Raw genomic sequence first — 72,089 nt, 5'->3', positions numbered from 1 at the left:
AAAAGTAGGACATTTTTGCAGTTTTCTTTGGACTTTATTCATTGGAAGTAGTTTGAACCATTTAAAAATATAAAAGACTAAGAATAAGAATAATTGCATTAGAACTAAAAACGGTCTATCACTGACTTCATACATTTTTTTTCAAAAGAAGATGGTAAATAAACCCTACAGGTATTACAACTGGTTCTACCTTCCACTTGTAGAATAGTTGACCGTAGATCCGTTATATTGAAAACCTGTGAGTTACTATTATGTTATTTAAAATAGGTGCACATGAATATCATATAAACAAGAAAAATACATTTGGCCCAAAGGAACTTATACTCGTAGCGTCATGATAACATTCAGCACTATTACTTACTAAAACTCATATATATACTACCTTAAAATTATAATTGACGTCCACTGTGTACTCAATTTGATGTCTGTTTAAGAACTTCCTGCTGGTGACTTTTCCTCGAGTAACTTTAATTTAGAATTCGGATGTAAGTGTAAGTAAGGATTTCGGCAAGAATATATCGTGTACAAATACATATAAGTGATCACAGAATTAATAAAATACTGGGATATATATATATAATAACCTTATTTTTCTTTTCTAAATTAACATAACGATATATTCAGATAATCTAAGGTAGATAGGGTGTCTTCCTTCATCTTGGATTTGGAAATACGAGAAAACAAGGTCTAGATCTTCAATAGAATGTACAAATTTTTAAAGTAGTAGGTAATTTATGTGTAAGAACTTCCAATTCGATATAGATATCATATTTGTGGATGTATTTTACAAAAAACAAACAATTTTTGTTTGATCATTTTTTTTCCAACTTTGCCACATAAGGGGATGCAACTCAAATGCAAGGGCAGATAATTCAGATTAAGGTACTTTTACAATAAAATGTGTTAGAAATTTACCAAACTTATAATGTAGCAAGAAAACGGGTCCGGTGACCCCATTGTTTCTTTTTTCTTAACTGAAAGCATACTATTAAAGCCATCTTCTACATTTTGGCAAATTATTAAAAAAATCTATGGATTATAATTTAGACACCCACTCTACCTTAACGGAATGGTACAATTAATGTTTGATAATGTTTTATTGCAGGTTTCAAATCTTGCTTGTTAAAAATTTCACCAAGAGTCCAAGCTTTTTTTATTCAGTTTTTTATATTGTAAAGAGATTATCTCAATTAAAATCAATTGATTTCTGTGACCAAGTTGCAATTTGTTGTCATGTCTTTATGCGTAAATCATTTGTAAGAATGTTATATTTTATGTGATAATGAATAATTGTGTATATTTCTGATTGTTAAGTAGACGTTACTAAGTTGTAAAAGTAAAACTTGTATCTGATCCATTGCCGTTTTGAACAATATAATATGTTTAAACACTGTCAGGCTCTCGTTTTGAGACACTTGTTGTGTAGAATTTACTGTAATTTACATTACAAAATCCTATATGGAAATTTCGGAAACTTTATACTTATATCATCAGACGTCTCCAAACAGGGATATATTCTTCTTACATAATAACGTTTTCTTTCAAATCGAAAGAGTTTCATCATCTAGATTTGCATTAAAAAGCTCACCGTAAGTAGGCTCACAAAACTTCTGTTTATTTGTTTTCAGGAAACATTTGCATCCGTACGCTTCATGAATGAAATTCATCAGCAGAAGAAAACAGATAGCATATAGTGTATACTTCATTTTTAATCTGAAAGAAGATTACACGATATGTATTCCAATAATGAGGCAGCCATTGCTCAGTTTAATCTTCTTGTAAACTACACTGTCAATCAGATTAAATCAGCAGTCATAGTAAGGAAAAAGGCATACACATGTAGAGCAGGATCTGCTTACCCTTCCAGAGTACCTGAAATCACCTGCAGTTTTTGGTGGGGTTCGTGTTGCTACGGCCGTGTTCACATTGATTTAAACTCGGTGTTGTGTTAGTGTAACTCACACATAAACTAAACATAATTACGTTCCCATTGATAAAACTCAATGTTTACATGTCATAGTAATGTAGTTTACAGTTGTGAACAAATCTTATGTACAGGTAGCTAAACAAGGTGTATAGATGTGAACAAATTTAATGTGAAACTAGTGTACATCACATTGAACCAAATGTAAACATGTTCACTCTACACGACGTTTGGTGTGAACACGGCCTTAGTCTTTAGTTTTCTATGTTGTGTCATGTGTACTACTGTTTGTCTGTTTGTCTTTTCATGTGTCCAATATTCTGTGTTTTCATTTAGATTTTGAACGGTTGATTTTCCTTTTGTCTTTACCCTGTGTAATTGCATATCGGCATTTTCTGTCTCTCCTTTTGATATGATCAGCTTGTATTCGTAAAGCGTGTCGTTAATACAACAAAATTCTAATCAGACTTTCTGTTTTGAATTTTCTCGGATTCGGTATTTTTTGTTATTTACATTTTGTCTAGCATAATAAAACAGTTTTATCTTACCTTTAGGAAATAGTTTCAATGAATTCGTTCTAGTTATTACAAATAACCAGGATATTGTAATATTTCCTCTACATTCATTATAACCTATAATACCGTTAAAAATCCTTCACCATGAATTACTTATTGTCAGAAATACATCGTTTATTACATGAATTTTTTATTTACATCTTCTAGAAATATGAAGTTGTCTAGTAACATTAAAGGTAATTTCCCGATTTAATGGTGTCCAAATGATCTTAAAGGTCATCTATCTTGTTTATCATACATCGTTTATATGTTAAAGTATATTCCGGACGTAAAAACATATCACAGGTAAAACAATAATAATGTACAACAATAATAGAGAGTGGAATTACACACATACTATTTTTGTTAAACCTTGTTATTTATTTTTTTTGTTAACGTTCAATATTTTTTCGATCATAATGTTCAAAGGCTCATCTCAAACAATACTTCAGAAATGTCTTAGTCTAAAATAAACCTCATAAGAAATGTGACATTATAAGTTAATGAAATCAATGTTTAATGTGTTAAAAGCAGGATCAGTACAGGAACAAGTAAAGTAACAAAAAGTAAAATCACAAAAATACTGAACTTAGAAGAAGATCAATTGGGAAAGTCCATAATCACATGGCAAAATCAAATAACAAAACGCATCAAATACTGAACTCCGATGAAAACGGAAATCCTTCAAATGACAAACTCAAAAGCTCATCAAACAAATTGGCCACCACTGTCATAGAGAAATACGTATTGATTAATACTACATCGTAATCACGTGTTCAGATGGATCCCAACAGATCAACTGTCCATCATTATATATACATATAGGAAAGATACAGCGCATTGTAATATTTGTTTTTAGAAAACTTTCAGAAAAAGACATACAAAAGATAAATAAACCATATTTTTAGATTGTCAATTTACGATCGCACAAGGTAAAAGGTAAAAAAGCTAGATGAAATACTTGCATTTTTTCATGCTATATTTTAAAAGAAAACTGATGCTAAATTATGTTGCATAAAAAATTCGAAAAACCGTTCTATGTGGGGATGTTAAAAGTTGAACTTGCTTTTAAATTTCTGCATCTTTAAATGACTCAGCGTTCCAAAAATAGTTCAAAAGATTTTTTGTGTATTTTTATCATTATATTTGTATCTCCGTACACCTCAAGAATATTTTGTTTTCTGATGATTGTTGCTTTTTATTGTACTATTTTGGATTTACAAATATTTTGATATGAATGTCACTGATGAGTCTTATGTAGACGAAACGCGTGTCTGGCGTTGTCAGTTTATTTTCAACTTATGAGTTTGACTGTCCCTCTGGTATCTTTCGTCCCTCTTTTAAAGCTACCAATTCAGTTTGCACCACATACAACTAACATGTGGTACATTTAGCCGTATTTGGCACATTTTTTTGGAATTTAGGATCCTCAATGCTCTTCAACTTTGTACTTGTTTGGCTTTATAACTATTTTGATATGGGTGTCACTGGTGGGTCTTGTGTGGACGAAACGCGCGTCTGGCGTACTAGATTATACTCCTGGTACTTTTGATAACTATTTACACCACTGGCTCGATGCCACTGCTGGTGGACGTTTCGTCCCCGAGGGTATCACCTGCCCAGTAGTCAGCACTACGGTGTTGACATGAATATCAATTATGTGGTCATTTTCATAAATTTCCTGTTTACAAAACTTTGAATTTTTCGAAAAACTAAGGATTTTTTGGTCCCAGGAATAGGTTACCTTAGCCGTATTTGGCACAACTGTTTGGAATTTTGGATTCTCAATGCTCTTCAACTTTGTACTTGTTTGGCTTTATAACTATTTTGAAATGGGCGTCACTGGTGCGTCTTGTGTGGACGAAACGCGCGTCTGACGTACTAAATTATAATCCTGGCACTTTTGATAATTATTATTGTGTTTATCATCAATTTTCCGCCTGAACATGTATATCTCTTATAACACTGAAAAAAGTGTGGATTGGAGACTTTTGATTGTTTGTTCTGGAATGTAACATTAATACGCGGACGTATTTGATAGGCCAATAACTACTAACAAAGTCACAAACATATATCCTTACCTATGTGGCAACTGAAATAAATCATTTGTTCAATAAAAACCATTAAATTTTTTACTTAAATTTTTTTCGCATTCTGATAACTAAATCACAGTTCTGTATGCAGATTTTTTCAGTTAAACAACAATTAAACTCACATTTTTTTGCATTCTTGCAAAATCTATATAATAAATGCACGTAATGATTTCTATTATATTAGTAATCAGCACAAGATTTATAATAGTAATTAATGTTGATTTCATGGTAGTTCTGAATCGGGACTTTTTATTGCAGTCAAACTGAGTAGCAAAGACGAAGGAATGATAAAAGTCATTTTTCGACTCCTGAATCAATCTGTGTAAAATTGAGAATGGAAATGGGGCATGTCTCAAGGAGACAGCAACATGATTAAAGAGCAGAAAACAGCCGAAGGCCACCGATTAGTCTTCAATGCAGCAACAAAATCCCGCAACCGAATACGTGCTCCAGCTGGCCCCTATACAAAAACGTATACTAGTTCACTGATAATTCACGTCATAATTAACTCCGAAATATATAAAAGAAACTAAAATTAAAAATCATACAAGACGTACAAAAATAAGATGTGCTTATAATGCGACAAAAAAAGAAACTGAAACAAGACCTATACAAATGAGATGAAGCAAATTGTAGCAGATGGATATTTCATGTACTTCCATGGGTCTTAAAATAGGTATATCAAGAATTAAACCACGAGGTTGTTTACAAAGCGAAAAAAGAACGTCTAATTAACATTTACGCAAGAAGTTGCGTTATCCCTATGAAAGAACCGATCATTGCATTGTGACCAAATGTCTTTCACAGCGGTCAATCGAGTCATTATAATTTCAATAAAACGTTGGATGACTTCAACCTTGTCATTAGAAATTATTATTAGATACTATTTTGGCAATCGACAATACTTATACTATAATCTAAAATCAGAGCTACCACGAAGATAATTGTTTAATGCTTATTTGTGAAAAACATATCATACCGCATCTCATTTACGTAAAGGATATAAGCTCAGACCTGTCCATTCTGTTAAAGATTGGACAGGTCTGAGGCCGGATGCCGAAGTCCTGTTCAATTTTTTACAGAATGGACTGTTAGAGGCTTATATCTTACTTAAAACATTTTTTAACACGTCAAAAAAGGTAAATTAGAAAAAGCAAGCAAAGATTTGTGTTCATTAAGTGTGAAAATTGTTTTGTTAATAAGTTTTCTTAACTTTAAAATATATCCTACATGTTGGCCCCTTTAAACAGTAGCTCAAGTGAAACAATTGACAAAAAAAAGTACAGCTGTAGGTAAACAACATGTATCGCTACATGAAGAATAAGACATCGGGTATGCGTGCCATGATTTTTGCGTGCGAGCGGACTACTGTAAATGTTTCGCTCGAATACCTTTACATGCGTTTTGCGTTTCAAAAGGGATAAAGAAATGAAAATATATTCTTTATTAAAAAAAACGAAGAAAGTGATGTTGTTATTTTTTTATTGAATTTGTTGTTTCAAACTTTGTATTAAAATCAAATGTGTATTAAGAATCTATTCAGATATATATTTTATTTCAGTGTGAATTACAGAGAAGATACAGTTATAGCAGCTAATAATGGCAAGTTTTATAAATATCATATTTCAAAATGTACCGCTCCTATCAGTTTCTTGCGGTCTTAGACCTGTTCAATTTTTTACAGAATGGACTGTTAGAGGCTTATATCTTACTTAAAACGTTTTTTAACACGTCGAAAAAGGTAAATTAGAAAAAGCAAGCAACGATTTATGTTCATCAAGTGTGTAAATTATTTTGTTAATAAGCTTTCTTAACATTAAAATATATCCTACATGTTGGTCCCTTTAAACAGTAGCTCAAGTGAAACAATAGACAAAAAGAAAGTACAGCTGAAGGTAAACAACATGTATTGCTACATGAAGAATAAGACATCGGGTATGTGTGCCATGATTTTTGCGTGCGCACGGACTACTGTAAATGTTTTACGCGAATACCTTTACATGCATTTTGCGTTTCAAAATGGATAAAGTAATGAAAGCATATTCTTAATTAAAAAAAACGAAGAAAGTGATGTAATATTTGTTTATTGAATTTGTTGTTTCAAATTTTGGATGAATATCAAATGTGTATTAAGAATCTATTCAGATATATTTTATTTCAGTGTGAATTACAGAGAAGATACAGTTATAGCAGATAATAATGGCAAGTTTTATAAATATCATATTTCAAAATGAACCACTCCTATCAGTTTCTTGTCTCTTCTCGAATTATATTACTAGGTGAATGAGAAAAGAAAAAAATATCATACGAAGACGGGTTCATTTTGAACCATATCGAGTGCATCGCTGTCGATTTTATTTCAAATTCATATGAGCAAATAAAGAGATAACAACGTGCAATCAGTTATATTCTTTTGTTGTTGATCTGATTTTTCAAAGAGACTGTTATTGTGTAATCACACGGTACCACCTGAGTACCGCCACCTTGTTTTCTGTTTTTTTTTTGCAAGGTCGTGTCGCACTTAATTCATTTATTTGTGGATTGAAGTTCCTTCTGTTTTTTTTAATGTTATCGAAACATAAACTTGTCTATCGATTTCCTTTTGCAAAACAAAATCTTTCTTATTTTCTTTAAAAAACGTTCACTACAAACATAGTGCGAATTGGACACACGAATGATTTGTTTTACATATAATATGCAGTTATGTATACCTTTCTTCTGCTTCCCATATTCATCGTCGTTTATAAGCGAAGTGTTGCATTATAAATATATTTAAGCAATACTTTCAGACTTAAAAAAATAAACTTGTAAATTAATGCCGAAACCTAAATTTATTGATAGATTGATTGTTGGTTGCTAAAAGGCCAGTGGCAAATACTTCATGCATGTTCAGGACGAAAAACCTAAAGTTATAAAAACTATTGTAGTCCCTTAGTTAATGAAACAATTTCTAGATTCGCACTTTGTACACAGGATTATAAAGATTTATGTTGTTTATGGTCCTTGTATTGCGGCATGATCTATAAAACGTTAGGCACATTACTTTATTGCTTTCTTTTGATTTAAATTGCAGCTGAAAATGTCGTTAGGAAGAATAAGAGCATCACCAGAGGTCAACTTTGAAAACCTTAGACGGACGAGGAGAAATCTTTTAAAAAATGAAATTAAAAAAGCAACAAAATCAAGACTTACAACGAACATTATCAGCCAATTGAATTAGTGCTAAAATAGATACCCCCACCCCCCCGAAAAAAAATGAGAGAAAAATTGGTGTCATATTGGTGTTAAAATCAATCTGTAAAGAATTTTTTCTTCTCAAAAATCATTATTCAGACTTTTAATACGTTCAGGTATTTCACATCCAATTTTTTATGGTAATATTCTTTATAAAGCACAAAGGTGTCAGTATTCACCTCAGAAACTTACAAAACCTTTGAATAGACTTATTAAGAAGGGATATAATTACGATACTGTTGTCAAGTCATTAAAGATTGCATATTTTGGCGTTAATATTGAGTCATTGATAAGGTCTTTGCATCGGAACTAAACACATTTATTCTAAAAACAGTTGTTGGCATGACACGGGTTATGTTCTTCTCATATATGTTATGATGGTATGATACTAAACCCCTAACGGGAAGGATTGTGCCTGATGTTCATATGATGAAATCATAATCTTTCAGTCAGTTTAGTTGAAGTCTGGAGCTGGCATGTCAGTTAACTGCTAGTAGTCTGTTGTTATTTATGTATTATTGTCATTTTGTTTATTTTCTTTGGTTACATCTTCTGACATCAGACTCGGATTTCTCTTGAACTGAATTTTAATGTGCGTATTGTTATGCGTTTACTTTACTACATTGGTTAGAGGTATAGGGGGAGGGTTGAGATCTCACAAACATGTTTAACCCCGCCGCATTTTTGCGCCTGTCCCAAGTCAGGAGCCTCTGGCCTTTGTTAGTCTTGTATTATTTTAATTTTAGTTTCTTGTGTACAATTTGGAAATTAGTATGGCGTTCATTATCACTGGACTAGTATATATTTGTTTAGGGCCCAGCTGAAGGACGCCTCCGGGTGCGGGAATTTCTCGCTACATTGAAGACCTGTTGGTGACCCTCTGCTGTTGTTTTTTATTTGGGCGGGTTGTTGTCTCTTTGACACATTCCCCATTTCCATTCTCAATTTTATTGTATTGGAAGGTGACTTTTAATAAAAATCTTTTTTTAATTATCATTTGTTCTTTGCTTGTTTTTTTTCCCCACATGATGAAAATATTTGGGGAATTAAATACTTATTTTTTTATTTCAGTGATTGATATATCATTTACCTGTAAGAATCAATTATGCGACTTTTACTTGTCCAATATTTTTATGAAAGAGGACGGCTAATTAAAAATATTGGACAGTAAAAGGTAACAAAATGGTTTCTTACAGGTAAATGACAGTCCAATCGCTGAAATAAAGAACAAGTAAAACAACAGAATGACGTCACAACAATGTTTGAGTTAATGTTTACATGTTTATGACACAATCAAAATAAGACAGGTCAAAGTATATGTTTTGGATAGCAGACACAAGTCGAAATACTTTTAATAACCATTTATATTTTTGTTCATCAAAATAAAAAATAATAAAAACATTGTTTCACATGAAGCTGAGATGCCCCTCTTATGAACATTTGTTAACCATTCTATATTCCTATCTTTGAATATACGTCTTCTGATCTGAATGTCTAGTAATAAAATTCAAGTCTAAAATGGTAATTTTGCTGATAAGCTCATATGACAAGTTTGAACAGAAGATAAATAAGTCATTATCTGTCTTTGAATCAATATACAGACTTATCAACTGCTTTAAATTTTAAGTTATTTCTTTTCAGACAAATCGCTTGAAATCAATTTCAAACTGTTAAGTAGATGTTTATACAAAGGCTATGCAATAAAAGTGTGCAGCTAAAAATCAGTTGCATGTCTGCCTGCAGGCAAATTGTCAAAATCTTGTACAGAATTGGATGCAGTTGATCAATGTCTGAGCACACTTTGTGTGAAATAAAAATTGTGGAATGAGCATTCTGCTGTGGTACTAACTTCAGAAAAATAGTCTCGCTTTTGTCACTAAAATACGTAAATAACTGATATAATATTATCCGGATTACAGGTGTAAGGTTTTTCCAATAATCTGTGCCCCAAAAAAATTGATTTTATTGAGCTTATGTTTTTTTCTTGTTACAAACTGGAATACGTTTGTTTTCAAACAATTCCGTTGACATAGGAAAGATGTATTTCAATTAAAGGTTGATTGATAATTGAAACTGAAAAAAGTCAACAATCGAGACTTGGGGAAAACCTGATGAAGTAATTTTTTCAATATTTTTAATTGGCATCTATAAACCGATAAATTAAGACCAGAAGTGGCCGTGTAAAAACCATAAATAGCTAATTATATCCCTTATTTCAGCAAATAACATAAAACTCATCTGTTTTGAAATCATTGAAAATAGTTATCATATGAGACAGGAAGTCTACATTGAATGTTTATTATCAAATTATAAATATGCCAGTTATTGGTGTCATGTGAAAGTAGCTGCATGGATTAATAACAATAAAAAGACAATTTGAATCACTCGAAAATATACCCAACGAATTATAGGAGTAACCTGTTATATCCAAGCAAATGACTTAAATACTGTAAACCAAATTATTTTCGTGGATACTTTATTTCGCGTTTATTTTTTTCTAGCACTGTTTGAGACGATCTGATTCCGCGATTTGTTTCATGTAGTTAATTAATGACGTATCCATATTTTATATATTTGCGACGCTTTATATTCGCGTTATTTTTCTACACGCGAAACTCGCGAAAATAAATCGTTTGTGAAAATTAGTTGGTTTACAGTAATCCAACCGGTAAAACTCATTTGACAAATAATGCTTACAATGAAATCATTGATCTTATCACAACTAAACACTTTTGAATAATTCCTTTATTTGGCTTGACCTTGTGTAATATGTTATATCAGCTTTTGACATAAACCACTTAATATTAAGAAGAAATTAGTTCATCAAATAGATCGATTTTCACTTTTGACACGAATAGGTCGGGTTGACATTTCTGTCATCGGGGATAGTGTCGAGATAAATGGGATAAAACTGACAGTCAAAAAGGTCTAGAGAAGCACATCAGTAGAACCTTAACATTAATAAGTAATACTTACCAAAATTTCTCTAATTAATAAACTATATAACTGAAATTTCACACAGATAACGGCAAAAAGTTTTGATGATGGTGATGATGCTGGTTAAATTGGCGCGAAATAATATTCTTACTCCTATTGCTTTACGTAAAAAAAAATGTATAGAATTGAATTTGACTAAAGTTGAACAAAAAGAACGTGAATATGCAAAAGCCTGGTAATATATTAATGATAAAGTGTGTATAAATTTCGGTAAACGAATTTACCCGTATACTTCACTAAGCATTACATTTGAGCGCAAGGAGATCTTTAAATTATTTGTGAATCGCTTATTAATCCCGGTTGAACTCAGGGTCGTATTAACGTAATTTTTTGCGTTGCCTTTAAATCATTGAGGCCATCTATTTTTATTACGGGTTTCCACATCTTTAAATCGGAATTAAATAGAAAAAATGGAATGTTGTTAGCAGAATCAAAACAGAAATGATGAACACTGCAACATTTTCAGCAAAACATAAATAGGATGGAGGATCTGTGTAATCACATTATTTGTAAAACTCTCCTTATTCCTGTGAAGCGTGTGCTTTACATCGAGGCTTTCTATGCTTATCATCGACGCCACAGTACTTCAACCAATCAGACAACGTTTATTTGGGGCATTCGACCTATTTTAACTCAAATTTTGAATTTTTTTATTGGAAATTATAGAAAAATGGAATGTTGTTAGTACATATAAAATAGAAAAAGATGAATACTATTAGCTAAAGCAAGTTTGGATGGGGTTCTGTGTATTTACATTGTTTGTACAACTCTCCTTACTGATGCCATAGTTTGGAATTTCCGTGACATAAATGGTTCGCGAAAATTAATAGTTTTATATATAGTATAGTAACTATATATAAATACGGCCGTTAGTTTTGATGTTTGAATTGTTTTACATTGTCATATCTGGGCCTTTTATAGATGACTATGCGGTTTGGGCTTTGCTTATTGTTGAAGGCCGTACAGTGACCTATAGTTATTAATTTCTGTGTCATTTTGGTCTATTGTGGGGTGTTGTCTCATTGGCAATCATATCACATTTTCTTTTTTATACAAGCGCTAATACGGTGATTTCATCCTTCAAACATACGGATATAAAGCAGTTAAAAGGTAGAACGTATAAAAATCAAATAAGGAACAAATGAGTATCGAACATAAGTAAAAGGATCTGTTGAGCACAAACACATATACATAGGTCATAAAAAGTTTTTACCTCAACAAATTTAGAACTATTAACAGATATAAGAGTATAAACAATTAAAAAGGGGTAAGGATATTAAAAATCGAATAAGTAACGAATAAGGCATAGGGAATAAGTAACGAATAGGTAACGGAATAAGGAATAGGGAATAAGTAACGAATAGGTAACGAATAGGGAATAGGGAATAAGTAACGAATAGGTAACGAATAGGGAATAAGTAACGAATAGGGAATACGTAACGAATAGGGAATAGGGAATAAGTAACGAATAGGTTACGAATAGGGAATAGGGAATAAGTAACGAATAGGTAACGAATAGGGAATAGGGAATAAGTAACCAACTTGACGTCCATGCTTATTGTCGATTGTAAAAGAAAATATTTCTGGACCATTAAAATGTGTTTCAAGAAAAAACAGGAATCTTAGTCCATGAAGTTCATATAAACCAATGACACATAATTTGTCACTACATAAACTATGATTTGAATGCTCGGCTTTCTCTTCTGTTTTTTGAATTTACAGCTTATGTCGTTTAAAGGCCACAATCATTACCGAATATTCATTTTTTTTACCACTTTCGTAGTTAGATAACACTGCCAAGACGAATTAGTACATATATGTAGGACTCTAAGGTGCGATGGGGACGTCAAAGAACGATGGTCACGCTAAAGTGTGATGGGGTTGCTAAAGTACGATGGTCACGCTAAAGTGCGATGTTCTACGCTAAAGTGCGATGCTTCTATACGCTTAGGCCCGATGGTCCGCGAAAGTATAATAGAAACGTAGTTCGATAATGACGTTACCAGTCGTTTATACAAACTAAATATGAACATGCCGGAAGATAGATTAGGAATATTTACACCAAATGTCCACGACTTACTAGTAATTGATTTAAGTTTTTTCGAGCACTAGAAAAGCCTACAGTCGACCATTTTACTATATAAATACAAAACAGTATACGCATACTTATCATGCTTCTATTTGAAGCGAACGGATACATTCGAATCATGATTGTTTATGTGGCATATAAAAAAGATGTGGCATGAAACAACTGTCCACAAGAGACCAAAATGACACAGACATTAACAACTATAGGTCACCGTGCGGCCTTCAACAATTAACAAAAGCCCATACCGCATAGTCAGCTATAAAAGGTCCCGATATGACAATGAAAAACAATTCAAACCAGAAAACTAACGGCCTTATTTGTATCCAAAAAATGAACGAAAAACAAATATGTAACACATAAACAAACGACAACTACTGAATTTCAGGCTCCTGACCTGGGACAGGCACATACATTAGTTATGTGGCGGGGTTAAACATGTGAGCGGGATCCCAACACTCCCCCTAACCTGAGACAGTGGTATTACAGTACAACATAAGAACGAACTATAAAAATCAGTTGAAAAAGGCTTAACTCATCAGATGGACAAACATGCAAGTACACGTGGCTGGGTACTTGTACATCCCGACAACAAAAAGATACTAGAAACAGATCTGAGAGTACTCGCAGTTATCTGAAAGCCAGTTCAAAACCACTAACAACTAATAAAAAAATCATCCATCTAAGACTAATGTATCAATCCGTACACATCCAACATCCAATGGATTTAGTGTAAAGACGTCATAAACAGTCAGAGAAAAACACGACCTTGTGCAATGTAAAGTTACAGGTATCAACAGATTGTAGATCCATAAATGTGTATACATGTATGTATATAACATACTAGTTATATTTAGTTTGCTTTTAATTAACTGATAACAAAATCAATATTTATACCAATAAAAACAATATTCAAAGATCTTATCACAGTGTTGAGTTGGTAACCTTTTAAAATAAGTTTATTTAAAGGAGCGATAAGTTTATAAGGATCATTTCTAAATTTCCGGACACGGTTAACAACATCTCCGTAAAAATGAGGATGTTCTATCCCGTTTGAAACAAGTTTTCTACAGGTACAACCAAACTTCAAAACCAAATCTTTATATCTATGGAAAAATTTAGTAAAGGTTTCAAGTAATTTATGGTAACGATATCCCTGGGTAATACATAGATTCCGTTCGTTAAAATCAAAAACGTCACAACAGACACGTTGCATAGCGAACGAACTTTGAAATGTAAACACCATACGATGGTGCCAAAGGAACATCACCATCAAAAAATGGAAAATTAACAATAGGAAACGAATAATCGCCGTCCCTTTTGTCATAAATTTTAGTGTGGAGTTTCCGTTTAAAACCGAACTATATAAATCCAGAAAAGGACAGTTATTACCGTATAAATTTCAGTTTACTTTGTGATTCCCGTTAAAATGCCGTCGATTTTAATGAAAATTAACTTCGGTAAAATAGACATACATGTTTTCATGCGTGAACTATAAATTGTCTGCTAAAACATTAGTTCGTACTGTACATTGTAGGAACATAAAGCATGTATTTGTACTCGCTATGAAAAAGTATAAAGCTCGGCGAACATTACTTTTCTCTTGCATTTAGATTAATGCTTATACAAATAAATGTTGCATATTCCGACAATGAACGAATTTTTTATTTTTAATTTTCAATGACAAATGTAAGGGAGGTTGTAACATTAGTGTGAACGGCAATCTACACGAATTATCCAAATATTCAATACGCTCCGAATGGTTAAAATTTCATTTTACATGAAATATAGTATTTTGCTACTCATAAATTACCTTTAAAGCAATTATTACTTAGTCGGACCTGTTAATTTAGAAACAATCAGTTAATAAAATAAAATTGAGAAAGGAAATGGGGAATGTGTCAAAGCAACAACAACCCGACCATAGAGTAGACAACAGCCGAAGGCCACCAATGGGTCTTTAATGTAGCGAGAAATTTCCGCACTCGTAGGCGTCCTTCCACTGGCCCCTTAAAAATATGTATACTAGTAGAGTGATAATGGACGTCATTCTAAACTTCGAATTATACACAAGAAACTAAAATTAAAAATCATACAAGACTAACAAAGGCCAGAGGCTCCTGACTTGGGACAGGCGCAAAATTGCAGCGGGGTTAAACATGTTTATGAGATCTCAACCCTCCCCCTATACCTCTAGCCAATGTAGAAAAGAGTCCGATGCAGTAGATGTAACAAAAAGCCTAACACATATGTTATATACCTTAGCATACTAGCTTTTGCAAAAAGACTTTTTTTAACCTTGACGTTAACTTCCTAACATAAGATGTTTTAATCCCTGAATCTAACCCTTTGGACCATCGCACTTTAGCGTAATACACCATCGTACTTAAGCGAACACACAACCATCGCACTTTTGCGTGAAATACCATCGTACTTAAGCGTAGACCATCGCAATTTAGAGTACCATCGCACTTTAGAGTCCTACATATATATGTCTCACTCTTTTATATAAAGTAACATATTCTATCTCATTTAAAGTAGTTTCTAACAACACCACAAGCCATTCGGTACGTTAATGTTGATTTATTACCGCTTGTAGTACTGCATCTCGTTGATACTTATAAGTCATTGATTGACAGTTTGGGATTTTCATCAAACTGTCGATGAAATCTTTACTAAATCCGTTAGAAGTATACTAATTGATATTTTAGTGTTGTCTTTTGTTTTATCCATAATCAGTATAAAGCGCTGAGCTACTTTCAGTATCTACGGGTACTTTGTGTCTTGTTTTTTTGTGATTGAACCCGATCTGTGACTATTTGCAGTAATTATAGCTTTTATTTGAGTACTTTGGTTTGTTTTTTGTGTGATTAGAATCGATATGATGACTAGGTGCAGTATTTACGGGAGATTTTTTTTTTAGTTTTTAGCTCACCTGGCTCGAAGGACCAAGTGAGCTTTTCTCATCACTTGGCGTCCGTCGTCCGTCGCCCGTCGTCGTTAACTTTTACAAAAATCTTCTTCTCTGAAACTACTGAGCCAAATTTAACCAAACATGGCCATAATCATTATTAGGGTATTTAGTTTAAAAATTGTGTCCGGTGACCCGGCCAACCAACCAAGATGGCCACCATGGCTAAAAATAGAACATTTCATATGGTAAAATACAGTAGTCCACTACACTGGAACCGAGTGTTGATACAAAGGTAAAGTTGTTAGCGTAACAAGAGCTACTACTATCATTCAAAGTCTTGGCGAGCCCGGTAGATATGACCTTCGTAAAATAGTACCTGACCATTAACTATTGACATGGAATGTGTGCCTATATTTTCCAATTGAAGACCAAGTCAGTAAAAATAAAGACAAAAATCAACCTGTTACTAAAATAATTAAATATGATACTAAAAGTTTACCGGAAAATTGGCTTATCGGTGATTCTATTGTAACAGAAATTAATCGTGTTATATTGCAGTTGGAACAATCTGAGGCTCCACAACAAAATATCGATAAAATGTATGAAAATTTTGTATCGGTACTGAAAACAGAAATGTCCGAAAAGTAATCAAGTAAAGAAATTCGAATTAGTAATGCGTTTAACAACAAAGCTAGAAAATGTAAAAAACCGTGGTGGAATTCCGAGCTTACTGTGTTGTGGAATGATGTTTGTAAAGCGGAGAAAAACTGGAATAAATGTCGTCTTAGTAACAAAAAAAGGGAACTGCGTCATATCTTTGTCCAAAAACGAAAACTATTTGATCGAGGTGTCCAAAGATCAAAACGTCAATATTGGCATTCAATGCAAGAGGAATTAATTAATTCGCAAGGAAACCCAAAAGAATTTTGGCGGAAAATTGGCAGGATCGGAGTAGGGAGCGAGCGTCAAAATACTATTCCAATGGAGATCAAATTAAATGATGGATCAACATGGGGTGATAAGGATATAGTTATAAATAAATGGAAATATGATTTTGAAGAAATGTTAAATAAAAATAGCGATACTAGTATTAGTAATGAAATAGAAAATTGTAATAGTGATATAATTTGTGATGAAATTTTAGATGGTGAAATTACCAGTAGCGAAGTGTATAATGTAGTGAAAATATCAAAATGTGGTAAATCTCCTGGCGTTGATGATATTCCAGTTGAATTATATAAAAATCATACAGCATTGAATGCGCTTATCCGTGTTTTTAATATATGTTATAATTCCGGTAAAGTGCCAGCTATGTGGAATAAATGTATCATTACACCGATCCCCAAGTCATCCACGGCAGATCCCAGAGATCCGATGTCCTATAGAGGAATAAGTCTAGCACCAGTGGCGTATAAACTATACTGTGGCGTCCTAAATGCTCGTCTGACCGGAAAACTTACCGAACTTGAAGTGATCAATGACGAACAGAATGGTTTCAGAAAGAGTCGCAGTACCATAGACCATCTATCAACTTTTACAACTATCATTGAAACAAGAAAACTTTGTAAATTTTCAACATTTTGTGCATTTGTAGATTTAAAAAAACCATATGACTGGGTTAATCGTAATTTGTTGTTTAGTAAATTAGAATCCTTAGGTTTAAGTACCAAAATGTTAAACATGTTAAATGCTTTACATTCTTTATATTATAATGTTCAATCTTGTGTCAAGATAAATGGCAATTTGACTGATTGGTTTGGAGTAATTTCTGGCCTAAAACAAGGCTGCATATTATCGCCGTTATTATTCAATATTTAAGATTTGTATATTGTTATATGCAGACGATGTAGTTTTATTAGCCGAAAATCAAAATGACCTTCAAAGAATATTAGATGTTTTAAGTATATGGTGTAATGTAAATGACTTAATTGTAAATATGGAAAAGTCAAAAATTGTTCATTTTAGAACACAATCTGTGACACAAACAAATTTTGAATTTATGTTGAACGGAAACCAATTAGATATTGTATCAAAATATATGTATCTTGGTTTATTATTAAATGAGTTTTTTGATTATAACGAGATGGTGAAAATTGTAGTAAAATCAGCCAGCAGATCGTTAGGTTTACTAATTGCTAAATGTAAAGCAAATGGTGGTTTTGAATATTCTACTTTTACTAAGCTTTTTGACACTCTTGTTATGTCTGTAATTGAATATGGTGTTGCGATATGGGGAAGTAAAGAATACTCTTGTATAAATGCTGTAAAAAATAGGGCAATGCGTTTTTTCATGGGTGTTGGAAAGTACACACCTAACTTAGCCCTATATGGTGATATGGGCTGGATGCCATGTATTGTAAAACAATGGACATGTATTTTTAGAACTTATAGTAGATTTACAAAAATGTGTGATAATAGAATAAACAAGAAAGTTTTTATATGGACAAATAATATATGCAATAATAGACTGAAAAATTGGAATTTCAGAGTACACACAAAGTTTAAAGAACTTGATATGGAACATTTTTGTAATACTTATTTGATTATTGATAAACATGTTATAAAAAATATTGAGAATATCTGTTTCAATAGATTTAAAGAGCAATGGTATATTGATTTAATGTCAAACGAGCGTAGTAAACTACGTACTTACAGACTGTTCAAAAATGAATTTGGTGAAGAAAATTACTTATTAAAAATTATACCTGGTAAATATAGGAGTGCCTATGCCAAATTTAGAAGTGGTACGGCTCCTTTGAAAATTGAGACCGGAAGGTATGAAGGTCTTTTAGTTGAAAATAGAATTTGTTATAACAGTATTTGTAATGAAAATCTTTTAATTGAAGATGAAAAACATGTTTTAATGAATTGTCCTGTGTATGAATATTTGCGTTGTTATTTGTTTTATCAAGCATCTTTATTCAATGTTAATTTTATGCAATTGTCTGATGACGATAAATTTATATTTTTATTCACAAATGAAAATATGTACTTTTATACTGCCAAAATCTGCAATGACATTTTATTGAAAAGAAAATGTATTTTATATAGCTAATTTTAGTGTAAATATTGTATATACATTTTAGATAGTCTCTCATAACTCTTTTTAGAGTGGCTCTTGTATGTTTTATGATGTTGTTTTATCAACTGTTTGTATGTTTTATATAATGAAGAGGTGAGACTTAAATAAAATATTGTCTTGTCTTGTCTTGTCTTGTCTTGTCTTGTCTTGTCCAAAATTCCTAAAATTGTCGACTAAATTTTATATATACGCCAGACTCGCGTTTCGTCTACAAAAGACTCATCAGTGACGCTCGAATCCAAAAAAGTTAAAAAAAAAAAAAAAAAAAGAGAGAAAAAAAAAAGCCAAGTTTTTTAAGTTCACAACCAGATATGATATATTGATGATGGCTTATCACACGACAATCTGTGTATTTATTTGCGTGTTTACATCTCATATATTCTAGTGAAGCTAAGACAGGAAATCATGTAAGCTAATATTGTCTATATTTTTAGATGTACTTCGGAGTACATTGCATGAATATTGGTGAGGAAGTACAGGTATTAATGATCTTGATATATGTCTATAGAACAGAATTTCAATGAAACATTTAAACTAGTAAGTTGCAATGTTGAGGTCATCCAGGTTGGTGGCATTCATGTTAATCAGTCTTTATATCAGGGTTGGCAAAGTATTACCCTCCCGGGTTTTACTGGGCCGGGTTTTCATTGTGTCTTTGGTATCTTCAGTCCTTTTTATAGCAATGATGGACATATTTTGGAAACATATTGTCTTCACACAGACTCCCATATTGATTACATTTAAAAACAATTAATACAATTGATACACAGTTAACAGTAGGTTAATTAATCTAAATCACATAAATACGTTTTTGTTACTTCATCTTAAACAAAGATTTATTTGATTTTACAGTTGACAATTTTGAAAGTTCATCTCTCTCATTTATTTAACACAATGATCATATTCATATCAATTATTTCTTACTATTGTTTATATTGAAAGTAATTATAAATCAATATGACAAAGTTTTGTTAGCATAGCTATACTGATGACACAAATTAATGATATAACCCATATAGATTCAATTCAATTCAATGTTTTATTAAAGTCTAATCTCTCAACAAGTACAATCAGTCTTTATACATTGTAAAATAACACTAAGTAAAATGAGAACCATTCTATACAGAATTATAAAGAGAATATTAAAATGCATAGATATAATACACAATATGAAATAAAATACTATTTACAATATATAAAAATTCTACGTCTTTTTAAAATCAAATGACAGGTTTTGGCACACACACGTATCATATTTACATCTGAGAATAAAAACACTAACTTTTGATTATCATCTTAAGTATTAAAATTATCATTAAAAGTTTCAGCAACATAATATAAATGGTTTCTAAAATCGTCATAAAGAGGACATTTTAATAAAACATGCGCTTCATCTTCAATAAAAACGTCACATATATGGCACACTCTATTTTCTAAAACAATATTTTCATATCTCCCTGTTTCAATTCTTAGGGGAGCAACACCACATCTAAATTTGGCGAAAGCACTTCTGTGACTGAAGGGTAAAGCTATTTTGCAGTATTTCTCCGGTTCAAAATTTTCCTTAAACAGTCTGTAAGTTCGTAGCTTATTGCCACCTCTGCTCGATATAGAATTATCAGAATAAAAACAGCATGCCAATTATCGACATGTTTTCCGTGTAATTTTGACATAAATTTTTTTATAACATAGTTAGTGTCCATATTTTCAGGACACGATAAATGACTTAAATTTAATTCACAGAAGGTTTTCTTCACTAAAAAATTCCAGTTTTTAACACACTTATGCTTAATACTCATACTATCAGCCCACTTGTGAACTTTTGCATTTAACCGATTTGAGCTAATGTTACTTACTCTACACCACAAACGAATAATACTTTTCCACTGCTTATCAAAAATAGGTGTTATACCTAAGACTCCAGTAACTGCAGCATTTGGTGCATATTTTCCTACTCCGAGAAAAAATCTACAAGCTCTATTATGAATGGAGTTAATACAAGAATATGTTTTTACACCCCATATACCTGCTCCATATTCTATTATAGAACAAACCAAACTTTCATATAATTTTACAAATACATCGAAACAAACACCACCTAAAAGTTTACACTTGGCTATTACCAACTCTAAAGCTCTATTTTCTGAAGATGCAACGGCTTTTGCAGTAACATTATAGTCTAAATGCTCGTTTAAAACGAGACCAAGATAAGTATAATTGCTAGAAAACTTAATAATATGACCATTACAATTAAAAATTACATCTGATCTAGGTGTAGATGGCGGTCTAAAATGTACAACGTTACTCTTGTTTGCATCAATTGTCATACAATTATCTTCACACCATGTAGATAAAGCATTTAAAAGAAGTTGTAGCTCTTTTTCATCGTTTGCTATAATAACAACGTCATCAGCATATAATAAAATACACAGTTTTTCATCACCTTTTTCTATTCCGCAGTCAAAGGACTTAAGAAATGTAACTAAATCATTAAAATACAAGTTGAACAAAATGGGCGACAAGGGACATCCTTGTTTCAAGCCACAGTTAACATCAAACTAGTCTGGGAAATGACCGTTTATTCTTACAGAACATAAAACATTTGTATAAATTGAATTAATAGCAGAACAAAAAGTCTGTGCAACACCCATTTTATTTAATTTATACCACTAAATATCCCTTTGTATAGTGGCGTAAGCCTGTTTAAAATCAATAAAGGCGCAAAAGGTTGATTTACGAAGTTTTTTTCTTACATCAATCAAATTAGTAAGACTAGATAATTGGTCAATTGTACTACGTTGTTGCCGGAAACCATTCTGCTCGTCAGCCAGTACATTGTTATCATCTACCCAATTGAGCTAATCTATCGCTCAGTATATTACAGTACAATTTGTAAGACACTGCTGGAAGGGCGATCCCTCTATAACAAAGGGGGTCTCTCGCGTCTGACATGTTAGATTTAGGAAAAGGATTTATAATAATTCTATTCCATAAATCGGGAACATTACCATATCTAAAACAAATATCAAATAAATGGTATAGAAATAGAGCTGAACTCTGGTTAAGGAAAACCTCCCCCGGTAGGTTATCGATGCCAGCAGATTTACCCCTTTTTGTCTTTTCAGTGGCATGTACCCTGAAACGAAATGGGTTCCGTCAACAAAAAATCATTAAAAGTACTCACAACATTTAAATTGGTACAAGAATCAAAAACCCTAATCAAATTGTTTTGCTGATTAAGCAATTCTGAATATTCAGATTTCCAATTGTCAAGAAAGAACATCTGTTAATTCAGAACTTACGTTATCATCATCATCGATTATTTCCATAGGAATTACATGTTTACGACTTTCTGAAATACTTATTTTACCAATCTTTTTCCAAAACATATGCTGATTTTTGCTAGATTCAGAGAGTAATTGGTCTTGCATATCATACCAATACTTCCTCTTACTTTTTTGAACCTCACTATCAAAATGATTCCTCTTTTGTACATAAATAGCTTTTAGCTGTTTTTGATGCATGTTATTCATTTATTCCATGCTTTTTCAGCATTACACATCTCATACCACAATTTACTCAAAGATTCATTCCACCAGGGTTTCTTATTCCGATATTTTTTATTTGATTGCTTACAACCAACAAAAATAGTCTTACTTGGTATTTTATCAGACATCTCTGATTCAACAGTTTTACAAAAATCATCATAAATTCCATTTACACAATTTTGTTGGTGTTCAAAAGTCTTAAGGCTTTCTATTAATGAACATATATTATGATAAATGTTATTGGTATTCATAAAATTTGCAGGAATTTTATTAAAATCAAATTTCTCAAACTTCGCAGAAAATGTCTTATCTTTTTCGTTTGTTGGTTGTACACTAGACATATAAAAGCATTTAAATCTATACTCCATTTAATTAGTGAATAATCAGGTATTAGTTTTAAATCTACCCCGTTCACGTCGAAGCCTGTGGACGTGACCAGATCATTTGCTCGTATAACACAAAAATCTTTAAACAAGTTTAAATTATCATAAGGTACAATGCAATAATCAACCACTGAACAGCCTTTTGTAGATACACATGTATAATCATTGTTTACAAAGTTTCTACCATTGAGTATACAACAATTAGCACTAATAAGGAAATCAATAAAATTGAGAATGGAAATGGGGAATGTGTCAAAGAGACAACAACCCGACCAAATAAAAAACAACAGCAGAGGGTCACCAACAGGTCTTCAATGTAGCGAGAAATTCCCGCACCCGGAGGCGTCCCTCAGCTGGCCCCTAAACAAATATATACTAGTCCAGTGATAATAATGTACACAAGAAACTAAAATTAAAATAATAAATGCATTACAGTATGAATTACACTTAAAATCAATGACATCTCTTTGACATAAATTGTCAACACCTTCAATATAATCACTTTCATTACCACATCTACTGTTAAAATCTCCGCAAATGAAAACGGCCCTTTATTTTGATGTTCATAAACTTGTGTAATTAAAGTGTCAAAGAAAGCATCTTTATCGATTTGACGTGTTGCATTTTCTGGAGGTAAATAACAAATGCAAATATTATATTCAAATTCAGATGATTTTTCAATAAAGTTTATCCACAAAATACCTTCATATGAAGCGTCTAATATAGTAATATGAAATACGTCATATAAATACATTTTTATAAAAATACCTACACCACCAGATCCATTTTTTGCATTTCTATGTAATGCTTTTCTATTTTGACCTAGCCATTTATAACCATTAATAAATAATACATCATCTCCTTTCAAATGAGTTTCCCCAATACATATAATATCTAAATCGAGTTTATTTATACAAGTAGAGAGAAGAAAACAATTATCAGAGTTAGTGTTTTTGTTTCAGTTATTTACATTCCAAAAACCTGCAGATAACTACTTTCTACCTTTTCTCGACTGTTGGTGGTGGTTTCTACTGCTGTGTCCGTTGTTCTGTTCCCGATGACTTGTTCTTGCGTTGTAATTACTATGTAGGTTGGAAGTGTTACTTCTTGTTGAATTGTTCGTTCCACGTCGTGATGTATTTTGTTGTTTATGAGAAGTCCCCCTACTCTCATGTTCGCTGCGGTTCTCGGCAGATCTTTTGCTATTAACATAACGACTGGCAATAACTTCCGCGCCCTTCATATTGATATGTGGATCAACAGACGTTAACACATCTACGATTGTCTGAAAGCTTTTACGTTCAATACGTTGTTGAATAGTCTGATCTCTGTGTATGAAAACATTACTGTACTGACGACTAGATTTCAGTTTGTATTTAGCTGACATTACATCATTTACAAATGCTCTGGACTTGCACGAGACTATTACAACACCACTCGTATGCGTAAATCGGCTCTGTTTACGTTCACAGTTTATTGGAGTAATTTGCACTTTTAGCCCTTCTCTGAACAAGGCGGAAACTTTTGATTCGATATTTTCATTGGTACTCTCCGGAAGGTTCCTGATAACTAGATTGCAATCAATATTGCTAGTAGATTGATTGGTTATTTGTTTTGAAAAATCCTCTAGTTTTTTCTCTACCATTTGCAAGTCTTTGTCAATATCTAGGCGCAAAGAATCTACAAATGCGTTGACTTCAGATCGGACTTTTTTGATTTCCAAACTGACACGCTTATCAATGATTTGATTAACCTTAACAGGTATTTTACGCTCTAGATTTCTTTCCAGGTCATTAATGCGTGTATTCATATCACCAAACATATTGCGCATATCATGCGAGAGAGTACTGATCATTTGACTGAGAACGCGCGAATTAGGAGATATACTTGAGTCCATATGTACTTCAGCTTCCGTAATTACATTACTAACGGATTTGGATTTGTTACTCTCAGCAATACCGCTTACTGTTGCTTGGAGGTTTATAGTGCATTTTTGTTGTTTTGTAGTTTTTAAAGAATCTGACTCACTTTCATTGTCACTGACTGTTGAAAGTTTTCTTTTTAACTTATTTGATTGGGATCGCGTATTGTCGAATAGATGTCCGAACATAGTTTCGTCATCATTGTAAATTACGTTATGGGCTTCTGTGATGGCACCAATTACACTCCCCGAATCATCTAAGGTATTACCATCAATGACATCATTGCTTTTACTTTGTCCTGAGTAGATTTATTCCTGGTATTTCGATTACCGTTATTCTTTTTACCCATTTCAGTGCAAAAGTTCAAAGTTAAAAGTTCAGCTGAATAGCAAAAAGCCTTTGGGTGTTTCAGTTTTGACTTTACTGGACGGTTGGTTAGTGAGTTGTTTTCAGTTATGTCAATGCAAAATTTTAATAAACTGGTTATAATATAAGTCTTATAATATTGTGATAAACAACAAAAATCAACACTCACTGCAAAGTAGACCTATATGGGAAGCAAACCATCTATTCCAAAATTGCACAAATTGTATATTAATCCTTGTTAAAACTAAGTTTTGTATGAGCTTCAAAAACATCGACCATCTAAGTCAAGGGAGATAATACAGGATACAGCATGAAAGGTTTTGACTATTCCACGTGGTAAGTGTTTTTGGAAAACAGGAAAAAAGACTGAAACTTTAATTTGTATTTACTAATAAATACAAATTTGAAGCGACTGTTTTTATCATCATTATAGGCATGTTAAAAATAAATTCAAATGTTTGTTAGTCTTCGTTTGAATCAAGTATGAAAACAAATGTTTTTTTCTTCAAATTATGGGCATTGCAGTTATGTTAAAAGTATAAATTTTTCAATATCAATACAGAGATATTATTAGTTACAGTGTGCCAGTGACCTAATACGGTAAACATGGGGTCAGTAAATTCCATATGGGGTGAGAGCGAAGCTCGAATCCCTTTATGGAATTTACTGACCCCATATATACCGTATTACGTCACTAGCACACTATGTAACGAATGTATCTTGACGACTATCTTAACGTGTGAAATTTAGACTAGTGATCTATCAAAATGAGCAAGTCTCCAATACTGTTAGCAATAAGAAACTACTTCCATTGATCCTACCAAAACAGACGCAAACAATAACAACTTGTGAGGTTAAAATGTGTTTTTATTTCCATCTTAATCATCAATTTCTTCGTCTGATGAAACCTTTAAGATTTTTTCTCAGTACCGTTTTGTTTTTATAAAGGAACGTAACACCACTGTCCCGCCTCTCTTCTGACCTAATATGGAATATACAGGGACGTTACACCACTACTAACCGTGTATGGAATAAGCCTCGCACGCTACTAACCAAATATCAAATATACACGGTTTGCACGTGGACGCTTTTAACCAATCATATACCTAGAAATGTATAGGAGGTAAGATAAAATTGTATCTCATGAAATAATCTCATCCAAACTTTTTTTTTATTTGATTACCTTTTTTTTTAATCAAAAGTTGACTTTTTAAAGAGATCCTTCATGAAAAAATACAACCAGGTGCTCCGCAAGGCGCATCTTTATACAACCGCAGTGGTCGAAACCTGAACGGCTGAGGCAAATTTGGTCACAATATTCAAGATTGATACTGCCTGAATTTGGATTGTGATCAAATTTTTGAAATATTTAGGTTTTTGTCACAAAATAAATGTGGTCAAAGATCTAACAAATATATTGCACAATACTGTGCATTTGAAGATTTCTTCTTGAAACTTTTCAAAATTCGAAATTTGATTTTTTTTGTAAAAAGGGAATCCCCCTAGAATCCCTTGAAAAATTGTAACCCCCCTCCCCCCCAACGTATTGAAATCCCCCTTCAAGCAACTACCCTTAAGCTCAATCCCGTCCTTTCCCTTGAAGTATGGAACCTTGTAGTACAAACATGCTTTTTTTTTTACCCTTTTTGGCCTCTAATTCTTATATATTTTGGGCAAGTAGTCCAAAACCTAATCCCGACCTCACCTTTGTTATATGGAACATTGTGGTTTAATTTTAGAGAGGTGCATACAATTACACAAGTTATTGTCTTGAAACTAGAAAAAAGCTTGCTTTTGGCCCCTTTTTGGCCCTTAGTTCCTAAAATTTGAACCCATAACCCCATAAATGAATCCAAACCTTCTACTTGTGGTTTAAAACATTGCGGTACATTGTCAGAGCAATGGAAATACTTATACACAAGTTATTATCCTTAACCAGAAAAATGCTCGTTTTGGGCCCCTAATTCCGATAATTTTTTCACTTCGATAAAACCCCCTCATTATATTTCGTGCTTTTTATTCCTAACTAAGAACGATTATAATCAGAGCCGTGTTGAAAGGCACCCCTTCATTCGCCTCTTTTCTATTTTTGATATCTTAATAAAAAAAATAAAAAAACAAACTTTCAAAAAGTAAAATAATCAAAATTGCACGTAAGGTTTAGTATTTTTAAAGTTTGATCAAATTTCTAAACTATCGAATTTTAAAATGATATTTAGAATTTTAATATTTTCATCATTTGGTTCAAATTTCTAAATTATCAAATTTCAAAACGATATTTAGGATTTTAATATTTTAATCATTTGGTTCAAATTTCTAAATTTCAAAACTTTTACACAGTTTGGAATTTTGATATTTTAAAACTTTGATAAAAATTCTAAAAATCTAAAATTCGAAAACTTTTGAAAACTTTGAATTGATGAGTGTTACACGAACCCCTTCCTTTTGTGATATTGAACCTTCTGAAAAAAAATCATAAAGATTTATTCACGACGACGACAACGACATCATACCATTATACGATCCCAAATCTTTTTACGGTCGGATAAATATTACTTCATATCAAAAAATATATTTTTAAATTAAAAACATGAATAAATTTCACTAGAAAAAAAATCACCAAAAAAACTCTGATACACTGATTGGACAGAAAAATATATAATTTTTTTTTATTTGATTGGAATAATCATTACAATTCTATTTCTAAACAAAACTTCCTTTCTAAAATCTTTAATTACCAAATCACAATTTATATTTTGGTAATTATTTTCTTTTCTTTGATATATTACCTCCTCTTTTCAATATTCGTTAATGACAGCAAGTATGTCATTGTATCCTGTATCACTGGCAATTCGTGTGGGTGAGATACCATAATTTGTACACTTCGGTATGTCTGCTTTGTTATCTAGTGATAGCTAAACTATATCTTTATGATTATTCTGACAAGCAATGTTCCAAGGAGATGCTCAATTATCATTTCACTTATTAATGTCTGCCATGTTGTCCAGGATTACTTTTATTATCTCTGTATGATTATTGTGACAAGCAACATACAAAGAAGATGATCCATCATTTGTACACTTATTAATGTCTGCCTTGTTGTCCAGTAATAACTTGACTATCTCTATTTGATTATTTTTACAAGCAATATACAAAGGAGATAATCCGTTATCATCACACTTATTCATGTCTGCCTTGTTGTCTAGTAATAATTTAACTATTTCTATATGATTAATCTGACAAGCAATATACAAAGGAGATGCGCCATCATCCATACACTTATTAATGTCTGCATTGTTGTCCAGTAATAACTTCACTGTCTCTTTATGATTATTCTGACAAGCAACATACAAAGGAGATGCTCCAACATCCGCACACTTATTAATGTCTGCATTGTTGTCCAGTAATACCTTGACTATCTCTATTTGATTATTTTGACAAGCAACAAACAAAGGAGAAAACCCAGCTTTTATACACTTATTAATGTCTGCATTGTTGTCCATTAATAACTTCACTGTCTCTTTATGATTATTCTGACAAGCAACATACAAAGGAGATGCTCCAACATCCGCACACTTATTAATGTCTGCCTTGTTGTCCAGTAATAACTTGACTATCTCTATATGATTATTTACACAAGCAATATACAAAGGAGATGCTCCATCATCCATACACTTATTAGTGTATGCATTGTTGTCCAGTAATAACTTGACTGTCTCTATTTGATTATTTTTACAAGCAATATACAAAGGAGATAATCCGTTATCATTACACTTATTCATGTCTGCCTTGTTGTCTAGTAATAATTTAACTATCTCTATATGATTAATCTGACAAGCAATATACAAAGGAGATGCTCCATCATCCATACACTTATTAATGTCTGCATTGTTGTCCAGTAATAACTTCACTGTCTCTTTATGATTATTCTGACAAGCAAAATACAAAGGAGATGCTCCAACATCCGCACACTTATTAATGTCTGCATTGTTGTCCAGTAATATCTTGACTATCTCTATATGATTATTCTGACAAGCAATATGCAAAGGAGATGCTCCATCATCCATACACTTATTAGTGTATGCATTGTTGTCCAGTAATACCTTGACTATCTCTAAATGATTATTCGCACAAGCAACACAGAGAGGAGATGCTCCATCATCCATACACATATTGATGTCTGCCTTGTTGTCCAGTAATAACTTGACTGTCTCTTTATGATTATTCTGACAAGCAATATGCAAAGGAGATGCTCCATCATCCATACACTTATTAGTGTATGCATTGTTGTCCAGTAATACCTTGACTATCTCTAAATGATTATTCGCACAAGCAACACAGAGAGGAGAAAACCCAGCTTTCATACACATATTGATGTCTGCCTTGTTGTCCAGTAATAACTTGACTGTCTCTTTATGATTATTCTGACAAGCAATATGCAAAGGAGATGCTCCATCATCCATACACTTATTAATGTCTGCATTGTTGTCCAGTAATAACTTGACTGTCTCGTTATGATTATTCTGACAAGCAATATGCAAAGGAGATGCTCCACCATCCGCACACTTATTAATGTCTGCCTTGTTGTCCATTAATATCTTGACTATCTCTATATGATTATTTAAACAAGCAATATACAAAGGAGATGCTCCATCATCCATACACTTATTAGTGTATGCATTGTTGTCCAGTAATAACTTGACTGTCTCGTTATGATTATTCTGACAAGCAACATGCAAAGGAGATGCTCCATCATCCATACACTTATCTATGTCTGCATTGTTGTCCATTAATACCTTGACTATCTCTATTTGATTATTCAAACAAGCAATATGCAAAGGAGATACTTCACCATCCGCACACTTATTAATGTCTGCCTTGTTGTCCATTAATACCTTGACTATCTCTATTTGATTATTCTGACAAGCAATATACAAAGGAGAAACCCCAGTTTTCGTACACTTATCAATGTCTGCCTTGTTGTCCAGTAATAACTTGACTATCTCTTTATGATTATTTTGACAAGCAATATACAAAGGAGTTGCTGCATTATCAATACACTTATTAATGTCTGCATTGTTGTCCAGTAATATCTTGACTATGTCTATTTGATTTTTCTGACAAGCAATATGCAAAGGAGATGCTCCGTTATCCGCACACTTATTAATGTCTGCATTGTTGTCCATTAATACCTTGACTATCTCTATATGATTATGGTGACAAGCAACAAACAAAGGAGAAAACCCAGCATTCATACACATATTAATATCTGCCTTGTTGTCCAGTAATAACTTTACCGTCTCTATATGATTATTCTGACAAGCAATATGCAAAGGAAAAAACCCAGTTTTCGTACACTTATTAATGTCTGCCTTGTTGTCCAGTAATAACTTTACTGTCTCTATATGATTATTGTAACAAGCAATATACAATGGAGATTCTCCATAATGTATACACATATTAATGTCTGCCTTGTTGTCCATTAATAACTTGACTATTTCTTTATGATTATTCTGACAAGCTACAAACAAAGGAGATGATCCACTATCCCTACACTTATTAATTTCTGCATTGTTGTCCAGTAATAACTTGACTGTCTCTATATGATTATTTAAACAAGCAATATACAAAGGAGATGCTCCATTATCAATACACTTATTTATGTTTGCATTGTTGTCCAGTAAAAACTTGACTGTCTCTTTATGCTTATTTTGACAAGCAACATACAAAGGAGATGCTCCATCATCCATACACTTATCTATGTCTGCATTGTTGTCCAGTAATACCTTGACTATCTCTATTTGATTATTCTGACAAGCAATATGCAAAGGAGATACTCCACCATCCGCACACTTATTAATGTCTGCCTTGTTGTCCATTAATACATTGACTATCTCTTTTTGATTATTATGACAAGCAATACACAAAGGAGAAACCCCAGTTTTCGTACACTTATCAATATCTGCCTTGTTGTCCAGTAATAACTTGACTATCTCTATATGATTATTCAGACAAGCACTATACAAAGGAGATGCTTCATCATCAATACATTTATTTATGTCTGCATTGTTGTCCAGTAATAACATGACTGTCTCTTTATGATTATTTTGACAAGCAAAATACAAAGGAGTTGCTCCAATATCCATACACTTATTAATGTCTGCATTGTTGTCCAGTAATATCTTGACTATGTCTATTTGATTATTCTGACAAGCAATATGCAAAGGAGATATTCCACTATCCGCACACTTATTAATGTCTGCCTTGTTGTCCAGTAATAACTTGACTATCTCTATATGATTATTCTGACAAGCACTATACAAAGGAGATGCTTCATTTTCCATACATTTATTTATGTCTGCATTGTTATCCAGTAATAACATGACTGTCTCTTTATGATTATTTTGACAAGCAATATACAAAGGAGTTGCTCCATTATCAACACACTTATTAATGTCTGCATTGGTGTCCAGTAATATCTTGACTATGTCTATTTGATTATTCTGACAAGCAATATGCAAAGGAGATATTCCACTATCCGTACACTTATTAATGTCTGCCTTGTTGTCCATTAATACCTTGACTATCTCTATTTGATTATACTGACAAGCAACAAACAAAGGAGAATACCCAGCATCCATACACATATTAATATCTGCCTTGTTGTCCAGAAATAACTTTACCGTCTCTATATGATTATTCTGACAAGCAATATGCAAAGGAGATACTCCACCATCCGCGCACTTATCAATGTCTGCCTTGTTGTCCAATAATACCTTGACTATCTCTATATGATTATTATCACAAGCAATATGCAAAGGCGAAAACCCAGCTTTTATACACTTATCAATGTCTGCCTTGTTGTCCAGTAATAACTATACTGTCTCTATATGATTATTGTAACAAGCAATATACAAAGGAGATTCTCCATTATATATACACATATTAATGTCTGCCTTGTTGTCCATTAATAACTTGACTATCTCTTTATGATTATTCTGACAAGCTACAAACAAAGAAGATCTTCCATTATCATCACAGTTATTAATGTCTGCCTTGTTGTCCAGTAATATCTTTACACTTTCTGTATTACCATTGCATGATGCTTCTAACAAAGAGCTCCAACCTTTACAGTTACACAGGTTAACACAAACACCATGATTAATACACCAATGAATAAAAGGAATATCATCATAGTAACAACAAAACATCAGTGCAGTATTTTTATTATTTATATCTGTTTTCACCGCTAATCGCCTCTGAAGTGATATTTCAAATTTCTTGAGATAACATAGGAATTTGTCTCTGAACTCTTGTATCTTCCAGTTTATATTCCTGAACACATAATCTACTCTACCAATTGACCAGTCATCAATCATTCTCTTTAGATACATCTTATGGTATTTAGGTGGTACAATAGTAATAAACTGGTCCATGTCATCTCTTCTTTCTAGTAAAAATCTCTCCTTAATAAGTTCACTGTTTGCATTCTTGATCAAACACTGGATCATTTTTTGTCCAAAATAGTATGCAAGAAAGTCAAATAATTTATCATGTTTTGTTTTGAATATATCTTGGTCTTTCCTAATAAAAGTATGTTCAAGTAAATTTAGTTCATCAAGTAGGACAATTCGTGATGTTCCTCGGTCCAGTCTGCATGCCTCACACGTGTTCTCAATAATGATTCTTTTTTCTACATTTATCTCTTCTGAAAGCAATTTCTTTTCCAGGTTGTTGTTAAACATAACACACAATGCCATTACACAGTATTTTGTATTATGTCCTTTTTTATAGAGGTTATTAATTTCATTTTCGTATACCGAAAATGGATTCTTGAAGAAATCTGTACTAATGAGCTTTGGATTTTCACTAAACAGTTTACAGAGAAGAGGAAAACAATCATATAAGTCACAGTACTGAATTATCTCTGATGCTTTTGTTTCCAGATATAATTCCGCTATTGACGTTTTCTCTGTCTTTGATAAACACAAATCTTCTGTCAGCAGATTATGTACAGATGTCTTGAAAATTGATAAAGATTCAAACTTTTCATCCCTGAACACTTGTAATCGACATGCAACTATAATTTTAGTAAGTTTGTTTTCAATCAATATCTTTATTTGTTCCATAACTGGTTCCCAATTATCAAGGTCAGACTGGTTTATGGAAAAAGTCCCACAAAAGTCATCAATTACAAACAGTGTTTTCTGATTTGGATTATAAAACTGAATAACATCATTTGGATTAGTAATTGGTAGTATATCATACCCTTCTTCTTCTTTCATTTTTAATGCCACATTTTGCAGACTGGATGTCTTTCCAACACCAGAACTAGCTGTAACAGTAACACAACTGTTTTCCTTGATACATTTTAACACACATTTTGCAGCTCTGGTTTCAACAAAGTTTTCAGCATTTTTTTGCCATTTATCCAACATCTTACTTATAAGCACTGAAACATAATGGAATAAATTATTGCCACATATAATTTAAAAAAACAGTAAAGTAGTAAGCTCATCATGTATGCATACAACTTTGTATTTACTGACTCTGAATTACTCAGATGACGGTAAATGCATAATGCGTTTACTCATAGAAACAACATTTTATCTATTCTGCTGAATTTGATCAAGATTGAATTGTAAATTGAAAGTCTGAAAGAAAACAGATTTACAACCGGTAACGCATAAACTTATCACATCATCAAATATTCATAAAAATGACGTCATGGTCATATGACCAATGACAGACAACCATGTAAACCTTACTATCATTTATAAACATTATAAAATTGGCCTTGTTCATGTTATTCTAAAAGTATCTACCTAACCGACACCAAAACACAAAATATTGTTGACATATTAGACTAAATACAAATATATGTGTGGTTCTGGTTATATAAAAATAAAATAAACTGCTCAGCAGGGCGCACCTTGTTACGACCGCTGAGATCTAACGCTGCACAGTTGAGGCAAGCATGGACTGAAATTTCAAGCTTGATACAGCTCTGAATTTGGACTGATTAAATGTATGACACAATATAGCTTTTTGACCCAAATAAATACGGTCTACATATATGTAATAAGAACTCCAAAATTTTGAAATTGAACATTTACCTTTTACGGTCTAATATTCAAAATCTAATTAAATACATGATTAGATTCAGCATATCGAAGAACTTCCAGAATTTTATTTTTTTATGAAATCAAACACAGTTGAATTCTAGACACCCGATCTGGACTATCTAGAAAACGGGAACAAACATAAAAAAATCTTAATAAATGTTTTGATTCAGCATATCAAAGAACCACTATAATTTAATTGTGGACTCTTTGGATCTCAATGTGGACCAATTTAAAAACGGGGCCATATCCAAAATCAATATACAGTGTTAGAATCAGTCTATTAAAGAACCCCCCGAAATCAAGATTTTTAACTGAACCCAATTGAAATTGGTCAATCAATAAGCAATGTAAACAGAAAGTACATAAGTTCATATATATATAAGAAGTTTTTAGTAATAGTGTTTGGTCCCTTTTTGGTCCCTTATTCTTTATATATTATATAGTAAGGGCCATTACCCCTCAAATCAATCGCAACTTTTCTGTTTTGATATGGAACCTTATGATACAATTTGATAAAGATCAATAGAGTAATTCAGAAGTTAACTGCCGGAAACCAGAAAATTCTTGATTTTGGTCCCTTTATGACCCCCAATTACTAAACACTTCAGGGACAAATAAAAATCAATCCAGACCTTTTTATTTGTGTTATGGAATGTGATACAATTTCAAAGCGTTCAGTATAATAAAATTGAGAATGTAAACAGTGAATGTGTCATAGAGACAACAACACAACCAAAGAGCAGAAAACACCAACGGCCACCAATGGGTCTTCAACACAGCAATTCTAGTCAAACACAATAATATATACTATTTCAGGGAAATGAACGCCACAGTTAGCTCCGAATTCATCAATACAACAAAATTAAATTATATGCTCTTCTAGGTGCAAGCTTGATACGACCACGGAGGTCGAACCCTGAACAGTTGAGGCAAGTATGAACACAACATTAAGCTCTAAACAGCTTGGAATTTAGATTTTGATTGAACATTTGACACAACATAGGTTTTTGACACAAAATGGATGTTTTAATTCTAAATTCCATTTTTACAAAGGGACGAAAGATACCAAAGGGACAGTCAAACTCATAAATCTAAAACAAACTGACAACGCCATGGCTAAAAATGAAAAAGACAAACAGAAAAACAATAGTACACATGACACAACATAGAAAACTAAAGAATAAACAACACGAACCCGGAGTAAATCAGGTAAAAACATTGATAACATCACGGTCACATGACAAAATTATGTTTATAAGCTGATAGACAAAACACTGTCAGCCAATCAGAAAACGTGTTACAAAACTGTTGTCAGGTCATTAAAGATTGCATATTTCGGCTTTAATATTGATTCACTTAAATAGGGTCTTTGCATCGGAACTAAACACATTTATTTGAAAAACAGTTGTTAGCATGACACGGGTTACGTTCTTCTCATATATTTTATGATAGTATGATACTTAACCCCTTATGGGAGAGATTGTGCCTGATATTTACATGATGAAGACATAATCTTTCAATCAGTTTAATTGAGGTCTGGAGCTGGCATGTCAGTTAACTAATAGTAGTCTGTTGTTATTTATGTATTATTGTCATTTTATTCATTGTCTTTTGTTACATCTTCGTACATCGGACTCAGACTTCTCTTGAACTGAATTTACATGAGCGTATTGTGATGCGTTTTCTTTTCTACATTGGCTAGAGAATTAGGGGGGGGGGGAGTTGAGATCTCACAAACATGTTTAAACCCGCAGTAATTTTGCGCCTGTCTCAAGTCAGGAGCCTCTGGCATTTGTAAGTCTTGTATGATTTTTAATTTTAGTTTAGTTTGACGTCCATTATCACTGAACTAGTATACATATTTTTTCTCGCTAGATTGAAGACCCATTGGTGGCCTTTGGCTGTTGTCTGCTTTATGGTCGGGTTATTGTCGCTTTGACACATACCCCATTTCCTGTCTCAATTTTATTACATCCAAAATTAAATTATAAGTAAATACATTGTATTAATCCATGTATGTACAAATGTGTATATTTAGTAAATTGTTAAAATCTATTATACAAATTATATGTAGTTTTATATCATGTATATCATTGTATCTTAAACCTTTACTTACCTACAATTATACTTCAACAGATGGACAATGATCTCTTTTAATTTCCAAAAGAAAATTTTTAAGCATAAGAAAATATTCAAACATATTAACAATCTTTAAATAGAACATAATGCAATCACAACATGCACAATTATCACCACAATAAATATATCTGAAAAAGCAAATCTGTTTTAAACTTTGACTCAACTATAGTTGTTCAATAAATCATACATGTAGACTTGAATTAACTATTTAATATCCTAACTCTCTATTGTGGTATGGAACCTTGTACTTAAATTTCTTTCACACCGATACACTTATACTTAAGTTATTATCTGTGAACCAATTTATATTCCATGAACCAGTGATGTAAACCACAAAAAATGGTTCTCTCAAATTAGATATGATGTTCTTATTCATATTTTGCATTTCGGTCTAAAGTAATGAATTAGCTTAACATTCTCTATCAGGGATGAAGCTTGCATATCTCTGTTAAAAGAATCAAACTATGACCTACAAGACCATAGATGGCCAGTTAACTTGACCCAAGTATTTACGCATCTGTTTCGTAAACACTTGTCATTATTTCTGTAGAGGGTGTGAAGTGTACACAATTCTTTTTAAGTTATTTCATTGTTTATCTAAGATTTAGGAAGTTGGAAAGTTACTTGGATTACACTTATCTTGTCTATGATGCAATATAAGTGCTAATGTTATAATTAGAAATAAAAAATTCTCGTCTACGATGTATGACAAGTGTTGATTGTAATGCATTAAAAAAATCTTGTCTAAGATGTATGACAAGTGTTGGTGGAAATAAATAGAAGAAAAATTATGATGTATGACAAGTTTATTCATTAATTAAAAGTTTTTGCCTACGCTGTACCGCACATTTGTTACTTTATTCATTTACTCCTGTTTGTTGAACAGTAAGATATTTAAAAGTAATTCTTTTTTACCTGAAAGTCGTGTGTTCTCTCCAGAATTTGCACCTGTTTTACCTATACAGCTACACATTATTTTATTACAATGGCTGAATTTAATAATGCAGATTTATTGCTTTTGCAAGATGTTGAAAATGATGTTGACACTAATGAGGGTGATGGCTATGATTTTCATCGCCTTTTGGTTATTAATTAAAGATGATGAATTTTTAATAGGAAAACTAGAGGTAGTTTAAATAAATCCTCTTCTGAAACAGTTTTAAAACTTAGAAGTTTTATAAAAAGCACTGTCATTGCAAGTGACAAAGCAACAAAACCTGTCAAAAGGAAGTCTTAAAGTCCAGTGCTATTGGTATAGCTTCAAAATCTCCTAGATTTGTGAATATTTCTCCAGAGGAGATAGCACTGTTGAGATTTGAAATGGGCATGTCTATTGATACATTGACTCATCTTCTTTGGAAGGTTTTACAATTAAATGTAGAAACGAGCCTGTAAGAACCACGAGGTGTGCGACAGTTTCTATGCCTTCCACTCAAGCAGAGGTTGTAGAGAACCATGCTGCTGTATTCTTTAACAGTCCAATTTTGCCTGTAGAGGCTTCTTTAATGAAGATTTAGTTCTAGATTTTGATCTGGACTACTTTGATAGTACAGTTCATGTACCTCCTTCTGCAGTTTGTGCCAGAGCTGATGATAGTCAAGCCCCAGCTGAATTTGATACTTCTTTAATCCTGCATTAGGGTTTTCATATGCCTTTAGAGCTCCTTTTAGTGAGATGAATGATCTAGTATCTCAGTCTGTTGTTGGAACAGTTTAATCAAAATTTTGCTTGAGAAATCCCAAAATTAAATACAAAAGGAGAAAACTGGGTCTAAATTTTCTTTGGACTTAAGTTAATAGAGGAGAAATACTATCGAGAATCTTAGTGTGCCTTGGATAAATACATAGATATATACGGCACTGCCTAGACAGGCTCACATTATAGTTTCAAAGATTCAGGAAACCCACAGATACTTTGTTAAGGGGCTGACCGTCACCCCTATTGTTGAGTTGACTATTTTTTGTTGTAAGGATTAGCCATTAGATCTTGATAATACAAATAATTTATTGTCAGATTCTATTTGTTTGTTAGGCCATGGGTTTCTGATTGATCACAAAGGAGATGCTCAGCTCAAAAATATCTAAATGATAAGTTCAAACCAATTTGTAATTCTGATGTTTCGGTGGATTTATCACTTTTTTGTTCTGATTGCATTAAACAAATGAAGGAACTTGGTGATTATACCAAGATTCCTATAGCAAATCCTAGATTCCCTGGACGAGATTCAAGGTCTAACAATTATATTACTCCCATCAGCTATGGAAGAGACTAGTATCAATCTGTTAACTCCAAAGGCTCTGTCGGTCGATAGAGCGGATGACAATTCCCCTCATTGAGAGGGAGAGGGTTCCCAACAGGGAACTGAGAATCCCAAAGAGGTCACAATCTCAACTAGTGCCTATATATAGTAGAGAACTTAAATATTTTTCTTAGTTCCTAAGAAAGATGGGTCTTCAAGCCTGTTATCAAATTGAAAAATTTAAACAAACTTGTGCATTATCATCATTTGAAGCAGGACCATTTAAAATATGTTTAGATGTAGTTCAAAGGGATGATTATCTAACATCCATAGTTCTCACAGATGCATATTTTAGTACCATTGATTATATCAAATATTTGTGATTTAGATGGAAAGGACATTTATATGATTTTTATATTCTTTGTTTTGGATTGGCTTTTGCAGGATCATATTCTAAGAATAACCTTCATCCTGCAAATGCAATGTATGCTTGGATGAAGGAACAATATATCTATTTTTCAACTTTCTGTTTATCGTCTAATAACATCTCTGAATCTAGATTCTGAGCAAAAATGTAATAAAAGCATAGTTTGTGACACAGAATGAATGTGGTATTAAATAATTCTAAATTAGACACTTACCAATTATGGTTCAGTATTCAAATCCTAAATACATGGTCGAATTCAGCATATCAAATAACCACATTAACATCATATTTTTCCTTTTTTATCAAAATCAAACTAAGTTTTATTTTGAATACTTTGTAATTAAATTAAAAAAGTTGTATTTTGGACCCTTTTTGAATTTAATTTGAACCAATTTGATTAGAGGCCTCAGAATAAAAAAAAATGATCTAAATACACAACTAGATTCAGCATATTAAAGACTCCCAAGAATTCAAGACTTAGTTACACCCCATTGAAACTCACAGCTAAAAAAATTAACAAAGTATTGGTTTTGGCTACATTTTACTACACCAGTAGGGTCATAACTACTGAAATCATTCCTTAACTTTAACTTTATGAAATAACATCTTTTGGCACAATTAAATAGCAATGAATACATTTATTCTAAGCTTTTTGTCCCAAAATAAGAAAATGCAATTTTTTGGCCCCTTTTCAGCACTTTTTTATCAAACGGTTTTGACCATGACCCCTTAAATCAATCCCAACTTTCCTTTTGAAGTATGGAACCTTGTAGAATCCATACCCTAAATCACTTATTTGAAATTAGTGTCCTGAAACATTAAAAATGCTTGTTTTTTTTTTATCCCTTTGTGGTCCTTAATTGCTATACAGCTACAACAATAACCCCCACAATAACATAAATCCTGATCTTCGTGATGGAATGGAACCTTGTGCTTTAATTTAATACAGATCTGTGAACCAGACAAATATTTGTTTTCGTTTCCCCCCTTTATTCCTACTATAATAACCCTGAAGAATGCAAGATAAACTCAAACATTCTTTAACCCCTATTTATTGATCAGTATGGGTTATGATATTCTAGTTTTGAACCTTGTGGTAAAATTTCATAGAAATCTATCCTCTTATACACCAATTATTTTCCTGAAACATGAAAAATATTTGCTATTTGCCACTTATTCCTAAACAACTACGACAATAACCCCACAAAAAATATCACAATCTTCCTATTGTGGTATGGAAACTTGTGCTAAAATTTAACAGAGATATATACAGTCAAACTCAAGTTATTATCTGTGAACCTGACAAAAATTGTTTTTGATAGACATTTTTTACCCTTAATTCCTACACAGTTTTGACAAAATCCCCCAATATCAATCCCCACCTGCAGGCCTGGGGTAATGGTTATGGGTAATTGTAATGCATTGTAATATTTCATTTTTATATGTAATGCAAAGTAATTTGTAATGCAAATTTTCTGCATTATAATTATCTGTAACTTAATGATTACGTTAGTTAACAAGAGTGCACATGCTGAAATATCTCGCCTTCTTTCCTAGCCTTTGATATCATATTGATAGTCCTAATTATACAGCTTTACTACAACTTTCACATAAACTTAAAATGATCCAAGAAAAATGATGTAAGAGTCAGATAGGCAAAAAGAGAAATACATGTACACCTTACAATCATTCAATACTACAAATATAGTTGACCTATTGCTTTTAGTTTCAGACTTTACCAAGAAAAGTAAACATTGACCAATAAACCATGAAAAATGAGGTCAATGTCAGATCAACCATGCCAGGCAGACATGTACACCTTACAATCAATCTAAGCATTACATATAGTTGACATATTGCTTATATTATCTAAGAAACAAACTTAACCATGAAAACTTAACATTGACCAATGAACAACCAAAATGGTCAGATGATACCTGACATATATACAGCTTACAATACAACAAATATATAGTGGACCTATTGCTTTAAGAAAAACAGACCAAAACACAAACATAAACACTGAGCAATAATCCGTGAAAATGAGATCAAGGTAAAATAAAACTATGAGACTGACATGTATATCATAAAATATGTCCCTACACGAAATATAGTTGACACATTACATATAGTATTAAAAAAAAAGACCAAAACTCAAAAACTTAACTTTGACTACTGAACCATGAAAATGAGGTCAAGGTAAGATGACACATGCCAGTTGGGCATGTACACCTTACAATCCTTCCATACACCAAATATAGTAGACCTATTGCTTATAGTATCCTAGATATGGACTTGACCACCAAAACTTATCCTTGTTCACTGATCCATAAAATGAGATCAAGGTCATGTGAAAACTGTCTAACAGACATGAGGACCTTGCAAGGAAGCACATATCAAATATAGTTATCCGATTACTCATATTAAGTCTTAGAGCGAAATTAACATTACAAAAATTTGAACTTTTTTTTCAAGTGGTCACTGAACCATGAAAATGAGTTCAAGGACAATGGACATCTGACTGACGGAAAGTTCGTAACATAAGGCATCTATATACAAAGTATGAAGCATTTAGGTCATCCACCTTTTAAATTATAAAGCTGTTTAAGAAGTAAGTTAACGCCGCCGCCGCCGCCGAACCCTTTGTCGAGCATTCTGCAACTAAAGTCGCAGGCTAGACAAAAATCAATTTAATGCCTCCATTACCATGATAACTGTACATTACTTTTCATTACAAATTGATTTAATACATAAAGTTGAAGAATATACTAAAATAAAAATAAAATATTATATATATAACTATATTGATGACTGGAAAAAAAATGAAGATGAAATTTTCATAATCCTATACACACCTTACATATATTATAATGAACAATTGAATATAAGTCAATCCACACCTAATTAATATCAAAATGTTTTTATTACAATCATATCTCCTCAACTTATGTTTGTACTCACATATTTTTTTCACATAGCCTTTAACTACAGGCATTTCACAAGATAATCGTTTAATGACACATTTATTATATCCCTTTGAAATACATTATGATATCTGAATGATTAAGTGATCAATGTTTAGGTGTAATACCACCAAACCATGAAAGTAGGTCTAAAAAAATATTCCCTTGAATTTGACAGTTGTAGAAAATTAACCCTGCATTTCAATGCACTTAAATTTTTCTGCGTCATACACATGTATGTTGGGTGTCTAAAAGCATCATTCCTTTTTTATTTGATGGTCTTATAAAATATTTTGGAAAGTTAACGTTCCATCATTACCAAAGCAGGTAACCAGTAAATAACAGTGTAAAATTTGGGTTGTTTACTTTCGGTGATGGTTACTTTCTTATATGCAATGAAATGTAATGTGAAATTTTCACTGTAGCACTGGATAGGACTAAACTTTATTCATGCAAAGTATTTCTTTGGTTGAAATAAAGGTAAATACTGTACATTTGTTTAAAAAATGCCAATTTAACAAAGACTAATAGGGGATAATCAATGATTGTATTACACCTATAGCTATTTAATAGAAACAAAAGTATATGATAATTTTTTTTGTTAAAGTGCAAGGGACATGTTAAATTACCAGTATTTGAAGTACATGTGACTAACACTGTTTCTTTAATTCTATGGAAATTTACCCCTTTCCGAACCCATTGTATACAAAAAAATAATCAACGTGTGGTTGCTGGTGATCTCAAAAGATCATTGGATGATTTTAAGGGTCATGCATGACCTTTTTAGCTCACTGGATGAATATGATAACAGGTGTTAATGAAATTGACAACTTCGTGCAATGTGAAAGGTACTCGAAGGGGATTTTCGGTTAACAAAAAGAGAAAATTTATTGTTTAATCATTAGAGAAACAAATTCTTACATGGTTACTCGTGGATTATCGGACTTATCCAATCTCGATAGGCGGCTCGGACTTTAAAATTGATAATTTAACTATCTCGATTGGATAAATCCGATAATCAACTGGTATCAATGTAAGAATCTATTTATATATATGTGCATATACCCTGGTAAGATTAATCAATTTCTTATAAAATCCTGTTTTTGAAATGTTGGTTTTATTTATTAATTTCTAATAAAAATCTGGTTTTGAAATGTTAAACATTTCAAAACAGTTTTTTTTTAAAAAGAAATTGATAAATATTACAGGTGTATATGTACACACATATTAGTTTGTAAAATGTAATTGTAATTGTAATGGAAGAATCACAACGTAATTGTGATGTGATGCATTACATTGTAATGTAATGACCCAGGCCTGCCAACCTTCATATTGTCGTTTCGAATATTGTGATAAAAGTTTAACCTAAGAAATATCTCTTATACTCAAGTTATTGTCTTAAAACCAGACAAATAATTGTTTTTGGTCGCTTTTTGGCCCAAATTACAATTGTACTAAAATTCCTTGCACATCCGTACACTTACACTTATTCTAAAGTTATTGTCAGTGATCCAATATATTTTCATGAACAAGTAAAACTGACCTTTTTTGGCACCTAATTACAAAACAACAAGGACAATAGAACTCAAAAACAATCCCAAACATCCTTTAAAGGAATAGAACCTTGTGTTAAAATTTCATAGAGATCCTTGAACTAAGACTCAAGTTATTGTCCAAAACAAACAATAAAACGGAGATAACTTCCTAAGGGTATGATGAAATCCTTCACAAGGTCATCTTGCTATACTTCATGTGAAGTCTATCTATGATACACATTTGGTCTTCATTACTCCAATAGAAAGAAGGTGGAGGGCAAAGTTGGAAAAAGAAAAAGAAAAAAAACCATTATAAAATCAATAAGGTCTTTTCTCATTGAGGGGACTTTGAAGACTGAAAATTTAAATTGTGTACAAAGATCTTCATCTTATTAGAACATGCTTTCTTATTTAAAATTGTGTTAGAAATACAAGTCATTAATCATGCTAATATTTCAATAAGTCTATACCTCTTCTATTATGTGGAACTGGATCCTCAGAAAGAGATGTCAGCTTTTTCACATCCTCCTTTGTTTTTATCTGATCACTCTGAATCAAAGCTTGTGAAGTTTTCAATGTTTCACAAGCTGATTTTACATTTTGTACATCTATCCTCACTTCCCTCTGATCAACTTGCAACAACCCTTGCGATTTTTCTAAACTATGGTGTTCTAACTTTAATGTGTTCAAGTCTTTTTCAACCCTTTTCACATCCTTTTCTGATATAGTTTGTTCATGGTGTAGCAAATCATGAGATTTTTTCAAATTTTGATGGTCCGACTTTAACACCACTATGTCTTTTCTTGATTCTGTTTGTTCCATTTGAAGCAAATCACAGGATTTTTTAAAAATATCATGACCTGATTTAAATGTTTTCATGTCAGTTTTTATGTCTGTATGATCACTTTGAATCAAATCAAGCGATTGTTTAATTGATATAATGTCTATTTTTGCTTGCTGTACGTCACGTAAGATTTCTTGACTTGACATATCCAGTGGTTTTGTCTTCAACTGATCACATTCTAGCATTATTGCATTTCCTCCTAACCTGAAAACAGCCTGAAAAAAGTACGCAAAATACGTTGTCAAAATAGGCATCTCTCCATTTAACAATTAAAACAAAAAAATTGAGTAGATTTCTGTCTATTGTTTAAGCTTGTGTATTGTTTGTGCTTATACAGTTATACTGATATGTTATAGTTAACAAGACATGATTTGAAAATAAGTATAAAAAAAAATTGTCAAATCAGGGGAATAAGTACTCCTAAACAACATGGTATCATCTATTTGGAGCAAAAAGGAATAAGGTAGATATTAACATTCTAAGCATATTTTGTACTAGCAGATTTGATCTATTATAAATTTTGAGACACATTATATAAGATTTTATCCATGTTTTATTTTTAGCCACCAGGCTTATTGTCTGAGGGGGAAGCACAAACTTTTCATACTTATACCTGGTACCATACATCCAAATGTTGTATAAAATTGGTTCAGAAGTTTCATGAAAGAAGATCTTTGAACATGTTAACAATTATGACGATGGACACCAAGTGATGGGAAGTGTTTTGTTTTGAGGTTTACTTACACCACTTATATCCATCCATGCGGTAGTAAATAAAGTGCCATCTACCTTGGCGTCGTCAAGATGTGACAGCAAGTTTCTATAGTGTTTAATTCTAGCTAAATCTGATGCAGGTGTCGTTTCTGTAGTAACAGGCAGGTTGTCATATCCATTTATAGGAGGAGTCAAGGTTGTCAGATTCCTAAGCAATGCTATCATCAGAGTCACATCAAAAGTCTTAGAATCTATGATACCTGACAACAGAACACAAAATCTTAGAAAAATTGTTGATAAATTTTTAAATGTCTTTATTTTGCCAAAAGGTAGATAACCAAGCATTCCTGCCTTTAAAAAGTTCAAAGTCAATGCAATACATGTATAATATCTTGTTATTTCAGGTTATATCGGATTACTATCTAAAGTTAACCAAGACCATTAAGTTTGTCTCCAACAAGGAATATAAATATAAAAATCAAAAAGGTGTAATATCATTGCCTTAGAATGAAACAACTCTTCACTAAAGTTCAAAATTCAAACTATAGGTCACTGTACGACCTTAAATAATGAGCAAACATTGATTCGCATAGAAAGCTTAAAAAGGCACCATATACATGTAATGACTTGTTTCAAACAAATGAAACAAGAAAGAAACACATATTTAACATATACAGGGCTCACCAACCATAACACGGGGATTATCATAGTCATATTTTGCGCCAAATTTGAGACATTTTGATATTTGTTTTCTTTATCTTTCAATTTGATTTGGCTTTCCAAATGTTTTAATAACTGATGAGATTAGCATGCTTATGTTGGAAAAACTTTGGTCATACAAATAAAAAGTGATGCTTATTGATGAGTTTTAAGAGGTTCTGAGTTGATGCCATGGCAAATAGCAAAATCAAAAGTACTTTATTCAAATGATTTGCACCACGTGACTTGGTCCCTTTTGATCGAATTACTTCCTTAGCTTAAGACTAAAAATATAATTTATTTCAGATTTGCAAATAATCCAGTCCTTTTCCGTCATGTATCTAAAACTAATGTATCTTTAAAAACTTCCTTTGGCGGATATTTTCAAAAAATGCTGTGTAGTTCTAAAGGAAAATGCACAAAATTTGACTATTTACAAAATGAGAAGGTTGAATCATCAGGTCTGAAAAGAATTTGGCTGAATACTAAAAAAAGAAGGTTATTTAACTTTAAAATTCAACATACAAGGTGTTTCCCTATATGCGAACAAATCATGAACAATATCTTCTTGCATATGTATTTCTGTTATGAATCTTGCCATTTTACGATTTTCCGTCATTTAATTTGATCTTATATAGCAATTATACTATGCTAACGCTTCTGATTTATAAACTAAAAGGACCGAAAGATTTCAGAGAAAACAATGTCCATTTGTACACGGACAGAAGCCTAAAAACATGTACAATGCACCTATATGCAAACAAATTAATTATTCGACATATTGGCATTTTTAATTAAGGGGTTATATAATCCTTCTTTTAATGGCTGCCGTCATGATAAGGCAAAATGGTCGCTATGCAAATTAGCAAATTACTCCAAATTTTGCCCTATTGCTATTGCACATTTCATCACCAGATGTTTCACCTGCCCAGTAGTCAGCACTTTAATGTTGTCAAAAATATCTTTCATATGTTAATTTTTAAACCATAATGAAGACAACATCACTCATCAAGTACTACATGGTAAGAGTTTAGTCCGGTCGACATGTTTGCCAACAAGCGTGGCGTCTTCAGGACAATATTACATATGGAATTAATTATACATGATTTTTTAATAGTTGGTATTGTCTTTGCACTAGCTTTTAGCAATATATATATATATATATATATATATATATATATATATATATATATATATATATATATATATATATATATATTATACTATTCCAACCTTTCAGGTAGTGCGGGTGTCTTTCATTAACTTGGCACAATAGCCATTTACATAATATATATTTTTAAAGTTTTTAAAAGATCCATACATGATCATTCTAATTGAGATGTCCCTCTCCCCTTTCTCCCACGTTTAATTGTGATCCACACTATTGGATGAATGGTAGAAATAAAACCCAATAATACACGGTAAATAATGTCAGTGTACCTGTTTACCGCTATTTAGTTAGATTTACTTACCACTGGTAGGAAACAGGAGACTCCACTGTGCATTGTTAATAACTCGTTTTCTGCTCAAGTCATTCAGCTTTTGTTTCACTTTCTTATCATTTACTGTCAAACTTAAAGATGCTAGAGGAAATTCTTTATCAAACAGGACACGAACTGCACGTGGAGAAATTCCCGTAAGTAACAAAGCCATCCGTACATAGTTTTCCTCTTCTGGTGTGAGAGCACTACTAGATGCCATCTTGGTAAGCTTTTGAATATGTCACATTTATAGTTACTTATATATTGGTATCATAATAGACTATTATCAAAGGTAGAGTCATATGTTTTTAGAACTAAAGCAGATGGTTATGTTGGTATCAATATCTTCCTCCATGTCTACAACTAGTCCACTTAGAATTTATAGTGCCCTGGAAGAACAAAATAAGATCATCACAGTAAATAATTGTCTCTGAAAAAGTGAATGATCGAGAGTCACAAGCATACCGTTCAGTCGTAAATATTTCATGCATATTCTAAATAGTTATTGACTTGATTCACTAAACTTCGAAAAATTCATATTTTCATTTCTTATCTGTATGAGTGTCAAGAAAAAAGTAAAATATCAAAAATATCAAACGCCGAGGGATATTCGAAATGTCCTTTGTTTTAAATGGCATAATCAAAAGCCCAACACACATCAAACAAATTTAAAACAATTGTTTTAATGTAATTAGTGACGAAAATACAAAATGAAACAAAATACATCGGGCTTAATAAACTTAATTAATATACAAAACATTCTCAATGGTACTGACATTCTAAACGAAGGTAATGTCGGTTTATTCTGGCTTTTCCTTCATTTTGAATTTTATGGGTAAAATAGTAAAATTTTAAGTAGGAGTTCCCAGAATTTGTATGTAAACAATGGGAGTATGTAGGATTATGTTGTAACAACACTTAACTATATTTCAATATTTTATATATAAAATAATCAAAAATTTTTCGTAAATAATATTTAAAAACACAATATGAATTTATAGGCTCAATGTAATTGACAAGCATTTGAAATTATTTAGGTGAAAAAAACAATAAAAGTACATTTGTAAATGATACCAATTGAAATATAAATTTATGTTATAGTAATTGACCAAGCAAGTCGGTATATAGAATTTGATCTGCACAGCTCAGGTGACCCTTATTAACCCGAACGACGTAGGAGCCTATAATATAAACAAAATACCTGCGTGAACATGTCACGTATATACGTGTATAGATAACAATAATATTAAACCTAAGAAAACAAAGAAAAAATGGTTATACAGATATTTTGTTATTGAACACGGGTTATTAATCTTAAAAAAGAAGTTTAAATTCTAATTTTGAAACACACGATATACAGTAATGTAAAGGTGGCATGATATCAAATTTCAAATGGTGTTATTCAAGATTAAAATTATGAAGCCATGGTACGAAATGAAATATATCTCAAACATCTATTTGTTTAAATTTGTTATACAACAGTTGTTTTTTTTTCTCCATATTATACAGTGTATCTACTGCACCAGATGCGCTTTTATCTTACCTCCTTTACATTTCTAGGAATATGATTGGTTAAAAGCGACCTCGTGGAGACCGTGGATATTCAATATCAGGTTAGTAGGTAGGCGGGGCTTATTTCAATACACGGTTAGCAGTGGATTTACGACTTAGGCACTGTTTGATTATTTAAAAGTATTGAAAGTTCTTCTTAATATTGTTATATCGAGGTTATTGATAATAGATATTTATCGTTTACATTTTTTTTTAGTGCAGACCAATTGAAGAAGGTTCTTAAAATTGAACACTTAAACACTTTAATACAGATACAAGATGTGATATAAAAGCAAATAAGGCAATTTGAGTCTAAATTCAGCAAATAAAGATAGTCGGTAAGATAAACTCGTTACATAGTGTGCTAGTGACCTAATATGGTAATACAGGGTCGGTTAATTCCATATGGGGTTCGGGCTTCGCTTTCACCCTTTATGGAATTTACTGACCCTGTATATATCATAGTAGGTCACTAACACACTATGTAACTAATACTACAGAAATAATATCACATCAGTAATCGTCGAGGCTAAACAATTTAAAAAACTAACACTTAATAGAAGGAGACCAAGATACTCTTTCCGAATTTATTAAGGCTGCGAGTTCGTTGACACAAATTAGAATAAAGAAACTGAAGGGGCCTATCAATACACATGATTCGTCAATCTTTTAAGACCCAAATGTTGCAAGACACTTGTCCTAGCTCCATGACAAGTATGTTGTTGTCCCAGCAGATTAAGCCCCAAACAACATCGTTTTCATGTGTAAATCCCATTACATAAACTGCTTGAAAAATGAATTAATTAGGTGCTGACAATTCACCTAGAATCTCAACATATACACTTACGACACCTACTAATGAGGATATCTTGGTCTGTTCTATGTTCCTTTAGAATTTCAACCAAAGAGGAAGATCTAGATCTTCCATCACTATATAGGATACTTTAACTTTATTATTGTTTTTACAAACAACAGTATATTGCTGGGTCTTCCAAGTGGTCCACGAAATCTCTTTCTAAATTATTAACATCTCTTTTCTCTGCAATCAAAGCAGGGCTTCAAAGTTATTGTGAAACTCCCTAATTTAGAGATGGCGTAAATCAAATGTGGATACTAAAAAGAATCAAAGATCTTTTAGACAAAATACAATTAAAGACTCTCTCATCTTGCAATAGTTAAAAAAAACATTGCACTTTTCTCCACTTTACATATGTATTCCCCATTCAAAATTAAACTTAAAGACAAATTGAAAGAGTTGATATTGCTTTGTTTCATAAAAGGAACGGCCAACGTAGATTCAAGAATCCTGTCCTAGGGACGGTTCAGTCCTACCTTTCAAAGAGTCACTTTGATTCAAACAAGAAAATTCTGTGAAACTGACATTATCAAGATCCTTGATTTCTTTATTGACAACATATTTGTTATGTTTGCAGGATAAGTTTTTCAACAATATATCGGCATCCCAATGCGAACCGATTGTGCCTCACTTTTTGTCGACATGGTTCTTTATTTTTATGACGCTGACTTCATACAGGAACTTTTTTTTGGAAGAGAAAAAACAAGTAAGCAATATCCTTTAACTTTATCCTCCGCTATAAAGATGATGTTCTCTCACTAAATAATTCAACATTTGGTGACTATGTTGAACGTATCTATTCCATCAAACTGGATATACAGGATACAACAGATGCAGTAAAGTCTTCCTCGTATCTTGACTTACATCTAGAAATTGACAATTGGGGTCGGTTGAAAAAAAATTTACGACAAAAGAGATGATTTCAGCTTCCCTATTGTGAACTTTCCGTTTCTATGTAACAACATTGCGGTAGCGCCCGTATACGGAGTATATATCTCCCAATTGATATGATATTCCGTACTTATATTTCCTATCATGATTTCCTTGTAAGAATGAAGCTGCTCACATGGAATTATTAAACCAAGAGTTCCAAATGGTGAGGTTGAAAATCATCCCTTCGTAAATTTTACGGACGCCATCACGAGTTGGTTGCCTGTTAAGGAATATCCGTTTCACAGATGATATCGGCTTTATTGATTCAAACGCAGCATTTCTTCACAAAATGAACTTACAGTAATGATTTTTCAATTAAGCAAAATTGACCTTTAAACTCTTCAAACAGAATATTGTAATGTATCTTTGTAAAAATGCATTTGAAGAAATCAGATTTTGAATCATACTTGGGATCTTAGAAAAATACCATATCTAAAGTTGGAGAGCCTCAATTACAACACGTTTTGAGAATAACTGGAAAATTACCAGAAGTAAATAACGATTAAATAATAATATGAGTACGTACTACAGTGATTAAAATAAGTTGAACAAAACTATTGTATCGTTGTTCTAACAAATCATCTTATTACCTGTACCGTATAAATTGTATAAATCATATTTGACTGTGGATTCATTTATAAACGAGGAAACCAAGTTTTAATTAGCGTTTTCTTGAATATATAATTTCGTGGTTTTGCCAAAGTTTACGTACAAGCGTAAAGAAAATGTGTTATACCTGGAAGAATTGGATTCTTTTTCACTTGTTCCCACGAAATCCACGAAATGTAACCATTACACAGATACTAGTTTAACGACAAGTTGAACAACAAACCCTAAATGTTTAATTGGTTTAAAAACACACAGAAGACCGCATATCAAGCGGGTCTAACTTGCTTTTACGAAGTCCTAAGTTCACCCCTGATGTTTTAGGGCTTCATGTTTATAAGTCTTTAGATGTGTTGTTGTTTGTCTTTTCATCGTTTTAATTGTATTGCCATAGTGTTATGATCTAAAAATGCTCCCTTGACATCTACTTTCTCTGTTTTGCTCTTATCTGATATATTTCAAGTTTATAATTTATCATTTGCTGGAGTTTTAAAAAAGAAAAACACCTCATCAAGTGTGTCCTGAAATTTCTTCACTCTCAGGAGTTGAATTCTATTTTTGATTAGTTATCGAAGGTATCAGGCTTATAATTTGATACGTCAAACGCTTAAACGAAACGTTGTGTTCTTTATATGTGACGTCACAGTAGGAACTTCCGAAGAGACTCAGAACATTTGACATCATAATTGAATTTATTTAGAGATACAAAATAGTTTTGTAACGCCGATCGAGAAATGTGAAAATAGAATGAAAATAAGATAAACATACATATACCATTGTATACATCTGTGTATTGACATAGACGAGAAATCATATGTACGTAATTGTTCCATTACTTGATCAGAGTTGATACACTACATTATGTCAAATGTGTACTTATTCTTGGAAAAAAATATTTAAATTATAGTCATTTTGTGGCTTAAATTTTCTACTGCAAGTACTATAGGATCAGTAATCTCTGTGTTTTATCGTATATCTTTTATATATATATATATATATATTTTATATCGTTATTTCGTTATGTGTTTTTATGCTGTGTCCGTACATAATATCAATTGTCTTGAATAGCAAGCATACTGATAGATTTCATGCGATATTAATTGGTATATGCTCTAAGGGCATATTAAAAATACATCTGAATTATTGAAACTACATTTCTGGGTATTCAGATTTAGAGGCCAAATAAAAGCGGAAGTCAATTTCTTAATTGAGAGATGAAAATAATTGATTTAATGCTAAATTTCACAGGCACTTGTCTCAGATTTTTTTCCTTATATACCTACATATAACATATTAAGATGTATAGGAATTTTTTTCTGAGACAAGTGCCTGTGCTAAAATTGTAACATTAAGGATATAAAGATATCGTCTTAGTGATTATGTTAATAGTAAGAAATGTTTCATTAATTTTGAACTTCTTGCATAAATATGATATAAAATGTGACCGGACTGTAACTGTATGGTTAATATATATGCAAATTTTAATTTGAATTATTATGACCATTATAATCCAATTAGCAATTTCATCAACGTTGTTTTTAACGTCATGTTATCATTTTTAGTTCCTATAAATTCACAAAGCTAGTTGAATCCCAACACGCACAACAATACTAAAAAATTGTAAAACAAAACCATGTTTAATTTTTAAGGCATGACCTTACAAGGCAAACAAAAGGATTTAAATGGACATGAGCGCATACGCTGATATGTCTCGCCTGTGTTACTGATATAATTTTCATTTAATGCAGGATTTTCTGTAACAGTGACTGTTTTAGATTTTCCTTGGAGTTCGGTATTGTTATCATTTTACTTTATAATGAAACTCATTTACCTGGATGATCGACAAATTTAGGTTTATGCGAATCCTGTAGTAATACACTTAATTTACAGACTTGCAGCACCATATTCAGTAATCAGTAGTTAAATAAACACATCATAATAATTGAATACGCAAAATATTACAATTGTTATATCGAGGCCTTTTATAGCTAACTTATTGGTATGGGCTTTGCTCATTGTTGAAGGCCGTACGGTGACCTATAGGTGGTAAATTCTGTGCCATTTAAATTTTACTATTAGAATCGAAAACATGTGATCATTTCATGCTCTATACTAGTTTTAACATGTATACGCTTTATATTTGTCAACATGTTACATCTCACTTTCGCTCGGTATAAATATATTGATGTATGTTATGCCCACCCATGTTGAAAGAAGCATACATCATGCCATGAAAGATGTATATCTTAATTGTTTTTATTTTTAATTTCAAATTAGTCTTTAAAACTTCCAGTACGAGAGCTCCCAAAAGCAAAACAAATGTGTTAGTGTGTTTAACAATTCAATATAACTTGTACATATAAATATTCGGTAGCTTGCGATTTTTTATTCTCTCATTAATTTGGGTTATACATATTGGGATTATCGACATATTTTATAATCTATTCACTATTTTGTTTAATCGTAAGTGCATTTCAACTGTATTTATTCACTGTTGTGTATACATTTATACAACTAAAATCAACTACTTATATGCTCATGCAATGATTAATTGTAAATTTGATATTGCAGAATAAACAACAAATTATATTGATTATTTAAAAAAATTCAAATTTAAATGTTGAACAATCAGAACTTTTAATGTGGGACATCCAGAACTTGTACAATTAGAACTCCTAAAGTAAGGCAATCATGACTTTTTATATTGGACAATCAGAACTCCTAATGCAGGACAATGAACACTTTCAATTTGGGACAATCAGAACTTTTAATGTGGGACAATCAGAACTTCCAATGTAGGACAATCACAACTTTTAATGTGGGACAATCAGAACTTCTAATGTGGGTCAATCGGTGTTGACATTAATATCAATAATGTGGTCATTTTTATAAATTTCCTGTTTACAAAACTTTGAATTTTTCGAAAAACTAAGGATTTTCTTAACCCAGGCATAGATTACCTTAGATGTATTTGGCACAACTTTTTGGAATTTTGAATCCTCAATGCTCTTCAACTTTGTACTTGTTTGGCCTTATAAATATTTTGATATGAGCGTCACTGATGAGTCTTATGTAGACGAAACGCGCGTCTGGCGTACTAAATTATAATCCTGGTACCTTTGATAACTATTTACACCACTGGGTCGATGCCACTGCTGGTGGACGTTTCGTCCCCGAGGGTATCACCAGCCCAGTAGTCAACACTTCGGTGTTGACATGAATATCAATAATGTGGTCATTTTTATAAATTTCCTGTTTACAAAACTTTGAATTTTTCGAAAAACTTAGGATTTTCTTAACCCAGGCATAGATTACCTTCAATGTATTTGGCACAACTTTTTGGAATTTTGGATCCTCAATGCTCTTCAACTTTGTACTTGTTTGGCTTTATAAATATTTTGATATGAGCGTCACTGATGAGTCTTATGTAGACGAAACGCGCGTCTGGTGTACTAAATTATAATCCTGGTACCTTTGATAACTATTAATGTGGGACAATCAGATCTATTAATGTTCAGAAACCAGAAACCAGAAATCTAAAATCTTTAAAAGTTGAACTAAAGGGAATTAACTTTTAACTACGGGGTTCATCCCAGTAATTATAAAGAGTATCTTTTGGGTCTCCATGTTGAACTAACGGGAATTAACTATAAACTATGGGATTCAACTCAGTAATTATAAAGAGTATCTTCCGGGTCTCCAAGTTGAGCTAACCTCATGTAAACATCTATTTTTCTCATTTTATACAGCTTCAACTTTTGTTCTCAATGTACAAGAATGTTGGGTATTTGAAAGGTGTTAATTATTTGGAATCTTTAAACAGCCTATAATAAAATTAACGGTACCAATTTTCTTGCACCAGATGCGCATTTCGACAATACATGTCTCTTCAGTGATGCTCGTGGCCAAAATATTTGAAATCCAAAGCTTATACTATATATAGTATATAAGATGAAGAGCTATAATCCAAAAGGTCCAAAAAGTATAGCCAAATCCTTGAAAGGAATTAGAGCTTTGCATGAGGGAGATACATTCCTTAATCTATAATAATTTCTTATATTTTGTAACAGCAAACTTAAATAACACAAAACATCCGTATTTTCATGCCAGTACAGAAGTACTGGCTACTGGGCTGGTGATACCCTCGGGGACTAATAGTCCACCAGCAGAGGCATCGACCCAGTGGTAGTAATAAAATTAACGTTACCAATTTTCTTGAACCAGATGCGCGTTTCGACAATACATGTCTCTTGAGTGATGCTCGTGGCCTAAATATTTGAAATCAAAAGCTTACATAAAAAATGAAGAGCTATAATCTAAAAGGTCCAAAAAGTATAGCCAAATCCTTGAAAGGAATCAGAGCTTTGCATGAGGGAGATACATTCCTTAATTTATGATAATTTTTTATATTTTGTAACAGCAAATTTAAATAACACAAAACAATCCGTATTTGCATGCCAGTACCAAAGTACTGGCTACTGGGCTGGTGATACCCTCGGGGACTAATAGTCCACCAGCAGAGGCATCGACCCAGTGGTAGTAATAAAATTAACGGTACCAATTTTCTTGCACCAGATGTGCATTTCGACAATACATGTCTCTTGAGTGATGCTCGTGGTCAAAATATTTGAAATCCAAAGCTTAATATATAAACGATGAAGAGATATAATCCAAAAGGTCCAAAAAAGATAGCCAAATCCTTGAAAGAAATCAGAGCTTTGCATGAGGAAGATACATTCCTTAATTTATAATAATTTCTTATATTTTGTAACAGCAAATTTAAATAACACAAAACATCCGTATTTTCATGCCAGTACCGAAGTACTGGCTACTGGGCTGGTGATACCCTCGGGGACTTATAGTCCACCAGCAGAGGCATCGACCATGTGGTAGTAATAAAATTAACGGTACCAATTTTCTTGCACCAGATGCGCGTTTCGACAATACATGTCTCTCCAGTGATGCTCGTGGCCAAAAAATTTGAAATCCAAAGCTTATATAAAAGATGAAGAGCTATAATCCAAAAGGTCCAAAAAGTATAGCCAAATCCTTGAAAGGAATCAGAGCTTTGCATGAGGGAGATACATTCCTTAATTTATAATAATTTCTTATATTTTCTAACAGCAAAAAATAACACAAAAAAATCCGTATTTTCATGCCAGTACCGAAGTACTTGTTACTGGGCTGGTGATACCCTCGGGGACTAATAGTCCACAAGCAGAGGCATCGACCCAGTGGTAGTAATAAAATTAACGGTACCAATTTTCTTGCACCAGATGCGCATTTCGACAATACATGTCTCTTCAGTGATGCTCGTGGCCTAAATATTTGAAATCCAAAGCTTAATATAAAAGATGAAGAGCATAAGTATAGCCAAATCCTTGAAAGGAATTTTAGTAACCGGTAGATAAAGTAAGAATCAACAGTCATCGTATTGCACGCTAATTTGAACTTTGGTACAACTACTGCATCTACCCGTCTCAGTGACTTCGTAAATGTAAATAAATAATTCAACTGGATGCAACTACCAGACCTTTGGCACAGCTCGCGTATATTCAGGCATAGCATCAAAAATGAAGTCTAATATAAGCTCTTCTTAACGTTATGTAACGATTAAAATTCATATTCTTAAAATAATTGTCCGGTTCACGTATAAAAATGTTTAAATCTTTTATGAACACAAGACTAACTAAACATCAAATAAGAATATCAGTCGTTATACACGTTTAATTCAATAATTAGTTTCTTGTAGTTGATCCACAATCTTGTCCTAGCATATATGTGTGTTTGTTCATTTAAACATTTATTTGTATCGTGTTGTTAACGTTAAAACATGATCGTTTGTTTTCATATCTGATCATGCGTGCAATGTGTGACACCTATCCTTGATACATATAATTGTTTAAATTTTCTGATTAATGTGTTTGACCAAATATGAAAACCTTTGGGACATTCCGTTTCAATTTTTTTTTTCGGAGTTCGGAATTTTTATTTTACCTTTCACACCTGATATATATTTTCTAAATCAAAATTTAACAAAACAAAAAAAAAACCCATCCTCGACCCTGACACATTCAAGTCGGTGCTTTTTAATTTCGACCTTTCTCTATACGATAAACTCATCATAGATACCAGGACTAAGTTTTATATATACACCAGACGCGCGTTTCGTCTACAAAAGACTCATCAGTGACGCTCGAATCCAAAAAATGTTAAATAGCCAAATAAAGTACAAAGTTGAAGAGCATAGAGATCCAAAATTCCTAAAAGTGTTGCCAAATGCAACTAATGTAATCTATGCCTGAGGGAGAAAAGCCTTAGTATTTCAAAAAATTCAAAAAATTTTGTTAACAGACAATTTATAAATATAACAATATCAATGATAATTCATGTCAGCACAAAAAGTAAAATATCATTTGTTTTTATGGAGCGGCGTAGAAGAGCCACAGATTAGTATATGTCATTTAAAGGAGGAGACAGACTGCACTATACTCAATTTAACTATGAAGTGTTAATTATCTAAGAAATTTAAGTATTTGTTGTATATTTTTTTTATTTCAAAATATTGTTGATAGGCAACTAAACTCATTAAGGAATGACTGTAATATTTATTAGACGCGTTACATCCCAACTTAAATTATTAATAATTAAACGTTATATATTTAGAATAAACTATTTAGACATATCCTTTGAAACTAAGACACACAAATGTTTGTGGCACAAAATCGTCTGTGTCTGCTCGGCCGCAGATAATTCGCAATTCCTGATTTTGTCCTGTTCGCAATGTAACATAGACATAATCGTTCTAGTAACTGTTTTAGTCTTCGGACGGGGCAGACAATATCACAAAATAAGTCCAAGCATAAAGGAGTAGGTCCGGTAAGGACCGATTTTGGCCTCAAATTTCAGTTTTATCTGACGAAAGATTTTGACCACTTTTTAAACACTTAAGTGTCTATTTCATATAATTCTATTAATTTTTGTGAAAGATTTTAACTTTATTAGTCATTAAAAACGATCCGATTAAAGCTCAAATATGAAAAATCTACCAAATTTGCGAAAAAATGTCACTTTTCAGATGGTTTTTGTCAAAAACGAAAGTGGCCGCATCCGTGTTCATCCTCAATCTTTATATATGTTATGTATTATCATTAAATACAACTTCCATTTCAATATTTTGGATGAACACGAATGCGGCCACTTTCGTTTTACACGGAAACCGTCTAAAATTTAAGTAATTTTTGTTAAGATTTCAGTAATTTAGCATGACTTAATGGTGCTAGTACCCAATATATGTGCATTGTATTGTAAAAAAACAGCCCATATTTATGTAGCAGCACCATTCTACTATCCAATAAATAACTAAAAGTTTACATTTTAACAATTTTGTAAAACTGCTATATTTTGGGGCCAAAAAGGTGTCTTACTGGACCTACTCCTTTGTAATTGCAATCATATGCATAGCCACATTTTACGATTTCTTCGATGTGTTGATGACCCATTTGTGCCCTTGCTCTTTTGTCGAGTTGTTGTCTCTTTGACACATTCCCAATTTCCATTCATTTTGTTAAAAGGATTTCATGAAATCCAAGCATGAATAATACAACCTGTCAAATGCATTTAATCTTGCAAAAAAAAATCTGGTGTGCTAAACTTACCTGTACCGAGTCAGAAATAGGATACTTGTTTTTCACTTGATTAAAAGTGTTTGATTTTGGCAGTTTGTTTCGACTTTCCCCTTTTTTCAACTTTTCTTGGCTTTCGGTATATTTGGAGAAATGTTAGCTTTGCGGTCGAAATCGTTGAAGAAGTCAGGTTCACGTGTTCGAAAAGTATTTACAAACGGATTTGAACTGATCATATAAGGATTCCAATTGGCATACATTTTTGCGACAAATGTATACCCAAGTTGATTCAAGTTAAGATTCTTTTTGTCAAAGATTTTCCACGTCAGGAATACATGTATGACAGTTGTATTTTCATTTGCTTCTTTGGTTAATTATGTTTGATTTTGTCAGTTTTTAAAGACTTTTCCTTTTTTAAAGTTGACCTTTGAGCTCGTTATTTTGTTATTATTATTCGGTATCAAAATCCTTAACAAAGGTAAAGGCAATACTATCTGTCAATATGACTAATTTCCATTCTTCAGAATCTCTTTTATTTTTTAACCTATAATACCAAAAGAGCGCAGCTGAATACGCCCACAGAGGTCCAAGCCTGAACAGTTGGATCTGAATTTGGATTGTAATTAAATATTTGACATATTAAAGGTTTCTGAACAAATGTAGTCACACTGAATAACGCGCGTAGCGGGTTATTTAACAGTGTGCACCACATTTCTTATGTTATTTTGAATAGACAGAAAAAATATTATAGTCATTTCTTATAATTTGATTCTAAATTCCATTTTCAACCGTAGAAAACAATGAAAAAAGCGTTGATGACGTCAAGGTCACATATTAAATTATTTCTATGGGCTGATAACAAAATAACGTCAGCCAATCAGACGACGCGTTACTTCCCAACTTGAATTATTAATAATTCCGGCTATTCCTACATTTTGTATTTTACTATTCTGGCTATTCCTACATGGGGGATTACATGTTGTTTTTGCAAAAATATGTTGTTTTAGTCATTAGTGTCTAATTGGATCAAAAGTAAATTTAAATGTGGAAATTGAATAAAAAGTATTTTAATATGTAAAAAATGGGATTTTTTGTTTGTTTATGAATCAAGTATTAAAATTAAGTGTTTTTTTAATACAGTAGAATTTCTAGAAACTTATTTCAAAGAAAAAGGAAGTTACAGCATTTAAAATAGTCTGGAAAATAAAATTATTTCAAAGAAAAAATGGTAAAAGCATTTTAAAATAAAATAAAAAAAAGATATGGTATGATTACCAATGAGACAACTCTCCAAAAGAGACAAAAATGACACAGAAATTAACAATTATAGGTCACCGCACGGCCTTTAACAATGAGCAAAGCCCATACCGCATAGTCAGCTGTAAAAGGGCCCGAAATGACAATGTAAAACAATTCAAACGAGGAAACTCACGGCCTTATTTATATAAAACAAAATGAGCGAAAAACAAATATGTAAAACATAAACAAACTACCACCACTGAATTACAAGCTCCTGACTTTGGACAGGCACATATATAAGTGAACCTTGCTTTTCATGTCCTTTACATTGATTAAGACTTTGTAGTCTCTTGTATATTCAATTCATAAGTGCAATGCATTACTGTGTGAGTGTTATGATTAATGTCAATTGAGTGTATGTTTGGTACTTTGTTAAGTGCAAATCAAAATTTAGTGCTTCGATTTAAAGAATAATCATTAAAACTTAATTTATATCTCAATTGATATTATTAATTTACTTGTATATATTAATGTTTACACCTAAATAATTGCAATTGCTTGTGAATAACATTATGCCTATACATTCATTTTGTTTTTTTAATATTATTTATACAAAATGTACTATGAAATTATTAATCAAAATATTGTAATATACATGTATAGGGAGCCCTAAGGCAGCAACCATTTCTTTGGGGGGGGGGGGGGGGGGGGAATGTGGGGGGCTATGGTTTTTTTTTGAAAAAAAGTTTGTTTCCAGTTTTGGAGAAAAAAATAAGTTGTTTTTGATTCTGAGAAAAAAAAATGTTTGTTTCACCCTCAGCTGCCACTATATCAAATACTAAAATTGAAAGAAAAAAATTCTTTTCGACTTGTCGCGAAAAAAAAAATTTGTCCAGAAAAAAAAACCATGGCCCCCCTAGAAAATCACTAGTGTGGAGCTAGCCGGTGTTACTAGTCAGAAAATCAAATGGTTGCTGCCTAATATAAACTATTCTTTTTCTATATTTTCCACAAGATTTACCTGGATTTACCTTGATTCATTAGTCTAGTGTTGTTACAACATTATCCTACATAATCCCATTGTTTACATAAAAATTATGGCTATTCCTACCTAGAATTTTACTTTTTTACCTATAAAATTCAAAATGTAGGAATAGCCAGAATGAACCAGTCAAAGAACTTGAAATTGGTTATATGAATTGAATTTATATTCAGCTAAAGATGTCTTGCTGTTGTGCAATACACTGTGCTGTGGCGCAATACGTAGTAAATCTGTTGTCAGCCTATAAACAAATAAAGCTGTTATTCTGTAAACATTTAATTTTCACCCCTTTTTTCTTTAATCTTCAAAAAATTAACCCCTTTTTTTCCAATTTTCAAAAAATTAGACCACGCATTTCTCTTATCTTCAATTTTTTTGCCCATTATTCTCTAATCTCCATTATTTAAGGGCATTATTCTTTAATCATTTAACCCCATCCAAACCCACATATATGGAATATTAAATGAATAAAATATGTCTTACCCGAATCTTTTTAAGTATAGTCTAGAATATATTCCAATTCAAGTCTGATATGAGAAACAAATGATGTGATTGTACCATATGTATTATTGTTCTATCTATATACAGATTGTTACGGCTTCATGCATTTTTAAAAATCAATCCAAATTAGTCACGTGGTGTAAGATACCTCTTTAAACTTTTTTGTATGTGTCAACGATTTTAAATAGACGTGTTGTGATATACTATATGCTAAACACTGAGGTTGACAAACTAGGCTTTAAATGTTTATAATGTATTGAAACTTAAAAGAGATTTGAGATTTGATTAACCTGGTTTTCAATTGATTCTTAAGTTTAACAACGTAGTACTGATAGCAATGTATATATGTTTCCTTGGTAACATTATTAAAAAGCAATTACCTTATGAATATTCCTCACGAATATTTTACAATTATTCGGTGAGGCATAGATATTATTCATTTTATAACATATCACTCATTTGAAACACCTATGTACAAGGGGTATGGTATTGCAGAAAGGAAATGTACGCAGAAGAAAAGATCCGAAAGGAGGAAAGTTATGATAAGGAGTCGAGAAAACAAATACCCTGTCTATCTTTATAAAAAAAAAACGAACTCGAAGGAAAATACAAAAGGGAAAATCCTTGTTAAAAGCTGAAATATATTAAATGAATGGAAAACAACTGTCACAAATCTGAGCGATATATCCGCAGTATTTTAAGATTGTGAGCATTGAAAGGGGAGTCACTCGAGGTACAAAATTTGCAAACACTGTCTTATCATAAATTATAAGATTCGTCTTTTGTGTGTGCAATTAGTAGCTGTATTTGAAGGTATACGTGTAGAGAGGGTCTTTAATTTTTTTAATTTCTTCGGGTTCAACCTTCAACTTTAAAGCCTTGCACGCTATAATAAATATGTCGGAATGAACAAGTTGACTGTGGGATAGCTCCCAAAGTAAATGTGTTTGAAAGTCTACAACTTAACCAAATTAGTACTGATGGTGAAATTAAATGAACAATTGAACGAATTATATGACTTTTGATTGAAGGAAAGAAGCAAAAAATAGTAATAATACGAAATCAGGTTTGACTCCACCGTATAAAACAAGTTCCAATATGGCGACAAATCAAAACAATATGAACATACCTCAAGTTTTGACACAAGTCCATAAATCTTTACAATGATCCTATACTGGACTCCCTATAAACAACAATGTGAACAACAATCCGACATTTACATGCAGTTCAAATCAGATACACAAACTTTAACAACATTGTACTCGCTAGTTCTGCAGAGCACCCCCTACCAGTTTAATCTTCGGTTATTTATTAACAATCACCACCTGTTCCAATGCAATTTTTACCACCGTCTGTTCCATAACCCGTTCAAACTAAAAGCCGTATGCCTATCCCGAACATCACACCACAAATGATATACAGCCATATCAAGATACCAGTGTAAAGACTGTGTCAAAAAAAGATTAATCAGTTGATATTGTGTTATGGTGTGGATTAAATGTATACAGTTGTGGCGTTCGAATGTTGAAAGAATGAAGATCTTATTGTTATTTATTAAAAATTGCATATCGTACGTTGCATAGTAGTGTAGATCATAGGAAACTAAAAAATATATTGCATTAAGGTAATAATGTATAGTATACATATACATTTGTTGAATAATATTTGTCCTTAGTTATATTTCAGATATTTTGATTTCTGACTGGATACCCAAAATTGATGTCACAAAATCTCTTTGTTTAATAGGTAATGCAATCACAGAGATTTTGACAAACATGCTGATGTCGATGTCAACTGAAACCAATGACAAAAAGAAGACTACGTATGAACGTATGATTATTGCAGCCGATGTTGAACAAAATGCATTGGGACCAGAAATAAAAGATACAGTTAATACGGAGACATTGCAAATAGTTGACAAGAGTATTAAATTACACATGAGCGATTAACATGAAGACCTGCACCATAAAGAATCGTCTGGAGATACTCGCGATTTAGCTAGTGCAAACGATAAGGCTAAAGAACATGATGAACCGAGTAAAACAACGACCTTATCTTTTGACACTTTAAATGTTTCTTCTGATAATACAATACACACAGACAAGCACTTTCACATTAAGACAAAACAACAATCACAAACAGACGGATCAGCCAGCACCAAAATAAAAGACAGAAAATATTCTAGAACAGTTCTACGAAAGGATAACAATTCTTCAGCGGACCGTTATGAAAAGTCAAATATTCAGAAAAACCCAAGTCCCCGAAAAATAGCACAAAAAATCAAGAAAGAACAAAGTGTCATCGTCGTTAAAGATGATTCAGAATATAAATTGATAAATGAAATAACAAGCGATATGACTCATGACAAGTTACATAAGCTGATTTGCAAAGCAGTTGAAGAAGGTAAATACAAGCAGATGGTAGTACCTATAGACATCTGGGACTTTGGAGGACAAAAGGATTATTATATGACTCACCAACTTTTTATCACAAGCAGAGGAATCTTTGTTTTGATGTTTAATGGCGCTACTGACCTGCACAAAAATATGCCCGACTTAGACTTTCTTCCGGGACACTTTTGGAAACCAACAGTTGCAGGTACAATAGTTACTCTTATTACTTCTATCATATTGTTATCTTTAACAATTGTTGTCTTTTGTGAGAGAAGTGACACAAATGTACAGCAACAAAAGAAACATGACAATAAAAGTTACAAATTGCCACTTCTCAGAATTCAGAATCACCGCGGTCGTAAAACTATAATTATATTAAAATCATATTAGTCATTTATACTTACTTATTTATCTTAGATTTGTCTAAATGATGCGATTTATAATCCGAACGTGTATATATTCCTTGGAAACTATTACACCAGATTTTTGAGGTAGAAACACTGGAAATTAGTAAGTTAAGATACATACTCATTAAAATAGATCAACCAATTATTGAGGATGACCTTTAAATTGTGTAGTGTCATGAAGATGTCGTTAACTCTGTTGGGACCTTTCTCAAAGCAAGAGATACATCACATGTACAATTACCATCTAAACTATAAAGCAAAAAATAGTCCCCCAAAACATTTACAGAAAAAACCATATTAAGTAATAATCTAAAACTTTTGTTTGCCTCAACAGTACCTGCTCTGTAATGACAACTGACAAGTTACAATTTTTATGATTTGTAGATATGTGACATGCGCTAACTCATTAAAAAATAAAGCTTGTCAAACCGTCATTCATAACCATTTCGAAAACCAAAAAGTGCATGCTAGCTTTTTAATCCTGATACATTACTCAAGCCAAAAGTCTTAGATTATAAAATAAAATTATTCAATAAAGATCGGGAGAACAGGTAAAGGCAACATTGTAGAAGGAAATAGTATAAATTTGACAAAAACAACGAAGAAAACATAGTACAAATTCAACACAGAAATGGTGATAACACCCCTTGCAAAATCCTCTCTAATGTGATGAACATTCCTACTATTTTGACATGTGGTACACATTCATGTCAATTGAAAATTTAAAACTCAATTCAGTTTTTTTTTTTATATTTCTGTATTTGAGAAATTAAACACAATTTGTGTTTTATACATAATGAAAAATATAAGAAATATAACCTAATGAATGTAAACTTGAACTTATTTTATCATGCAACATTTTAAATTTGCTCAGTTTATCTGCTACACTGGGTTAACTCGATTTTGACATACTGTAAGAGAACAGATAACGGATTTCCAAGGATTATATTTGTAGCTACACATAAAGATTCAAAATGGTTTGAGGTAAAATATTTTATATTTAAAGTGTTAAACCTTTTAAAAGCAACGAATGCATTTCTTTTGCCTTTTTCGTATATATGTCTTGTATATATATGTGTTTTTAATACTTGTCCAGTTTTTAAATGTTATCCGAGTGTGTATCCAGAAAAACAAGGAATACTATGAAATAATTACATTTATCATGTATTTACATCAACTGTTTTGTTCTTAAACATGTTTAGCTTTCCAATTAAACCGCTATGAGTGTTTCTGATGAAGTTAAATCAAGAAAAAGCGCCTTCGACGCATGACATTTATGAAGATTTGTTTGCACATTTTAGATATAGATATCATAATTTGTTTGCTATCAATCTATATCTTGATTACAGTGGACTCGGAACGGTCGAAGAAAACAGCTTGAAGACGAGCTGCACATGTTGTTTGGATCGCATGCTGGTTTGCCGCATTTAGAATTCCAACCACTGATATATGTAGATGCAACAAATCCAGCGGATCCAGAAATTTTTCGCCTAAAGAAAATATTGATGCAAAGGGCTACTGAACATCCAAGATGGGGAGAGCCAATGCCAACAATATGGATTCCAATGGAGTTACAGTTGGCACAAAAATCAGAGGAAGGAATCAATATTATTTCCCGTGATCAACTTAGAAACCTAAATTCTAAAAATGAGTCAATGGTTTTAACAGAGAGGCAGATTGAAACCTTTTTGAATGTACAACATTCGCTAGGAAAACTCTTGTACTTTGATGTAGAAAATTTACGCGAATTTATCATTATATCACCAGCATACTTAGTGGAGGTTCTCAGGTCTATAGTTACTGAGAAGCAGTTCTGGCCCATAGGGATGAGATTTTCAAGAATTTTAAGAAACCTGCAGGAATTTGGAATGATTGACAGGAATGATATTTACTTCCTTTGGCAACAAGAGAATTTCAAACATATTCTGCCCTACAAGGAGTATATGCTCCAAATTCTTGTCCATCTTGATGTTATAATTGCTCCTATAACCAAGCTCGAAGACGTAAATAGTCAAATGCAAGACATTTCTCGATTTCTGATTCCCTGTATGATAACAGCAGGAAACAACACATCGTTCCTGAAAAGGTTTTGGAAATCAAATAATTGCATCATTCTAGCTTATACATTTATAGATGAGGTAATACCGCCAGCATTGTCATATCGTTTTTTAAGTTCATTTATTACATCATGGGATATAAAGAATTTTAAAGACGGAGACACCGAAACAAGGATGTTGTTTAGTGATCTAGCTGTAATAAAGGTTGACAGTTATCATGACGTAGCAGTCCAAGTAAAAAATAAGAGATTAATTGTGTCACTCATCCATTCCAAATCAAAAGAAGATATAAATCCAACTCTTGCATCTTCTCTCCAGGAGTGTATGACAGCAGCAATAGTAAGAATTTCCGAATTCTACTCTATGTTGTCAGAAGATTCAAACATAGCGAATGTTAATTCTGTCATACCATTCAACATTGAGTTTGGTGTATTTTGTAAGTCAGATTTGTGCTTTTTCAACCACCAGGAAATGTCATTATCAACCGATGGACTTATATGGATTTGTAAGAACCACAGACAACGCCATGAAGTTAAATGCTTGTCTATTTGGTTTTCAGAAAAGGTAAATATGTATACCTGGTTGTCACAAAATATCTAATTTATAAATCAGAGGTGCATCTATCCTAAAACTATGACAAAGAAAAAAACCTTGATGGACGCGTAATAAATCACAGATTTCATTTCTTGATCGGTGAAGGACGCAATGGGATTTAGTTTCAATCAGCCAAATCAAAATGCAAACTTTAAAACAGCAGATAAAATTACATATAAAATATAACACTTAATTGACTACTCGTTTATTTGAGAAACATTCATATGCTTATTAGTAAAAAGGGTAGAGTATAATGAAACTTTCTACATGTAAATATGATAATGAAAATAAAACATCAACTAATCGGACGTATAACAACACTTGATGTGCAATAATTAACACGACGGGTGCCACTTGTGAAGCATGAACTATTCGTGTTTTGATGCACCTTTATTTATAACTTGTTGTCGACGAGCTTCGTGTTGCTCTGTCATAGTTTTCTGTGTAGTTGTAAACTGTTGTTTGTCTACTGTTTATCCTACATCCTACATCCTACCCTTTAAAATTATGTTGTTGGTTTCTGATGAAAACTGTATTTGTTCGTGATAAGTTGATGCAATACTTTCATTTTCAGAAACCAAGTGACCGTTGTAAAAGCTGTTGCAAAGGTAGTTATGACTATGTCTTTTCTAAAATAAGTAACAGATGCGAAACAGTATAAAGTAACGTCAACGAATTTATCGATATACACAGTCCGCTAACAATTAAGCACCACCTAAATATAACTGTCAATATTTTTGCGAAAAAGGATTTCTGTTTGGTGTTAAGAATTGCCAAAAAAAAATACGCTAAGAAAATTCATAAAGACCCAAAAATTAAACTCCGATGAACCCGAAAAGCAACTTTTTATTAAAAGGCACCTGCACTTTTAACTTTGTTTCCTTTAAATCATCTTCTTTTTTCTCGCGTACAGGTGAAATTTTGCCTTCACCAAGTTACTGTGCAATTTGGCAATGCGTTAGTTATCAGAGGCTGAACGTTGTTAAGCAATTGGCACGTTAAATGTAGGAATGAGCACTAGTAGCATAATAAACCATTTCAATGTTAATCGCACCATCATTGTCAGATTTTTAGTAAATTATCCTATAGTTGTTATCATGATTTATATTTTTCTGAGGAAAAACAAATGCTTGAATTTTATCGAGACATAACTTTAATATGGACAAGTATTTTAATGTACTAGTAACTATTGTGTCAATTTTTAAGGACTTGGTCGATTAGAAGGGGAGCAGTATCCATCCGCACAACATGTAAGACGTTTGGCGGAACAACTCTCGCCCGTTGAGTGTCGTGAATATGCAATTGAACTTGGTCTTCCAGTTCAAAAATGGAATGATTTCGAGCACCAGTTCCAACACCAGCCTTCAATTGACCTTAAATTCATGGCATTATGGACATGTAGGGAAAAAAGCAGAAATATTACCTTCGATCATTTGAAAAATGTTCTAATAAACAAAAAAATTAATGAACATTTACTTTGTCAGGTATGTTTGTCTTCATGTGTCCATTGTTCGAAAGACAAGACAAAACCCTTAAAAAACGGGTCAGGGGGAATTTTAATCTATAATCCATTAAATTGTGGTTAAATCGTTTACTGATAATGATGCATATTTCTTAAAATTTGATTAATGTACATAGTATACCAAAGGATGGTACAATATTAAAGAAATATTTGAAATATGTTATTGACATCCATTCTAACATAGTAAACGCATATATTACAATTCTAATAAGATATTTATTCATTTTTTTACATACCATTTCTTTATCGAGTAACATTATTGTTTTCGCAAATTCAAATTGAAAAGGACATTATCATGCTCTTTATGTAACTGTATTTCATTTATAGATACAAGAATTTGTGGTATGAGCGCCAACATGGCCAATGCGACAACTCTTCATCCAAGTCACCATATATAAAAGTAAAACCCTATAGGTCGAAAAACGGACTTAGAGCATTGGGTCACACAGAACAGCAAGCTATAAAAGCCCCCAAAAATGACAAGCGTAAAACCATTCAAACAAGAAAACCAACAGTCTTATCTGTATAAAAAAACAAGAAACAAGAAACACTGATGAACCTCATCAACAATGACAACCACTAAACAACAGGTTACCGAATTTGTTAAAACATGAGCAACACGACGGGTGCCACATGTGGAGCAGGATCTGCTTACCCTTCCGGATCACATGAGATCACCACCAGTATTTTGTTGGGTTCGTGTTGCTTAGTCTTTAGTTTTCTATGTTGTGGCATGTGTACTATTGTTTGTCTGTTTGTCTTTTTTATTTGTAGCCATGGCGTTGTCAGTTTTTGCTTCTATTTATGAGTTTGAGCGTTCCTTTGTTATCATCCGTCCCATTTCCAGACTTATGACACGTGCAAACAAATGCAGCAAGTTTAAACGTTTCAATCGGGGCCAACTTCATACATCTTTACTATTGCTTATTACCAAAAAGTTGTAATGTCTATAATTATATTAAATAAATATGCATTTCTAGGTAGAGTACTCTATATCTAGTTTTTAAATATTACAGTTTTTTTCAAGGATCTGAATAACATATCCTAATAACTGTTATAGAAATATATTTCAGGTGTTCAGAGATGTCATCATAGACATTCCTGGTAAGCTAAATTTTGTGCTATTACTGATACTATTTTAAAAAAACTGTTTACACTTCGAAACAATACACATCTGCAAAAAAATGCTTGAACTCGAGATATTCTTTTTTCAAAAAGTGCTAGACTGGGGTTACGGATTTGAGATGTAAATTTTTTAAAACCTGTTCCAAATAAAATGATGTATGGCAAAAAAGAATCGCGTTAACTTTTTCTTTGAAACCCCTGCTATATTGGAACAACACACTTTGATTTTGCAATATGTAGGCTTCTTCAACAATGTATCATTTGTGATTAGGTCAGTACTTGGGGAACCACTTGCTGTAGGTAAAATATGTGTAGTATGCAATGTCACCAGAAGCATATTTTAATCTGCAACACTATGTTTCTGCCTGTCCCAAATCAGAAACCTGTATGTCAGTGGATGCCGTTTGCTGCTATATATTATATTTGTTTTTTTCGTTTATTGTTAAGTACTTTGATCAGGCCGTAAGTGTTTTCGTGTGAATAATTTAACATTTTTCATTTCGGGGCATTTAATATTTTTCTCTTGTTCTGGGTTTTGCTCGTGGTTGAAGGCCGTACGCTGATCTAGAATTGTTAATTTCTACGTCTCTGGTTTAGAGTTTTTTTCAATTACAATCATACCATGTCTTCTCATTTAAATATATATGACATGTAGTAATTCTGCTATAAATGAGTCCTGTATTGAATAGAATCTAAATCGTATACCATATTGCAGGTATATCAGAAGACACACTGAAAAGGGTTCCGACAGTCAGCGTACTTCACGATTTATCCAATCATATAGGAAGCAGTATTATGCAGCTTGCTATAGAGTTATATGTAGATATTCCGACAATAGAACGGATTCAACAGGATCATAAGAACAAACTTCTAGTACAGACCAGAGAGGTTTTGCGTCATTGGAGTCAGATGAAATATCCGAGGCCAACCGTTTTAGTATTGATTAAAGCCCTTGACAGGATCGACAAATTTGGATCAACGTGTAATATTGTACTTGAATACGACTAAAGTTTTATAGATTCTTAACAAAATAGTGCTAATGCTTTGGAGTGAAATGATAAGAGCCTCTCTTTCGTTCTCTGAAATTGACTTGATGAAAAATTATTAAACTTATTTGATAACTATATATATAATAAAGATATTTAGTACCTTAAATAGTACCTCGATTCTATTTGAGTTGTCATTATGATGAATGATCATCATCTTTGTTTTTGTAGATCTCAATATATGTCTGGTTTGTTTAAGTGGAGTAAAAGGATGTTAGATGTAGTGTAGTCTGTGTATACCGTGGATTATACTTTGTAATTCCTGATTGCTTGTTTGTTTATTTTCCAACGGCAAAGCATACTTGACACATCTCTAATACAAATCAAAAGTATATTATAAGTTTGTCTGAAGTGTGAATATCTGAAGAATGATTTTTAAATAAATTAAAAAACAACAACTTATAGCTGCTAGATTTTAATTTGATATTGTTTTACTTCAAGTTCTGGTATAATTCCATTGAAATTACATGTCCGATGATTAACAGAATGAGCTTTTCTTTCGAAATTAAAATTTTTATAAGGATAAGCAAATGATACCATAGAGATATTCAAACTCATATGCCAAAAAAACACTGACAACATGTCTGAAAATAAGACAAACATATAAACACCCGTACACCAAAACACGACATCTAAAACAAAAAAATGAGTAACACAAACTCCACACAAAACTTTGAATAATCTAAGGTGCTCCGGAAGGGTGAGCAGATCCTGCTCCACATGTGGCATCCGTTGTGTTGCTCATGATAGTACAAAGCTGTTTATTGGTCTTATTCGGTAGATCAAAAGAAGGACGAAAGATACCATAGGGACAGTCAAATTAAGAGAAAAAGGACGAATTTAAATCACGACAATTGGAATATATCCGTTAAAATTTATGTTTTTTTTTGAATTTCTTAAAACATTTCCTATTAAGTTGAAATCAAAGGAAACTGTTAACTCCATTCTTCCTATCTAAGAAAATAAAACAGAAATTACAAATTACAATTTAAATTAGAAAATGGAAATGAAAATCCATAGCTCTCGATTATGTCAATCAACGGAAATAATTGGAACTGTCATATCTATTGACTTGGTTTAGGCAATTCGATTGATATTGTGTGTTACAACTGCTTACTAATAACTTAACTAGTAACATAGCTTTCAGTTACATGAATGTTTTTTATGTTCTGTTATATTGGTAAAATAGGACGAACCACACGAAACAAACACAATTGGTTACCGTGACAATAAGCGGGACCCGGTAGTCATAACTCTGTGAAAGATAGACCACGGATATACAACACAAAATACAAACAAATAACAAATAAATATAACGAAGAA

The 72,089-nt window shown here is 32.3% G+C and overlaps 2 protein-coding genes and 2 long non-coding RNA genes across 4 annotated transcripts in view; 1 reads left to right on the top strand and 3 right to left on the bottom strand.

The window, feature by feature from the left end:
- The window catches only part of LOC143074391 (uncharacterized), a 5,154-nt gene extending 2,526 nt beyond the window's left edge, over nt 1-2,628 (bottom strand). The window contains exons 1-3 of the long non-coding RNA XR_012977832.1: nt 2,473-2,628; nt 1,589-1,713; nt 383-465 (exon numbers count right to left, since the gene is read on the bottom strand). This is a non-coding gene — a long non-coding RNA (uncharacterized LOC143074391). The remainder of the gene's footprint in view (nt 1-382; nt 466-1,588; nt 1,714-2,472) is intronic.
- Nucleotides 2,629-27,823: 25,195 nt separating this feature from the next.
- On the bottom strand, nt 27,824-31,771 carry LOC143075379 (uncharacterized). The gene is made up of 2 exons (XM_076250768.1): nt 29,999-31,771; nt 27,824-29,899 (listed from the first exon to the last, which is right to left on the bottom strand). Exons 1-2 carry the CDS (start codon nt 31,748-31,750, stop codon nt 28,082-28,084), a joined length of 3,570 nt encoding a protein of 1,189 aa, XP_076106883.1. The 5' UTR covers nt 31,751-31,771; the 3' UTR covers nt 27,824-28,081.
- A 189-nt stretch (nt 31,772-31,960) lies between these two features.
- On the bottom strand, nt 31,961-61,696 carry LOC143075380 (uncharacterized). Its single transcript, XM_076250769.1, has 5 exons — nt 61,605-61,696; nt 47,261-47,658; nt 45,120-45,349; nt 44,002-44,590; nt 31,961-33,555 (listed from the first exon to the last, which is right to left on the bottom strand). The coding sequence occupies exons 2-5, from the start codon at nt 47,487-47,489 to the stop codon at nt 31,979-31,981; spliced, it is 2,625 nt and encodes an 874-aa protein (XP_076106884.1). The 5' UTR covers nt 47,490-47,658; nt 61,605-61,696; the 3' UTR covers nt 31,961-31,978.
- Nucleotides 61,697-63,641: 1,945 nt separating this feature from the next.
- Nucleotides 63,642-70,875, top strand: LOC143075378 (uncharacterized). The gene is made up of 7 exons (XR_012978300.1): nt 63,642-64,220; nt 65,297-65,406; nt 65,772-67,043; nt 67,648-67,681; nt 68,280-68,557; nt 69,669-69,699; nt 70,436-70,875. It is a non-coding gene; the product is annotated as an uncharacterized LOC143075378 (long non-coding RNA).
- The last annotated feature ends 1,214 nt before the right edge of the window (nt 70,876-72,089 follow it).

The sequence above is a fragment of the Mytilus galloprovincialis genome, chromosome 5, assembly GCF_965363235.1.
Source record: "Mytilus galloprovincialis chromosome 5, xbMytGall1.hap1.1, whole genome shotgun sequence".
Classification (NCBI taxonomy): Eukaryota; Metazoa; Mollusca; class Bivalvia; order Mytilida; family Mytilidae; genus Mytilus; species Mytilus galloprovincialis.
This window is presented reverse-complemented; position numbering and strand designations above follow the sequence as displayed.

Bases quoted from the DNA above. Each gene is read 5' to 3' on its own strand.
- LOC143075380 (XM_076250769.1), bottom strand. From the start codon at position 47,489: ATGGCATCTAGTAGTGCTCTCACACCAGAAGAGGAAAACTATGTACGG. The intron at 45,350-47,260 runs GTAAGTAAATCT...TTCTGTTGTCAG, and splicing joins TCTCCTGTTTCCTACCAGTG to GTATCATAGATTCTAAGACT. The intron at 33,556-44,001 runs GTATAGACTTAT...ATTATGTTTCAG, and splicing joins AGTTCCACATAATAGAAGAG to TGCTTATAAGTAAGATGTTG.
- LOC143075379 (XM_076250768.1), bottom strand. From the start codon at position 31,750: ATGTGTATGGATGCTGGGTATTCTCCTTTGTTTGTTGCTTGTCAGTAT. The intron at 29,900-29,998 runs GTATTAATGGAC...GAGATAGTCAAG, and splicing joins ATCAAATAGAGATAGTCAAG to GTATTAATGGACAACAATGC.